The sequence below is a fragment of the Medicago sativa genome, chromosome 8 (assembly GCF_051527215.1).
Source record: "Medicago sativa cultivar Bolivia chromosome 8, Bolivia_mono, whole genome shotgun sequence".
In the NCBI taxonomy this organism is placed as follows: Eukaryota; Viridiplantae; Streptophyta; class Magnoliopsida; order Fabales; family Fabaceae; genus Medicago; species Medicago sativa.
This window is the reverse complement of record NC_140756.1, coordinates 43,228,953-43,301,041: the sequence shown is the minus strand read 5'-3', so window position 1 is coordinate 43,301,041 and position 72,089 is coordinate 43,228,953. Positions and strand designations below refer to the sequence as shown.

At 35.4% G+C, this 72,089-nt stretch overlaps 2 protein-coding genes, 2 long non-coding RNA genes and 1 pseudogene across 4 annotated transcripts; 2 read left to right on the top strand and 3 right to left on the bottom strand.

Moving 5' to 3' along the window:
- Nucleotides 1-11,534: 11,534 nt before the first annotated feature.
- On the bottom strand, nucleotides 11,535-15,515 carry LOC146899304 (Rab3 GTPase-activating protein non-catalytic subunit). Its single transcript, XM_085731256.1, has 8 exons — nucleotides 15,124-15,515; nucleotides 14,893-15,033; nucleotides 14,598-14,789; nucleotides 14,352-14,413; nucleotides 14,082-14,251; nucleotides 13,305-13,453; nucleotides 13,053-13,196; nucleotides 11,535-12,043 (listed from the first exon to the last, which is right to left on the bottom strand). The coding sequence occupies exons 1-8, from the start codon at nucleotides 15,469-15,471 to the stop codon at nucleotides 11,861-11,863; spliced, it is 1,389 nt and encodes a 462-aa protein (XP_085587382.1). The 5' UTR covers nucleotides 15,472-15,515; the 3' UTR covers nucleotides 11,535-11,860.
- A 16,733-nt stretch (nucleotides 15,516-32,248) lies between these two features.
- On the top strand, nucleotides 32,249-38,186 carry LOC146899303 (uncharacterized; annotated as a pseudogene).
- Nucleotides 38,187-41,241: 3,055 nt separating this feature from the next.
- LOC146899302 (uncharacterized) lies at nucleotides 41,242-43,674 on the bottom strand. Its single transcript, XR_015022076.1, has 2 exons — nucleotides 43,244-43,674; nucleotides 41,242-41,459 (listed from the first exon to the last, which is right to left on the bottom strand). It is a non-coding gene; the product is annotated as an uncharacterized LOC146899302 (long non-coding RNA).
- Nucleotides 43,675-47,439: 3,765 nt separating this feature from the next.
- LOC146899301 (uncharacterized) lies at nucleotides 47,440-50,285 on the bottom strand. Its single transcript, XR_015023518.1, has 2 exons — nucleotides 49,401-50,285; nucleotides 47,440-47,617 (listed from the first exon to the last, which is right to left on the bottom strand). It is a non-coding gene; the product is annotated as an uncharacterized LOC146899301 (long non-coding RNA).
- Nucleotides 50,286-61,121: 10,836 nt separating this feature from the next.
- Nucleotides 61,122-62,220, top strand: LOC146899300 (uncharacterized). The gene is made up of 4 exons (XM_085734384.1): nucleotides 61,122-61,403; nucleotides 61,493-61,613; nucleotides 61,697-61,867; nucleotides 62,071-62,220. Exons 2-4 carry the CDS (start codon nucleotides 61,605-61,607, stop codon nucleotides 62,218-62,220), a joined length of 330 nt encoding a protein of 109 aa, XP_085590510.1. The 5' UTR covers nucleotides 61,122-61,403; nucleotides 61,493-61,604.
- The last annotated feature ends 9,869 nt before the right edge of the window (nucleotides 62,221-72,089 follow it).

Here is a 72,089-nt window from a genome sequence, read left to right as displayed (position 1 = left end):
TGTTGTGTTGTTCCGTTCTTTCAGGTGGGTTTGAGCGTAGTGGAGGAGTAGCAGGTTGTTTCAGGTTCGTTGGGTCTGGCAAGGGAAGGTATCTTTGGCTGCAGAGGCTCAGTTGTTTCTGGTTTGTGTTAAGGTTCCTGTTGATTTTGAGTTGGATCTTGTGTGTCTTCCGTTGAAGCATATGGACGTGATTTTTGGTATGGATTAGATGTTGACTTTTGGTGTTAACATTAATTGTTTGACCAAGCGTGTAACATTTTCTAAGCGAGTAGTTGAGGAAGGTAGAAGGTTCTTGACCGCGGAGCAAGTGAAGAAGTCCTTGGATGGTGAAGCTAGTGTATTCATGATGTTTGCTTCCTTGAAGGAAAGAAGTGAGAAAAGAGTTGGTGATTTGCCGGTAGTGCAAGAGTTTCCAGAAGTTTTTCCGGACGACATTACCGAGTTACCGCCGGAGAGAGAAGTTGAGTTTGCAATTGATTTGGTGCCTGTAACGAGTCCTATTTCGATTGCGCCGTATCGGATGTCTGCATTAGAGTTGGGTGAGTTGAAGAAACAGTTGGAAGAGTTGCCTGAGAAACAGTTTATCAGGCCAAGTGTTTCGTCGTGGGGAGCTCCTGTGCTGTTGGTTAAGAAGAAGGATGGTAGCATGAGATTGTGCGTGGATTATCGGCAATTGAACAAGGTAACAATCAAGAATCGGTATCCGCTTCCGAGAATTGACGATTTGATGGTTGGAGTATCTTAAGGATTTTGATTTCCAGTTGAGTTATCATCCTGGAAAGGCCAATGTTGTTGCTGATGCTTTGAGTAGGAAGTCGTTGCATATGTCTGCTTTGATGGTGAAAGAGTTAGAGTTAATTGAGCAGTTTCGAGATTTGAGTTTGGTTAGTGAATTGACACCGGATGGTGTGAGGTTGGGAATGTTGAAGTTGACAAGTAATATTTTGGAGGAGATCAAGAATGGTCAGAAGGAAGATTTGGAACTGGTTGATCGTGTGGTGTTGGTTAACCAAGGTAAGGGTGGAGATTTCAGGTTGGATGAGAACAGTGTTTTGATGTTTCATGATCGTGTTTGTGTGCCAAGTGTTCTAGAGCTTAAGAGGCAGATTTTGGAAGAAGGTCACAGAAGTAGTTTGAGTATTCATCCCGGAGCGACTAAGATGTATCAGGATTTGAAGAGGTTGTTTTGGTGGCCTGGAATGAAGAAAGAGATCGCAGAGTTTGTGTATGCTTATTTGGTTTGTCAGAAGTCTAAGATTGAACATCAGAAACCCTCAGGGTTGATGCAACCGTTGTTTGTGCCGGAGTGGAAGTGGGATAGTATATCGATGGACTTTGTTGGAGCTTTGCCGAAGACTGTTAAGGGTTTTGATTCGATTTAGGTGATTGTTGATCGGTTGATGAAGTCGGCACATTTTGTTCCTATCAAGACCGGTATGTCTGTGGCGAAGATGGCTGAGATCTACATTGAGCATATTGTTAGGTTGCATGTATTCCTTCTAGTATTGTGTCGGATCGGGATCCGAGGTTTACTTCTAAGTTTTGGGAGAGTTTGCAAGATGCTTTGGGAACTAAGCTGAGGTTGAGTTCTGCTATCATCCCCAGACTGATGGTCAGACGGAGAGGACTATTCAGAGTTTGGAAGATTTGTTGAGAGCTTGTGTGTTGGAGCAAGGTGTCAGTTGGATTGAATGTTTACCGTTGATTGAATTTACTTACAACAACAGTTTTCACTCTAGTATCGGAATGGCACCGTTTGAAGCTTTGTATGGTCGAAGGTGTAGAACTCCTTTGTGTTGGTATGAGTCAGGAGAAAGTGCTTTGTTAGGACCGGAAGTTGTGCAAGAGACGACCATGAAGGTTAAGATGATTCAAGAGAAGATGAGAGCGTCTCAGAGTAGGCAGAAGAGTTATCACGATAAGAGGAGGAAAGACATCGAGTTTCAGGTTGGTGATCATGTTTTTTTGAGAGTGAATCATGTAACTGGTGTGGGACGTGCTTTGAAGTGTCGGAAGTTGACTCCTCGTTTTGTTGGACCTTTTGAGATTGTTGAGAAGGTTGGGGTTGTAGCGTATCGGATTGCGTTACCGCCATCTTTGTCGAATCTTCATGATGTGTTTCATGTGTCTCAGTTGAGGAAGTATGTGTATGATGCGTCCCATGTGATTCAAGTGGATTATTTGGAAGTAAGGGATAATTTGACCGTTGAGACTTGGCCGGTTAGGATTGAGGATCGTGAAGTGAAGCGTTTGCGTGGCAAGGAGGTCATTTTGGTTAAAGTGATTTGGGATGGACCAACCGGTGAGAGTGCCACTTGGGAATCAGATAGTAGGATGAGGGTTGCGTATCCAGAGTTGTTTCCTTCAGGTAATTTTCGAGGGCGAAAATTCTTTTTAGTGGGGGAGAGTTGTAACAGCCCGATTTTAGCTAGATTTATTTTATTAATTATTTATGTGTGTTGTGTGTGCTATTATGTGATTATTTGCATCTGTATGCATTTTTGGTTGGGAATTGTAGAATTCGGTGTAGAAGGATATTTTAGTCATTTTGGACTTAGGGGCATTTTGGTCATTTTGAGAGTAGGGGTAATTTTGTAATTTTGGGATGAGAATTATTTTAGTGCTTAGTAAGAGTATTATTTTACCAAGTTACTAGAGAGAGTGTAGTAATCATTTTATTTACCGGTAAGTGACCGTTAGTGTTGTAATTTACCATTAAGTGAGTGGTGACATTTTGGGTATTAGAATAGAAATGGGTTAGGCCCATTAAGGTTGAGAGATAAGCCCAATTGAATAGAGCACATATATAAACTCTAGTTGTTGGTGAAAATTAGGTTTCACATTTCACATTTCATTTCATTTGGGAAGAGAAGAGATAGAAGCTTGAGAGTAGAACAAGATCAAGGGCTAGAGCTTGAGGAGGGGATTCATCACCTAGGAGCTAAATTGAGGCTTGAATTAAAGATTCTTGGTGTTAGAGGTAAGAGTGTTAGAATTCAACCATAATTCATAACTTTTTCTTTCTTACCCATTTTGTGAAATTGATGAATCGAATCTAATTGTTGTAAAATTTGTGCATGATTGTTGTTGTTGTTATGTTTAAGAACATGATTTACATGATAATTGTATGTTAGTATGTGAATTAACATGTTTAAATGCATAGTTGTTGGTGCTTTGTGTTCTTGAGCAAGTTTGATGAGAATTGAAGTTGTAGTGTTGAATTGTGCATGAATTTATGTTCAAATGTTGTTGTTGTTATCTTGACATATGTTGTTGTTGGATTGGTGCAATGGGTATCATTGAAATGGTGAATTGGTGATGAATATGTTGTTGTTGTTGAAAGTTGTGGAAATTGATGAATTGGTGAATTTTGATGAGATTAAGTTGAATTGTAGTGTCAATGATTTTTAATGAATGAAACAAGTTGATTATGATGAGTTATTGTATAATGATTTTCTGTTTTTGGTTGTTGTTTGGTAATGAGGAATGGTTTGGGAGAAATCGGGATTTTCATATGAAATTGAGCGTTAACCGTTTTGAAAAATGAGTGTGATGTGAGGTTATGGAAAATGATTTTGGGATGGTTGAAACTTGAATTTTTCTATACATTATGATAGAGCTAGGTGTTAGGAGAATATAGACGAAAACGGAATTGAATTTGGGTTAACTATCGAGATTTTACGAATGAAATGGTGAAACCGAAAAACCGGGACTGCACCGAACCGTAGCTCAGGACACTGGCTGCTGCCCATTTGCGCCTAGGCGGAGGAAGCCATGCCTGAGCGCAGCTTGGCAGCCCCTCATGGGTGCCTGCCTTGTTGTGTTGTGCTGGGGTGCTTTGGGGCCAATTCCGGACTTCCAAAACCGATTCTTTCGATGTTTTCACTATTTTCTAGACTTTCTAAACCTATGGAAACATCAAAAGAATTGAGTTGAACTTGACTCCTTGGATTTAATCAAGCTTATTGTTTATTGTTCAAGGAATGTTCAAGAACGCTGATTTTCTGAAAACTTGTTTTCTCAAAAGAATGAAGTAGGGTTAAGTATGTATGATGTTTATATGACTTCTAAAAATGGTTGTGATTGGTTTCATCAAGTTTTAACTTGTTTTGCTTTTGAAAATGAGAATTTTTGTGAAATGTGAAAAGTGAGACGAACTTTGGGATTTTCATGAATCCATCGTTTTTGGCCGATGAAATGCTTATGTATCCTCTACTGCACCTATAAGTGACTTGTGAGAATACATGGCATAGGCAATTGAGCTTGTATAATTGGTTTTGGTTCATAACCTCTAGTATTTTTAAATGGTGACTTTTGGAGACGAACTTAGTTGAAAATGACTCTTTTGAACTAAAGTCTTACGAATCTTTTGTGAATGGTCTCATAAGACTAAATGAGTGTATTCGAATGATTGTGGAGGGATGAACATGATGTTTATCATAACTTGTTGTGTTATTCCATTTTACTTGGTTTATGTGATGTAAATGGAAATGAATTGTGAGCCGATGTTGATGTATGTTGATAATTAAGATGAGGATGATGTTGTTGGTTGTTGATGAATATGATGATGATTATGTTGATGTATGTTGATGACTCTTATTTGATTGTGATTGTTGAATGTGTGGACACGTATACTTGATAATGCAGTTGTTGTTGAGGTAGTCAATGTAATTGGAGGTGTACTTTTACATTGTCGTTGTTATGTTGAAGTTGTGCATTATCGGGTCGTTGTTGTATGTCCATGCATCATGATCATATTGAGTCATATGTTGAAATGTAAAAGGAGGTGTACTTTTACATAGTTGTTGTAAGAGGAGGTGTACTCTTACATGTAAGAGGAGGTGTACTCTTACATAGATGTTCAGTTGGCATCTAATGACTGCTGTTGATTGGTACCACATGCATATATGTGTCAAGTCTAGGCGCATTGCATATTGAAATGTTATCTCGTTGTTGCATGTGAATGGTGATTGTTGATGATAAGTGTGTTTGATGAATACATACTTGTGACATTTGGAAATTAATGGTTGATGAGTTGTGACATAATTGAATATGTGACTTGGTGAATTGTGTGTTGGTGAAATTTGGTGAATGTTGTGATTATGTGGATTGGTGTATATGTACATTGGTGAATTTTGTGGATGGTTGTGAATAATTGTATTATGCTCTAATTGCATGTCTTAATTGTTTGTGGTTATACACTTGGTGAATCAATTGATGATGGTTATTTTAATAATAATGATGAGGTGAGATTTGTATATGTATATATACATATATGATGTGGTGATGTTCTTTGATAATGATGATGGCTTGCTTATAACTTCGATATGACGAATTGTACTTGTTGAGATAAGCATGCTAGATGAGTAATGAAGTGAGTAATGTTTTCATGTTGATAAATGATGAGCTTTTGTTGATGACTTGATTAGAGGTTGAATATGCATGCTATGCTATGATAATAATGTGATAGCTTGGAATGTAAGTGATGGGGGATAATAATGATCATGTGATGCTAGTGTTCTAGGAGGGAGGGTTATGTATATGTGATACGTGTATGATACACTTGTTGATATGAACTTGGAATGATGATATGGAATGGTATGAATGGTATGAGAATCATGAATACTGTGAATACATGTATGGTTTGTTATTTTGTATTCTTGAATATATTCTTTCATTTCCAATGTTCATGATAAATGTTTTTCGTGGATTATGATGATGTAATGCTAACCCTCAGTGGTCTGTGGTGGACCGCCTACCTTTCTGTATGGACGGGTAGACGGCGTGCAGGATGCTTAGTTGTTTGCTTGTTGGTGCCGAGGAGTGGAGTTCCTCTTTTTATGCAAGTGTCTAGATTAGGGCTCTGATACCAACTTGTAGCATCTATTTCTAGAATATGTCTGATGTATTCGCGCGTTTTACCGCTTATTAGAAATAGGGTGTTACACTCACCACCAACTATCTTTCTAGATTCTACTCTATTACAAGATGTGTGTGAGAATATATCTCAGGAGTTGATCAAGATGATCCAAGCTAGGAATAATCTTACTCACAAGGAAAGCTATGAGAAGCAGTGGAGAAGATTGAAGGATAAAGTTGATTTTGTCTTGTCTGAACTTCAGAGAACATGTTTGGATGAACAAGACTCAGCTCAATAGAAATTTAAAGACTGGCTGAATGGAGTAGATAATAACTTGCAAGAAGTTAATATTCTCAGAACCTGGGTGCAGAATCCTCCAAGCCTAAAAGGAAGAGAAGTTACTGACTTCATTCCTTCTGGTGTGCATCCTAGAGACCTGGATTTAAGCTTCTTGAGCAAGGTCAACTTCAAATCAGCATCTGGAAGTCTGGATTTATTGAAAAGAAATGCTGACTTGGAATCTGAGAACAGGAAGTTGAAGAAAGAGCTAATGGAGCAAAAGCTACTTCTACTGAAGTACAAATCATCCACTGAAGTTAAGCTAGAAGAAGCTAGAGCTAGAGAAGAGAACTTGATTAAGAGCAATGAAGACTTCAAGACTGAGATGAAGCTACAACAAGAAGCTATGCAGAAGAAACCAACTTGATGATCAAACAGATGATGGACATGCTACATAAACAAACCAACCCTTAGTTGCACACACAATCAGCTTGTTTAGTTCATATCTTAAGTTATTTTTCTTATCATCTTCTTACATTTACTGTGCCTCTGACTTCATTTTTTGCTTTTGAACTAGTTTTGCGCTTCTGATCAATGTTTTGCTTCTGGTGTCATTTGTCTTTGCTCTGATATTTCTTTTATATTTATGCTCTGATATATATGTTTCATGCTCTGATTTTATAAAAAAAAATTCTCACTATCTTTTTCCTATCTCTTTCTTTTTGTCTTTAGTTTTTAAATTTTTTGTTGATGACAAAAGGGGGAGTAGTATGTATAGTATTTATAGGCTCTGAACCCCATTAATTTAAAATTTAATTTAAATTAATAGGACCATCTTCTTATCTCTTAGTCTATTAATGTGAGAATATTCTGAGTGTTATTGCGTTTTTAAATGATGAATTTAATTAACATGGATAGAACTCAGGGGGAGCTTACAAACCTCACCTTAAGAACTATTTGACTCAGAAGCTTGCAAACCTCAAACCCTTACAGTCAACTTGTTAATTGGATTAACAACAATTGCACATTTTAAATACTATTGTTTGTCATCATCAAAAAGGGGGAGATTATTGGAACAAAATGTGTTTAACAAGAAACCTTTGAGAGTTTTGATGATAACACGGTATTAAAAATTGTCAATTGGACTAGCTAATATTTGTTCAAGTGTACAGGACCATAGACAAAATTTGACATCTTAAATATGTTCTGAATGAACAAAACAGAGCTAAGGAATCAACAAAAAGGAAGCTTAAAGCGTCTGAAGAGAAGTCTCCTGAAGTTAAAAGTGCTCCTGAAAAAATGACGTCATCAGAAGCAAGTTCATCAGAAGCATCTCATCAGAAGCTGTAAATCACCAGAAGCTGAAGTTCATCAGGAGATGCAAGACTTAAAGCTTCAAGGGCTGTTAAATGGTTTTAAACTCGTCTAAGCATTGCAGAAGACTGGAAATGTGAAGCAACAGTCAATTTGAGAGGATTTGAAGGCATTGGATGCTTATCTTCAAAAAGCATTGACAAAGTACAATTGTACGAAGTGTACAACCACTACCTCCACTACTCTGTTTCTGTCTCTGCTACAAGACAAGAAAAGCAGCTCTGCCTGCAACAATGTTCCTTCACAAAGGGACTGGATTTGAAATTGATCCTTCATAGGACAACTACCATATCAGGCAAAAGATCATTGGTGATTGATCAAAGCTTCAAACGACTCTTTTTGATGTGCTGGCAATTTCACGTCTCTTTCACACCTCTATATAAAGGAGTGAAGACTTAGAGATTGGTATCAGACTCAACAACAATTTACAAGTGCCAAAACTCTGCTGAAATTGTTCTGGATTCAAAGTTCACTTAAAATTTCTGTTTCAAAGTTCTAATCTTAGAAATTCTAGAGTCTTAGAGTCTTTATCTGATTTGTATTGTAAACACCACTGATTGTATATCAAGTGTTCAACCTCAAACATTTTTCTTTGTAATTCTGTTTGATTAGAAGTCTCTTGCAGTTGTGCTTGAGCAATAGAAGTCTCTTGATTGTGTTCAGGAGCATAGGAAGTCTCTTGCAGTTGTGCTTGAGCAATTTGAAGTCTCTTGCTAAGTGTAGCAGTGAGCAATTGTAATCAGATATTACATTATAGTGAATTCTCCTTGGAAGTGCAAGGGGGACAGGACTACTTCCGGCTTGTGGAAGGAACCTGTATAATTGCTTTGTGTCTTTCTTCTCTCTCTGTTTTTATCCGCTGCAAGTTTAATTCTGAACATCACTTCAGAAGCAGTACTCTATCTGCTTCTGACCGTCTGTTTTCAGCTTAGGAAAAAGAAAAAAAAAAAGAAAAAACAAACACAATTCACCCCCCCCCCCCCCCCTTGTGTTTTTCTCACCTTCAAATCTCTCCCGGGTGGTTACACTTTACACGGTTTCGTAACCACCGGGCACACATGTGCCTTACAATGGCTCTGCAAACACCCACCAAGAAGCGGTTTCCATATTTTAAAATTCAAGTACGCTTTAAAAGTTATAAACAATTAAAAAATTCATTTATGAAATTACTCGATAAATATAAAAGAAATATTCAATATCAATTACTATAAAATTTTAAAATAGCTAAAGAAAAACAATAATATTGCAATAATATGGATGAATTTCAATGTAATAAGGAAATATAAAAATATTAAGATAAAATAACTTATTGGGTGAGAAAAACACAACTTTAACATAAAAGAATTGAAAGTAATAATTTTGAGATTTCTTTATCAATATCATCAATATTGAGTAAAACTTTCAAGTATTGTTCACAATTGCTAGAAGGAGTTTCAATTGCTTGCATTTAATGCTGAAGTGTTTATGTCCGCAGCTACTGTTCATTGTTTATTTTATTTTGTTTAATCGTTTTTGTAAATTTTGGTGGACATTCAATATTTTAATATTAAAGAAATGATTCAATTAGAAGTATGCTTGCTAGGGCTGGACAGATTGGGCCGACCCGTCCAAAACCGGCCGGCCCGTGAGTAAAAAAAGGCAAACGGGCGGGGCAAACCGGGTTTGGCGGGTCGTCGGGTTCGTTGGTTCGGTTTATACTGGTTAAACCCGGTCGAGTTCGGCTTTGAAAATCCAACCCGTTGGATATCCGAAACCGTCCGTCCACTAATATCCATTACTTGTTTCTGAAGTGAGAGACGTGTTGTCCCATCTATTAGTCTTGGAACTCACAGAAAGGCAAAAGATGGCATTAAATTTTTTCAATAATACTACTCCTAGTCTAGACTTCACACATCTATACTCTATATGTCAGCAAATAAATTAAAAAAAAAAAATAACAATGAAACAAGTGAGTCATATCAACATCTTCTCTTTCTATTTCACATAACATCACGGTGATGTCACCTCTCCTTGTCTTCTCCCTTCACTTTCTCCTCTTACAGCATTAACATCACCATACTAACAAAGCCAAAGCTTCAAACTTCATAGCAGCATCGTCATCATATGATGAGGGAAGAGAGTATTCATCAGAATAGTCATGGAAATCTTGTTGCTCTCAAACACAAATGAATCATATTGCTTCTTGTTTATTGATATCAAACATCATTCTTTGTTCTTGTTCCATTTCCCTAGAAAGCTTCCTCCTCTACCTCTTCATTTGGATTTTTTTTTGCACTATGATTATGATTTTTTTTTGTTGAACCAAAACCGGCACAGTCCGCCCGAACCACCCGCGAAACCGCTGAACCGCCACCCGCTGAAACCGGAGAAGCAAACAGACGGGAATGGGCTCTGTTATTGAACCCGTCGGTCTGGTCGGTTCTGGATTTCGGGACCGAACCCCGACCGGAACCGGCCGCTGTCCACCCCTAGACATCCCTATGAAAATTATTTAAGAGAATATTATACTACTTGATTTTAATTGTGGAAGGGATACTTTTTTAACTTTATCTCAGCTTAACCATTATGATAGAAAGTTTGTAGACCTGCAAAGCATGGGAAATGACAAAAGAGCTGCAACAGAAATGACATGAACTAATACTAAATGACAGGTAACTAACCGAGAATGGAGAAAGCCTAGCAATTGCTTGCTAGGCTTTCTCCATTCTCGGTTAGTTACCTGTCATTTAGTATTAGTTCATGTCATTTCTGTTGCAGCTCTTTTGTCATTTCCCATGCTTTGCAGGTCTACAAACTTTCTATCATAATGGTTAAGCTGAGATAAAGTTAAAAAAGTATCCCTTCCACAATTAAAATCAAGTAGTATAATATTCTCTTAAATAATTTTCATAGGGATGTCCCACCATATAAATCCTATAGGTGCCTATGAGATTATGCAAGCTTCAAATCAACAATCTACAACACAGCTACGTATCTCCTTTTGACACAATCTTCTTATTAAAACAATTTATTTGCTCAGATTTGTTTATAAATACCATCTGACTGCCCAAAGCTTTAATATACATTGCACATTTGGTATGTGTGATAGGGTCAACTATGTCACTTAATATGGGATGGAGAGAGTAATATATATATAATTTATTTTTAAACGTCCCGGTGAGTTGTCCACGTGTCCAAAATTGTAAGGTTAGACGTTGTTATTGAGGTTAGAAATCTAATCGCTCCATTTGTGTGCGAGAGTTTCTAAGATTATTTTTCTTTTCATCTATATTAATTGAAATTCGAACCTCTGACACCTTACCTATTCATTTTTTTTTTTAAGGAACTTTACCTATTCATTTAATAAGTGAAATTCTAACCCCTAAGCTACATGACAAAAATCAAAATAATAATATATTTTTAAGGTCTCTGGTTCGATTCTCCTCGGTGTCAATTTAGGTGAGCTAATTTAACTTCTTAAAAAAAATATTTTTAAATAAGTATAGTATAATTTATTTTCAACAAAATTAGAGCGCTAAATAATTTTTCTAAAAAAATAATTAAATAATTTTTCAAAAATAATAATTAAATAATTTTCCACAATAAACTAATCAAAGAGATGATATTTACACCCCACCGATTGTTATTTATTACCATAAGAATCAGGAATAGAAATTATTAGAGAAGTTTATAATTTTCATATATTTAAGAGAATGTAATTGTTATTCCAAAAGAATTACTCCAGAAATTTATTGAAGAAAATTATAACTTTTATAGCTTGTTTTTATTCATGTGTTGTGGTGGTGACGTGTAATTCCACTCGTGTGTCGTCGTGTAGTCAACGACCGATTGTAATTCCACCCATCCGTCTGTGGCCAACTGTAATTCTACCTGTTCGTCATCGTGTAATCTGTGACTGATTGTAATTCCACCCACCGTCTGTAACCAAAGTTAATTCTACCCGTGCATCGCACGGACAACACACTAGTTGGTAACAACATGTGCATCGCACGGTTACCTCATTCAAAATGAAGAGTCTATGTTTTTAGAAGTTTGTCCCGAGATCAAACAAACTTAGAAAAGACAATATCAAATATAATCACCAATCTCAGTTACATATAGCTTACAATAAAAATTAGGATTGCCTCATTAAAAAATGTTATGAGGTTTGGATTGTTACCATGGAACCTTCAAAGGCTATATAGGTTCAAATGAACCCACACAACTTATCTTTCCAACATAATGAAAGATTTATGGCAGAGTCCAATGCATGTGGATTGTCCATCAAACACACCGGTAATACCACACTTCTTTTCTTTTAAGAAATACAAGTTTTTGGTCAAGCAGAGAAAAATATATCAAAACCTATCAAGAGTCCAATGTCCGATTTAAAACTGATATCTGACCCGAATCCCCATTTAACAAGAAAACTTCTAGAGGAACATAAGGAGAAGACATTGATGCACCAAACCTATAGGAGGGTTGCAACATTTTGCTGCCTTTTGCACAAGATATTGTTCTAAGACGTGGTCCAGTTCTCATTTGCCATATCTGAAAGGACATTATCAATCAATGAAACAAGTTAAGAAAAACTCCAACTAGAAGCCAAGACCCTAGAAGGTTTGTTCTATTGTTCACAGTAAGTCGGTCATGAATGTTAGAATGTGTCAATGTCACATCAACAGTAAAAAGAACATATAATGAAGAATGCTAAGGTCACACCCCGATAATAATGAGTCAACTCATCCCCTTTTTCTATTCCTTAACTTGGTACCGGTTTAATTAATTATTATTAATATTATTTGGAACTTAACATAAATAAATGTTCCTCAGTTCCTCTTCTTGCGCACTTCAAGTTCAACCTCCCACCCGTCTCTTCAAGTTCAAGGATTTAGTACAAATAAATTTACCGTCGGAAACATGTTTTAGGAGACCATGACAACCATTATTTTACTTCACATTTCAAAATCAAATTAAACCAAATCCAAATCACAAATTCACTATTCAATCTCCACAATCTTTCTTCTTCAATTCAGACATCAACGTTAGAACCGTTTTCAATTACTTTCACTCCCTGTTACTTTGTATTTGAACCCCATTAAAGGATTTCCATCTAGGTGCCCCTGTTTGCATATGGGTATTTGGTAAAATTTTAATCATTGATTAAAATTTCATGGGGTTGTAAATAGGTTCTTTAATATCAAAGATGGGGCTAGGTATGTACAAAAAAGGGCCATAAGGGCTTGGGACAGAGACCGATTGGAAGAACTGCCATGGAGCTTCCTGACATTGCACTGTGTTGGAGTTTTTATTTTCCGTTAACATTGCAGATAAATTCTAAAATAAAATGTAGTTTTCGACCTGTACAACCATTACTAGGTAAGGGAATAAAAGGTGGCTAATTATTATTGGAGTGTGTAAAAGGAGTGCGTTAGAGGGTGTGACCCTAGCAATACTCTTCATATCATTCTATAGTTACATATTTTTAATTTCAAAATTGCAGTGAAGGCTTTGGATGACTTTTGAGGTAGAAAAATATAAAGTTGAATAAAAGCCATACCTCGATAATTCCTTTTCTAGGTGCATGAATAGCCAAACACAAGCAGTAGTCACTCTTCATTGGTTCATAAGAAGTAGAGCTTGATGATGCTAAATCTTTATTCACCAACATCTCCATGAATAAACAGCTGGCATCCCTATATCCCTGCAAAATACTAAATTTTATATTAAGTGAATACAATGCCTTTTTTATTTGGAGATTTTTTGGAGGGAAGGTCACAGACTTGGGACCAAAAGTTTTAAAAAAATAAACCTTCCACAAGCGAACCACCACAAGTGCTTGAGTATCAAGGAGTAATATGCGACCTAGTGAATCCGTTATAGCAGCCAATGTACCACTTGGTGATAAGGTTAGCTTTTCACCTTTCCTAGGATGATCCTTTATACATGTCAGAGGTGAAGCTGCATTGAAACATGAATTCAAAAGTCAGATAATTGGATTTAAATTCAGAAATGATGCAGCAAAAATGGAGCACATAGCTCTTAATTTTATCAGTTGATAGTTTTCTTGAAGCAGAAATGCAAAAGTCCATTAGTCCTGCTATAACTTTTCATCCCATAGATTAATGGACGGTTTTTAGCAAAGTATTCATGGTTTCCTCTGTTTCAGACTTCCTCATCAAATGACTTTTGCAAATTCTGAATTTGCGGTAGGTTTTTTCTTTTTTTTTTTGTTTTTTTTGGTCAATTAGCCTAGTGGCTAGAGTTCACACAATTTAATTGTGGAGAAGTGTGGTGTCCGGGGTTCGAACCCCGGCCCCTGCATATAATATGCAATATCCCTACCAACTGAGCTAAGCTCACAGGGATTGCGGTAGGTTTTTTCTTCTAATAATAGTTAAGTTATATCAAGATAGCACCACCTTTCAAGTAGTATAAAATAATCATACTTAGCATGACACTATATAATTTTTGTTGTCTTAACTTTGGCCTGAGCATCTCTAACTCGATTATATGCACAATTATCTGCAGGTGTCTGTGCTTATTATTATAATAGAAAAGGCAACACTGTGACGAGTGTTACTCATACCTCGAGCAAATGGCTGAGGCTTCTGCTCCGATTTCTTTGGGGATTTCACTGGAGAAGTATGTTCACTCCGCCAAATCAACTTAGAAAATGACGCTATAGTGGAAAAAGTTGCAGGTACAACTTTAGACAAGATAGCTCCCACTAAAGACCTGCCTTTGTCCTCAGAAAGTCTTCCAAAGGATCAAACAAAACTCAATCAGTATAAACACAATGACAATAAAAAACTTTTGAGCGTACTTGAATGAGAAAATATAATAATGGTCCAAGTACCTGTAAGCTGAAATCACAGCATCGTCTCCAACAGCCACTGCGCAATAATAACGTTGACTCGACTGCCCAATAATAAAAGCAGCTGAACTCAAATACCGGAAATAATATCAGAAATCTTCCATAATCTACTGTTCAAACACCCACAATCATATCTTCCTCGAATGACTTGTTGTTTTCTATTTTTTACAATCCATGAAACAAATGTTATTAATATAACATGATTATTTAAAATAATTAATATTTTACCTGTTGTTCCATGAGCGGTGGAGGCATTATGCCAGTAATGGCTGCATCAGCACAAGTACCATACTTACCGATATTCCACAACTGGTAAGGTAATTTTTGTTGAGAATTATCAAAATCCTCAGAATCTTGGCCCTTTTGCTTTTGATTCCAAAGTTGAGCATGCGCTTCTTCAAACCATTTCTGCAGCATATTCTGCATTCACAGTCACATTAATACATTGCAATGAAATACTACTATTAGAATCCTCTTACCCCAATTCAGTTTAGACATTGGGTGGACAGTGAAAACTAACTACCTGAACAACAGAGCCATCAAAACGGGCAATGACACCTGGCATTATAAGACAAAACTCTTCTGAGGATGAACTATTATCTTGAATCAAATCTTTCTTTGTTCCACGAACTCTTAACTTCAAAACTCGTCCAGGATAAATCATCTAACGTGTGTTGTAATCATTCAATCAATCATTGATATTGATACATGAGTATAAAGAATTTTATAAAAGAAGTCTGATAGATATATTTACCTGCCTATGAATCAATTCAGCACGCAAGGAGTAAATGAGCAAGTAGCCAGAGGAGGTACCAGCGACGATGACGCGAATTTCGTCAAAGACCAACCACTCGACCGCGGAGATGAATTCGGATTCGATAGGGGACAAATCGGGTCGGATCCTGATCGGAGATTGGGAGGAATCGGATGACCATGAGAGGAGGAGGATGGTGGATCGGTTGGCGAGGAGGATAGAGTGATTATCGATGGCGGAGAGAAGGTTCGGGTTGTCTACCACCCAACCGGGTTTTCCGGCTCCGACTTCACCCAATTCTTTGCAGGCTATGCATCCTAACTCCTTCTTATACGATCGCCTCTTCATTCCTATGCTTGCTTCCGAATCGCACCACCCTATAACGTTCTCCTAGCTTAAAACAATAGGCAAGTTAGTTAATTACAATACTTTCACTTTCACAGCAAATTACAAATAAAACAATAGGCAAAATGATTTATCTCGCTTTTTGCCTTCATATATTAGCAATTGTGCAATTTTTGTCCCCGTTTTCCTTTTGAAAATAAAAAATAAAAAATGCTCGTATCACTTTTTTTTTTGGAAAGAAATTCATTGTTTTTCATTAGCTTTTTTTGGAAGAATTGTTTTTCATTAGCTATCAACCGTCTAATACTTGGGCCCCGTTTGGATTGGCTTATTTTGAGCTTATGTGGGCTTATCTACTCCCATAAGCCTTTTTAAATGTGTTTGGGTAGATAAATAAAAATAGCTTATCGTAGTTTCATAAGCTGCTTATGCCATATTTTAATAAGCCTAAATTTTCAGCTTACCCTCCGGCTTAACAAGGAGCTTATGAATTTATGTAACCTCCTTCGATTCTCTCTGGAACCACTTTTTCAAAACATATATTTTAATTATAATGTTATTATCTTTGGCGGTGCATGAGTAACAAAATTGCTATATACTTATCTTACTAAAGTAACACACGTAACTTTTGGTCAAAAAAAAAAAGTAACACACGTAACTAAGTTTTTTTTTTAAGGAAGATTTTTATTATTTTTTTGTTACGTAACAAAATGAAACTGAATAAAAAAAAAAAACAAACTTAACTTATCTTTTTTGGTAACAAACTGTATTTTAATATCTATGTATTTTTTTAAGGAGGAATATTGATTATACTATATATATATATATATATATATATATATATATATATATAATTAATGTATTATATTAATTATATTATATATATATATATATAATTAATATATTATATTAATTATATTATTCCTTCAAAAAAATTAATATATTATAATATTGTTTTTTACAACTTGATTAATTTTACCAATTTTTTTTTATAATTGTGGTTCGATTCTTTGATTTTTTTGTTAAATTAAAAATATTTAAAATTTCAATAATTGCTTATGTAATGTCACATCCAAACACTTCAATTTATGTAAGTACTTTTTAGTGTACATATCCAAACGTAAATAGCTTATTGAGTATAAGAGCTTATGATGTAAGCTCTAGTGCCATAAGCTCTAATGCTATAAGCATCAATATAAGTTGTTTATCCAAACGGGGCCATAAACCGTAAATTATCATAAACATGAGAGCTCGCATAAGATGGGGTTATTCTAGTTATTTCATGAGTGACCCCATTAGTTTGCCTCCTATTGAACTCAACATGAGAGTTCTGAACATTACAAGCAAACAAATGCCTACAGGCCTGAATAATGCAACCTAGTTCACTACTATCCTCTAGGTTTGAATTAAAATGATCTACAACAGACTTGGAATCCAACACAAAATCAACATGATCATAGTGAAGAGCAGCCAACCATTACATCGTCGTGTGAAGATCAACAGCCTCACCCACATCAACATCACAAAGAGGAGAGAAACAGTATGTGTTGGCCATGACAACCTCACCTTGATCATCACGAATGCATATGCCAATACCTACCATATCTAAAGGATCAGAAAATGAAGCATTAATATTGCATTTGTACCTGCCATATGCCGGTTTCGTTCACTCAATGTCACGACCACCACTAGCATTGCTCGAGTTAGCGGAAATATCAGGAGCTTTGTGCGATCTCACTCCTAGGGTTGTTCGCCAATCATCTAATAGGTGCCTAGCCCGCTCAACAACCTGCAAACTTGTTTCATTTTGTTGTTGCCACAATTTTAAATTTCTGCGCTTCCACAAGCTCCATATGATCGTCACAAACAACTCGTTTTGCGTATAAGGCAGCTTGTCAAGAAGGGAAAATATCAAAGCATCCATATTATAATTTTGGCAAAAAGTTCTATCAATAGTGTCCCATAAGTTAACCTCCTGCCATGCTTGCATCGCACTTGGACATTCCAACATGACATGAATGTTATCTTCATAATTGTAACAACCTGATTTTCGTTAGATTTATTTTAATTGTTTTTATGTGTGTTTTATATATTCTTGTATGTGATTAATTGCTTATGTGTGTATTTTAATGGATTTTAATGCTAGAAGGGTATTTTGGTCATTTTGTGGACAAGGGTAAACTAGTAATTTTACCATGTAGAATTATTCTAGTGGATTGAGTGAGAATAGTTATTTCTTTTTATTAAGTGACTAGAAAGTGTGGTAATTAATTTAGAGCCGGTAACTATCGTTGTTTTTACCCGTAAGTGAATAGAAACATTTTGAATTAGTTGATGAGTGTGTTGAGTCCATTAAGACATTAAGGGTTAAGCCCAATAGTGGTGAGCCTATTTAAACCTTAGTCATTGGGAAAATTAGGTCCCCTAGTATCATTTGTTCATTCTCACAAAACATTTTGAAAGAGGTAGAGAGAGAAATAGCTAGAGAGAGGGTTTTGAAGAGAGAAGAACTTGAAGAGCAAGAAGAGGATAGAGACTCAAGGGATTGGAGCTAAAGTGAAGCACTAGCTTAGATTTGTGAAGATTTAAGGTAAGGGGGCCAGTTTTCATTCATAATCCTTTGTATAGTCTCTTTTTCTTCTCAAGTTCAAAAGTGCTTATTTGTGAAAAGTGATTATTGTGATTTTAATTGGTGAAATTTGTGCTTATGTTTTTATGTAATGTTTGGGTATGTGAATTAGATGATAATTAAGTTGTTGATGATGAAATTACATGCTCAAGATATAATTTGAGAGAGAGAGAGAGAGAGAGTTTGGCTATGCTCCATTTACCTTAGCTCCATTTACCCCATTTACCTATATGGATGGGTGACATGTGGCAAAATTATATCTAAGGGTTAAAATTAAAAAGGAAAAAATAAACACACACTTGTGATTGTTACCGATCTCTCATATCCTTCTCCCTGAACACTATCATCACATTTGCTCCATCTCTATTCTCCCAGAACCCTTTTCCTAAATAATTTAATTTCCACACAAATGCAAATGCAATGAATATAAGGAAACCAGACATTAATTTTGAAACGACGTTGTTTACTCACACCAAAACACCGTTGTTTCTTACTCACAAACTCAGTCCGATTTCCAAACTCAGTCCGATTCATTTCTTACTCATAATCCAAAACGCCGTTGTTTTATAAGTGATGGCGACTGTGATGGACTGATTAGTGTTGTCAGCGCTGGACTGATTAGTGACGACGGTTGTGGTACGAAAAAATCCGCTCATGAAACCGCTGATTGGACAGAAGCGAGCGACGATGAGATCAAGAGATGTGGTAGGCGGTGATGAAGTAATTGACGGTGGCGATGGAGTAATTGACGGTGGAGAGCGGCGGCAATTGGATGGTTACAGGTTGTGAGCGGAAGGTTGGACGAGATGTTATTTGAAGAAGAAAGTGTACAGTGCTAGGCTAGGGATTTGTTTTATTACTTATATTTGTTTTTCTAATTTCAACCATTAGATCTTATTTTGCCACATGTTACACATTCGTATAGGTAAATGGGGCAAATGGAACTAAGGTAAAAGGAGCATACCTGAACCCATATATATATATATATATATATATATATATATATATATATATATATATACTTTGTGTTTTTACTCAAAATTGATGAAATGTGTTGTTGTTGTTGATGATGATTGATGCCATGGGTAATCATAATCATAGAGCTTGATGTGAATTTGAGTTGTTCTTGAGAGTTTTTATGAAAAATGGGTCAAATGGTGATTTTTGTTGGAATGACGTTTTGAATCAAGTTTTATATGGATTTGAGTCCCTTTTCAAGTTCATAATCGTTTAGACAAACTTTGGGGACAAATTTGGGCTTAGGGAATTCTGATCGTACTTGATCAGAAGGTGACTGCCAGTGCTTAGAATGCGGTGGTTTAGACAGTGGTGGAATGCGTCAGAATGCTTCTTGGAGCGGATGGGGGGTGTGTACCTGCAGGCACTCCGACGCTCAAATCAGTAGAGATTAGAGAGTGAGGGTTTATAAGGAAGAGATAGATTCTACCTTGGGGACTGCAATGAGTCCCCTATTTATAGAGGTGGAGGGCTGCAGAGCCGTTGTAATGGCACACCTGGCTCTGGCGGTTACGAAATTATGGGAAGTGTAACCGCCAGAGAGTTTATTGCGGGAACGTGCAGAGAGACGTTGTGGCTCGTTTGAACCGGTCTCGCTCGCTTCGTGCACCCACTTCGCGGAGAAGGGGTGTGTCGCAAGTAACGTTGCCAAAGGAGTTTGGGCTTTGGATTGTATTGGGCCTAAGCAAATGGGCCAAAGATCCTTTTGGCCGGTCCAGAACAGTAGCCCCCCAAGTCGTTGCTCTTGACGAAGAGTGATGACTTAAGTGTGGGCGTTTTGATTGTTCGTGGTCGGTCGTGGGAGGAGATTCGTTCTGATGTGCTCTCCTATCTGAAAGTGGGATGAGTCTTGCTCGCCAGATATGAAGGTGTCACCGAATTAGGGAACTGTTTGCAGGGATGGTTGAGAGTGTCATGAGAATTGGGCGGGCGAATGTGTGTATGCGCTCGCTATTCTCAGAACACCCTTTGTCCTCTAGCCGAGTAAGTTCTTTCAAGAGATGAGTTATGTTCGGTCCCCGAGTCTTCGGCAGAGCAGGATCAGATAGAGAGATTCTCTCGTCAGGAGGTTTAGTCGAATGTCATTCCGTAATTAATGCCCACGTCTCGAGGGAAAAATTGAGGAGACATGACCTTTGGTTTCTGAATGACACGTATAAAGGCTATTGTAGTACTTGAGTACCTATAGTCTGTAGAGTGTTCTTGGTTTGTGTTTCCAAGGCGTCATCAGTACCGTTGATTTAATCCTGACATTCAGAGAACTGCTACGAGTGATCAGAGTCGTTGGATGAATGATTTGATTTAATTTGGAAGTAGAGGTGTCATTTGAAGGGAGAGTTGTACGTGAAGGACCGTATTGGACAGAGTCTCGCGACCTATGAATGGTTTCATGAAACGAGTATAAATAGTTCAAATGTTGTTTGGAACATCACTGCGTTTCATTTTCTCAGAAACTTAGAGGTTTTTTCCCTGATTTCTTTCAAAGGCGAAGTCTTTCCGAACCTTCAACTTCTCATTTTCAAGTCTATGAATGGTTTCTCAGTAATGCATGCTTTAGGGTAGAGGTTACTCTGACTCGGTGGCCCCCATAGTTGGTTGCGGTGGTTTCCACCGTGCGTCATGAGTTTCTAAGATTTGCTGTCTGTTTTCTGTATATGTTTAGAAAAAAATTGGCGACATGCTTTAGTTTCATTCATAAGCTTCGGGCCTGTTAGCCGAGAGTTGGTTTGCTCGACGTGTGGATTAGATCCGTTGTTTTCTTTTACCTCTTAACCTTTGGCGGTGGCGTTTGATCCCTTCCTCGCCGTGGTTGACCTGATGGGTGAAGGAAGGGTGGGTCTGAATATTGGATTCACTTTTTCCCTTGCTTTTTCAGGTCTTTATAGCAAACGAAGGAGCTACTGCGCCTGTTGCTATCGGCAAAGTGGAAGATTGGGAGTTGATTCTTCCGAGCACATCTGATCAAGTGTGCTCGGAGTATGAAAACCATGTCTTTCCCATGTATGAAGTGGTTTTCAAAGACATGGGTTTCCGGCTCCCCTTTTCCAACTTCCAGCGAGAAATGCTTCTTTGGACCAAGTTGTCCCCTCCGCAAATTCATCCCAACTCTTACGCCTTCATGAGGGCTTTTGAGTTGTTGTGTGATTACCTTTGCATTCCTGCTTCCAAGAATGTCTTTTTCTCCTTCTTTATCGTGCAACGAGGCGCGGATTGGGTTTCCTTTCGTCAGACCCAGAAGATGTTTGAGATATTTGCTGGGAAAGTTCGGAGTTTTAAAGAGCGCTTCTTTTTGGTCCGACCGAAGAGTGGAGCCGCTCTAGATAGTCTTTTGGAAGTTGCGAAGGATGGTGTTCAGGGACGCCGTCCTTCTTTCCATTTGTGTTGGTCTCAAGACCACTTCGCCTATGAGCCGAGGGATTTTGGCCGGACTCTTGTTAATCTTACAGATGAGGAAAAATATTTACGTCAACAACTTTGGGCGTTTGTTCAGTCTCTTCCGCGGAGGACCAAGACTGACAAACTAAGAAACCCATTGATGAGTAGGATGAGACCCTAGTAACAGAGCCCCGCCTCATCAATACCCATGAGTTATTGACGTCCGAGGACTTTGAAGATTGTCTTGGTAGTTTATACGTTCTTTTTTCCTTTCATCTGCTTGTTCTCTTGATTTGCGTATTTTATCTGACGAAATTTCCCGCTCTATGTTTTGCTGGAAAAATGAAAAACTTGGGGGCCCTTGTGAATGTAGCGAGCAAAAAGCTCTCTGCCAAGAAGCGGCGTAAGAACATCCAATCTTTGGAGCACCTCGTAGCCAGCTCTGGCCCTGGCTCTACCTCTAGTCCTGTGGTGGACTTGGATGGCGGAGATCTTCCTGAAGAGCCGACGCAGGAGTCCGCGAAGAGGCAGAAGATGGCGACACCCTCCAAGGGGCCGATCACGCCGATCTGAGCAGTCCCGATCCATTCTGAAAGGGGGACTTTCTCCAACTTCCCAAGGTTTGGTCTGAGCCGGATCTATGTGGTCCTCAGTCGACCCTTTTCTTCGATGACCCCGAGCTGATGATTATAAAGGACTTGGGTCCAGCTAGGCGGAGTAAGGCGATAACGGGGTCATTGCTACTATGAAGGCTTTAGAGGTCTCTGCTGCCCTGAACAATGCTTCGCTGGAGAGTGAAGTCTGAATCGATGCCTTGGCGTAGGAAAGGGATGCTATGACTGCTAAGGTTGCTGCTCTGGAGGAAGATGCAAGGAGCAAGAGGTCTGTTGCTAAGGAGCGTGACCACCAACTTGCTGTCATGGAGAAGCAATTGGCAGAGGCTCGAACTGCTCTGGAGTAAGCAACCGATTCTTCCCGGAAGTTGGCTAAGGATAAGGTGTCTTTGGAAGAAGCTCTGAAGAAGGCAGACTGTAACGCCCTAAACCCCGAATGCAATAATCATGCGATTTAAATAATAAATATTCAAAAGAGTTTAGACGTCACGTCATCATTGAATTCAAAGACATGCAAAGATTCAATTTCATAAACATCGCAGCGGAAAATTTCAACGGTCAACATAAAAATTTTAGTGACATACAGTCGTCCTCAAGTGTATCAAGTAATAATCTCAAAGGCCATAACAAGGCTCAAAATATAAGTAATATCTCAATAGTCATATAATAATCTCAACATAAAGCAACAATAAAAGTAAGACTCGAAATCCTAATCAGAGCCCGACACTACTAAACTCCAAAGCAGATAAAGGAGGAAGCTTCCGCTATCCTTAATCAACTCACCAAGCAAGTTAATCAACTAATCCTGCACACTGTCTACCCATTCATAAGAATAAGGCAGGCGGTCAAACAAACGACCACTGGGGGTTAGACATCATTCAAATCAGTTAAAGCATAATCAAATGAAAATAACGACATAACCAATTTCAGATGATCAACTACGTCTAATCACATTATTCACAAGGATTCATCATCATTTATTCAACATTAATCATACAAGTGTGCTATCATAACAAGTGTACTTTCATACCTTCATATATCCCCAAATTTCACTAAGTATGCAATCACCAAAATTTCATCAATGTACACAATTCACCAAGGTTCACCAAACACATATCAAACATAACACATTTAAACATTAATGAATGTATGTAATGCGCCTACGCACGACTTTATATGCATGTGGTACCGACTCATCGTCAAGGTCGTCACCTCAAAACATCGCCTCTTGATACGAAATTGTATCATAAACATCGCCTCTAAACATCGCCTCTGGACACTTATGAATGCATGAATATATGACACCACAATGCATACGTTCATACAATAATTCACCAACATGGACACCGACACCTTTCATACATGCAACCACCATCAATATCATCACCAAATTGCATGTAAGAATTCATCTTTTATTACAAATCACCAACACCAAAATCATCATCAATAACATTCATCTCAAAGAAGCAACAAGGTTCCAAATTCACATTTCACATATAACGGACATCTAACAACATCATGATATTCATCACATTAAACACCCAAACAACATTAATTCATCATCATTCTATCATGTAAACATGAATACAAAGTCAATTACAAATTTTGAGATCCTAAAGCTCATTTTCTGTAAAGTTTGTTCATTTATATTTTTCTTCTCAAAAATAAAATGAACACATAATTAAATATCTAACACAGTAGATGACAAGGGATTGGAACGACTACTCTTCCTATGATTTTCAAGAAAACTGAAGTCAAATATCGTCAATTTGCAACCAACTAATTTTCAATTGGAATGGAAAGGGAAAAGAGAAGAAACACGTAGCAGGATCAAACATAGCATGGAGAGTGATAGCCATAACCGAAGCAACTTTTATATGTCAAGTAGAACTTATACCAATTAAGTGCCAATCAATTTTAGAAGCCATAAGATATTATATTATACATAGCAATCGAATTAAATTATACTCTTAATGAAAGGCAAACGTTTAATGATCTTTTTATAATTGACATAGAACTCAATTATATCAAAACTCTTTTTAAAATTTAATGATCTTTTACAAATAACAAACGTTTACTGTACCCGTGCGTCAGCACGGGTTTATTACTAGTTATTACTAACTTTTAGTACATATTAGAACTCCTTTGTTTTATAGAAGAAAAAAAAATATTACGGTTTCCCAAAAAAATAAGTAAGGATATACATGATTTGAATTGAGATGAATTACTCATTCTCAAATAGCCAAAAGTCATGCACAATGGTCTCCTGTTAAACATTGTGCATCGATTCACAAAACAAGTACATCTATAATCTATAATTTACATGTTTATTAAAAATCTAGTAGGCATAGCTGAAAGTTGTATCACTGGATAAAAGTTCTTTTCACACCAATTTACTCATGACCATGACGCGAGCAAGTGAGCAAGGCACTAAGAGAAAATAAAAGAAAACTGAGATTTTTGAAAGGCTATATCAAACACCAATGAATTAAAATTTCTTTATCCAAAGGGACACGCTATTCATCAACTACCATGGAGCATTGATGCCAAAACAATTGGTTTGAAATGAGAGAACAGTGACCAAACAGTAGCATAGAAAAGGCACAACAACTCAATTTGAATCTTAGAACCTAATATCACAGTAGCCAATTTTCATCAAAGGTCTCAACAACAATCACAACTTAACTCAATCAAATAAGACTTAAACATAACCAATCAACATAATTTCACTACTTCCATATACCCATTAACATAGCAACAACACACATCATGAGTTCATCATTCAACAACAACAATCATGATTTTTCATCAGTTTTAGCAAAAGTCACAAAAACAACTTATTATGAACCAAAAGCATGATTAGGAACATGTTAATTCACCAATTCAACAAAATTTAGTATACACATAATTTCCCACGAATTAGGAGTACGAATTTCACTAAACAAATTCATCAATTCATCAATTCAACAAATAATCATAAGCTAGAACAAGAAGAAAAGTGATTATGAGAATAAGTTTCCAACCCCCTTACCTCAAAGCTTTACCAACACTAACTATGGCTTCACTCTCCCCTTAGCTCTTGAATTTCACCTCTCCTAAGCTCTTGGTCTTCTTTCTTCTAAGCTATTCTCTTGCTCCCACTTTCTCTCTCTACCTCTCTCTATGTTTATGACAATTTGTGATAATGAGAAATGACCTAGTTTTTCTCTTAACAAGTATCCTTATATACACACCACATATTGGACTAAATTAGGTTAAAGCTTAATGGGCCTCTAAACTCATGTCACTAAATTCTCAAAAAGTTACCACACTTACTTAAACCGTTAAAACACCGGATAATTAATATCTCTAAATTATTACCACTAGTTATTTCTATCCTAATAAAAATAATTATTCTCACTAAAACACAAAAAATAACCTTCTAAAAAAATATTAATTTACCCTCGCTCACCAAATGACCAAAATACCCCTAAGTCTAAAATGACTAAAATACCATTCTTAAGCCAGAATCCAATAATCCTGAATAAAATACACACAGATACAAATAATCACACACAAACACATATAAACACACATAAAAACAAATAAAATAAATCTGATGAAAATCGGGTTGTTACAACTCTCCCCCTAAAAAGAATTTTCGCCCTCGAAAATTACCTAAAGGAAACAACTCCGGATACGAAACCTTCATCCTACTCTCCGATTCCCAGGTAGCACTCTCACCAGTTGGTCCAACCCAAATCACCTTCACCAAAATAATCTTTTTTCCTCTTAAGAGCTTCACTTCCTGATCTTCAATCCTAACTGGCCAAGTCTCAACAGTCAAATTATCTTTTATTTCCAAATCATCCACTTGAATCACGTGAGACTCGTCATATGCATACTTTCTCAACTGAGACACATGAAACACATGTTGAGGCAAAATCCCTAATTAATTTTAAAGATACTAAACCAATATGATTAAAGAATTAATGGACTTTGATTAATTCCTTGGTATTTAACTTGTGCTCTTGAGTGTTTTACTAAGACAGGAACAAGGTTTAAATCATACCAAGAATCAAGAAATCAAAGGACATTTGAATTCAAGATCTAACACTGAGGTCAGAAAGTTAGATCAGAATGTTGCTCGAAGATCAGAATGTTCAAGCAGAGATCAGATGGTTGTTCTTAACAAGCCAAGAATCTCAAGAACATTGATCCAGGTTATGCAAGGCACATGTGACATGGACATATGTCCAGAAAAGTACATTTGCATGGATCAAGCAATAAAGGCATCTATGGTGATTAAAGGATTAATGGACTTTGATAGTTCTTGGTATTTGTGCGTTCTTAAGTAATTAGCCAAGACAACAAACAAAGTTTAAATCACACCAAGATACAAGAAATCAAAGGACATTTGAAATCATGAACTAACTCTGAGTTCAGAAAGTTAGTTCAGAATGTTGTTCAGAATGTTGAGCAGAAAGTTGAACGTTCTGATGGAAAGCCAGAAGGGTGTTCATAAGCAAACCCAGATTCATCAAGAACGTGAAGAACATGCAAGTACACTTGACATGAATAAAAGGTCCAGAAAAGTACAATTGCATGGATGTATCAACAAATAAAGGCATGAACAAAAATTTATGTCAAAAGGATCTTTAATGTTCATCCAAGACTATGAACATTAAAGTACTAGGAATATTCCAATGTGAATTTAATCCTAGATGTTGCATTCACTGCACTTCAGTCGTGTCTCTACTATTAGGATTGATTACATTAAAAGCTAGTCTTACAAATCATCCTAAAGTAAGCACAAATGGAACATTCTGATGGTCAGAATGTTCATGTATGCGCATGCTTCAACCAATGAACAGTGTAGTTGGTGAAAAGTTAGCAAGCAAAGCAAAAGAGATCTTGCATCAGAGATAACCTGACCTCTGAGCTGTAAATAAGCAGATTTCTTTGAAGCATGGGCCTGAAGTTGCAGATCCACTGCTCTCTCTCTCCTGCACAAAGTCCAAGACAGATTTGGTTTACTTTATCCCAGCTTTTCCAGCAAAACTGGATGCATATGGAAAGGCTACTTTTTGGAGGATAAAACTCATACAAATCTCATACCACGTGCTGGGCAAGCCCAGAAATTCATCCAACATTCATCCATGATGAACCCAGATGAAGAACATCATGAATATCCAACATTCTGATGAAGAACACAGCAACATTCTGATGTTCATCCTAGGAACTCAACAACATTCTGATGGTCAGAATGTTCACCCAGATTTTCAAGTAAAAGCTTGTGGGGCCCAGGACACGTGGCATAACACCATTGGTCACCTTACAACGGCTATATGAGCCCAAAAACTCTATATATAGATATCAAAGGCTCAGTATTACTTGCACCAATGCAAAGCATACAAGAAAACATCTTAAATATGTTTGAAGCTTTAGCATTCGAATTGGTCATCACTGAAGGCTCTTTCTACCTTCTTTGTAGTGTAAACCAATTCCTTCTTATCTTGTTAAAGATAAGTTCTCCTTCCTTTCTTCTCTGAATTGATCATCACTGAAGGCTCTTTCTACCTTCTTTGTAGTGTAAATCAATTCTCTTTGTTATCTCTTTCAAAGATAACTTCTTCTTCTCCTTCTTCTGTTTGTTTCTCAAACATTCAAACTCCAAACATCTTGTAAAGTCTCATCTAGCTTTAGGGGTACTAAAGTGTTAGTTTGAGCTGAAGGTGCAAAAGTCTAAGTGGGTAACTTAACAAGAAGAAAAGAAAGTCTCATCTAGCTTTAGGGGTACTAAAGTGTTAGTTTGAGCAAAAGGTGCAAAAGTCTAAGTAGGTAACTTAGCAAGAAGGTGCAAGCCTGCTGAGGCTTAGAGAATACAGTTGATGTAATTGTTCAGGTGAACAAGATTGTAAAGTGCAGGATTTGAGAGGTTATCTCAAACATCATAGTGGAAACTCTCACAAGATTGTGAGGAGTGGACTAACCCACATTCGGGGAACCACTATAAACTTCTGTGTGTTCTTTCTCTCCCCTTTACTCTTTAAATACAATATACACTAAACACACACAACACAATTACTTGATTAAATCAGTTTCTGCATAATCTGCACAAGAACGTCAGAACGTTCTGAAGTCAGAAAGTTAACTTAACTATTCCAAGTAAACTACTTGAGAATCATTTTTAAGTTGCAGGTAAATTTTTAAAGGGTCACAATTCAAACCCCCTTCCTTGTGACTGTTTTATCCACTTCAATTGGCATCAGAGCCTGGTTCTATGGTTTGAGCACTCAACAGTGTATGAGGAAAAGATCCAGAAGGAAGTGATGTCAAAACCTGCAAATCAAAGTGCATGTCACACATGCAACAATGTGGGATACTTCAAAACTAAATGCTTTCTGAAGAAGAAGATGCAAAGATGGCAACCAGAGATGATTTTGAAGAAGAAGAAGAAGTCAACACATGAGTAAAGACAAACACAAGAAGTGAAGAGGTAAGATAGTCTAATCCTTGTCTTTTATATAAAGTGTTTAATAATATCTCATATGACTCATGCATTTTATCTTAAAAGTATGAACTTTTAAAATGATAACTTTTCTTGTATAAAGAAAGAAAATGTGAAACTAGTAATCCTGAATGATATATATCTTAAAACCATTCAAAAATTGTAGTAATCTCATTTTTAAATATTTGAGAAACATAAGATTCTCAATGATCAAAAATCTGTAATATTTAGAAAAGTCTAAATTTTTGAAACAAAATGTTATTTTGAAAAGAGAAGTAATATTTTAAAAAGGACATAACCAACTTTATAAAATCTGTTAACACCTTTCAAAAAGGGCTGGTTTAGGATTCATAACCTATCACAAACAAAAGTGAGAAGGTAAATAAAAATGATCATTTTGAAAAAGAATTCAACATCTTTATAAAAAGAAACTTGAGAAAAATTCTCATTTCAAAAAGAAATTTTATCCTAAATTAGATTGGTCTCAAAAGGTTGAGATTGGTAAGACATAATGTTCTTATTACAACAAATCTGATTATCTTAAATCAGAATGTGGTCATAAGAAAGAATTTCTCAAAAAGAGAAACACTAACCTTCAAGGACCCAAAGTAATATGGGTACCAAAAGCTTTGTCAATCTGTGATGCAGGAATATTTGCCTCCAAAATGATATGTGGAGAAAATGTTCAATCACTAGAAGATAAGCAAATGGAATGTGCAACTGGTTTTGATCTCAACACAGAAGATCTAAAAATCAGACTTCAACACTGATGTGTTTCAAGATGCTCGGAAAAAATAGTCCAGACTGTTCAAGAAACATCTGAAATGGAAGATCAGAATGTTCAGATGTCTGCAGATCAGAATGTTCGAGAAAATGCTCCTGATGCTGAAGCTACTCAATCCATAAAAAATTGAAAGCTTCAAAATACATCCCTCTATTTTCAAGCAAGAACAAGAAGACTTCTCATATTCTATATGAATTGGATTTTACACTCACATTCAAGCATTTTAAGATGTCTCTGAAAAAGTGAAGTGTATGAGAAAGATTATCAAATCTTTAACATAAAGAATTTGACAACAATGAGGATTTTCCAACAATGGATCAAGACATTCTTGAAGAAACCTTCCAAGAAGTTGTAGACATTGCTAAGGAAGATGTTCAGAAAGTTGATGAAGTTCCTGCACAACAACTTCAGAAGGTTAATGAAATTGAAGAAGCTTCTGAAAAATACCTCAGAAAGCTAACAAAGCTGGAAGCCTTTATTGGAGAAGGATCCTTTAAATCTTCCACTGCTGAAACAATCTCAAAATCTGAAGTGATGTTACAAACATCATGGGTGAACTCCAGTTTGATGAACAAGAAATTGTTCTAGAATCTGATGAGGATGAGCTAGCTGGAAATCAAGCTGGTTCTAATCTGAATGTGGAGGAAGTCAGCTCAGACTTCAATGAAAGTGTCTTTGAGGATTCTCAAATGGAAAATGATGGAATAATTCCTTCAACTCATGTTTAGAATGTTCAAAGAAACATTCTTCATGAACAAAGCATTCCATCTGTTGACCATGAGTCTACAGATCCTAAAACATCTGGATATGTTACAAGACACTCAGATCAGAAAGTTGGAAAGACTAAGAAAAAGAAAAAGCCTACTGATGATTAAATTAATTCAGAAGGTCATGCTTATTGATGCTTGGAGTTCTCCAATCCAGATGAGAAAGTATTTCAAAGAAAGAGAAGCATGCTCTCTTCATTGAATCTCAAAGTAAGGAACATCATCCTATAAGGTACACATTTATTTTCACTATAATAAATATGATGATTGAATGCATCAATATATGTCATGTTTAATATGTGCTTATATCAAATGTTTAATCTTAAATGCAATAATTGTTTCACACTTTGTTCATACTCCTTTCATGATAGTATCATACTCCTTTGCAACTGCACAAGTCATAATTGATGATTAAAATCATTGCATGATGTCTTATGCTTTAAATGTGTTACATCATTTTGTGAATACTTATCTTTTCACATTTAAAATAAATGAATCTGATACATTTCTATCTGAGTTATTAACATGAGTTGCAAACTAAATCATCATTGTTGTGAAATAATTCATAGGAAGATTTATGTTTGGTCATAAATGTTGAATCATGATTGTTCATTGATTTGAAACATAAAAAAAAAATCTTAATTTGTCAAAACTTCAGAATAATCTGAAACAAGAAGATATTCACTTATTTTTGACATGGTTTATGAAAATACCATTCTTCAAACATGATCTCAAAAGAATCTTATGTTTGAAATTCTCATTAGAAGATTTTTTATACTTGATCTTCATGTTGATGCTGTGTATGATCTTGTTATAATCTTCAAATATTGCTCTAAGGTTTGCATATTTTGTTCTTAAACTTATATTGGCCTTGCTTTGAGCATAAAAGTTTGTTTAATTATCTTACTTTAATTGCCAAAATTGAATACAAAGATAAAAGTGCAAACATCAATATGTGCTGGATTTCAAACATGTGCAAAAGAATCTCATTTAACTCCAGTTAAAAGGATTTTTTGAAATCTAGTAGGTACTACTGATCTTGGCCTTTGGTATAGAAAAGGTTCTTGTTTTGATCTTGTAGTGATGCTGATTTGAGAGGAAGAATACAAGTGGCTCTTCTCAATTCTGAGGACAAGCATTGATTGGATGGTCTTGCAGAAAGCAAAACACCATAGCACTTTCCACAACTAAAGCAGAGTATGTATCTGCAGCTAGTTGTTGCTCTCAAATTTTGTGGGTAAGAAATCAGTTCGAAGACTACTTGTTAAGGTACACAAGTGTTCATAATTTTTGTGATAATACAAGTGCAATTAATCTTTCCAAGAATCTTATTCAGCATTCTAGGTCTAAACATATTGAAATAAAGCATCATTTCATTAGAGAACATGATCAGGAAAAGAATATTGCATTGAGCTTTGTTGATTTTGAAAATCAACTAGCTGACGTTGTTGAGGATAGATTCAATTTTCTTGAAGAAAAATTATCAATCTTAAAAAATCAATAAAGATTGATTACAGATCACTAAGGGCCTTAGACTAAACCCCTTGATGTCATCTGATGCAAATCAGATAGATCTATCTCAATCAGAACATTCATCAGAATGTTCCTGAGCTCAGAATGTTCCTGAGTTCAGAATGTTCATCAGGTCAGAATGTTCATAAAGGTCAGAATGTTCAAAACCTGAAATCTGGGTCAGAAATCTCATGCGTGAGATTTTGTGTTGATTTTCTCCAGAAATCCTTCTATAATCTTAAGCATTTAATGCTTGGTTATAAGGAGTTACATTTAAGGTTTAACCACCATGTAAAACCTTAACTATCAAATCAACCAATCCCCTTTCACTTTTCAAAACGGCTACTTCTCTCTCTCTCTCTCTCTCTCTCTCTCTCTCTCTCTCTCTCTCTCTCTCTCCTGTCCGTTCCATTTTTCCTCCTTCCCAATGTAACTGCTATTTTTTCTTTCCTTCTTTCTTTTCACTTTGCACGTTTGGTCCATATAATCAGTAACAACTCTGATTATTTCACATCTACTTCAAATCCAAACTTCTTTCTTCTCATTCCCAAAAATTTCAAATCACTCTGTTCTTCATTTTTGCAAAGAAACATGGCCAGAACCAAAACCACTTCAAAATTTGCTAATGATGAGAACTCTCAAGTAAAACGTTCTCCATCACCACCACAAAACGCTGCTGCTGATCAAACCTCTGATCAACAACCTCTGATCGAAAACCCTGTTCACACAATCCTTCTTGACGTCATTTACCCTGCTTTTGACGCTTCAAAATCTTCTAAATCAAAATCCTCTAAGAAACCCATTCCTACCAGACGGTCAACTAGGATGAAGGATTCTTCAAAGGAAACAAAGGTCTCTCATATAAATCTTGTCTCTGATGATGAGAAGAAGACAGATTCAAGTGATGATGAGAAGGTAGAAGATTCTGAAGAGGAAATTGAAGAAGATCCAGAAGAAGAAGTGGAAGCCCCTGAAAAGGAAGTTGAAGAGAAAGTAGAGGATGACTCTGAACAAACTCTCATTTAGATTGTTAAGGCTGCAAGAAAGACCTATAAGAAGGGAAAGAAAGTTGCTTCTCATTCAGAGAAAAAACCTTCATCTCAGCATGATGGTGAAAATGCTGCAGAAGTAGATGAAGAAGATATAGAGGCTGATGAAGATGAAGCTTCTTCTAAGAAACATGGCAAAGGAAAGGATATTGCCAAGGTTGCTGCAGTTATAAGGGATCAAAGAGCAGAGAAGATTGCTCTCAGACCAATGAGCAGAACAAAATACTTTGAGTTTGGAAGCTTGGAAACAAAGGGGTGGAATCCGAAGGAATTCACTGATCCACAAGGATGGACAAACTTTGTATCTTTGCAAGAGCACACATATGAAGATCTACTTAGAGAGTTCTACACCAACTTGACTGTGAAGCAGAAGAAGAATGAAAATGAGAACTTTCTCATCTCATCTGTCAAGGGTATTCAGATCACAGTAACTCAAGACTTCCTCTCTGAAGCCTTGAAAATCCCAAATGAAGGTAATAAGTTGTTTACTTGTTCATGGTACAATGTGTAACAACCCGATTTTCGTTAGATTTATTTTATTATTTATTTATGTGTGTTATATGTGCTCTTACGTGATTAATTGCCTCTGTGTGTATTTTTGGTTGGGAATTGTAGAATTCGGTGTTAGAGGGGTATTTTAGTCATTTTGGTCTCAGGGGTATTTTGGTCATTTTACGAGTAGGGGTAATTTTGTAATTTTGTTGAGAATTATTTTTAGTGCTTAGTGAGAGTGGGTATTTTACTAAGTACTAGAGAGAGTGTAGTAATTATTTTATTTACCGGTAAGTGACCGTTAGTGTTATATTTTACCGTTAAGTGAGTAGTAACATTTTGGGTTAGAATAGAAATGGGTTAGGCCCATTAAGGTGTGGTGAGTTAAGCCCAATTAAGTAAAGCCTATTTAAACACTAGTGTTAGTAGTGAAATAGGGTTTTACCAACATTTGCATTTGGGAGAAGAGGAAGAAAGAGATAGAGACAAGAGAAGAGAAAGGGTTTGAATGAGGAGAGCTAGAGAGAGCTAGATGTCCAAGCTTTGGGAGCTAAAGTGAAGCCTTAGCTTGAGTTTGTGGAGAATTAAGGTAAGGGGGTTAGTCTTTACTCATAATCACTTAGTTGTAACTTCTACCCTAAATTTCTACATAAGTGCTTATTTGAATAATTGATTATTTGTGAAATTAATTGTGAAATTCGTGCTTATGTTGTGATGCAATGTTTGGGTATGTAAATTGAATGCTAATTGAGTTGTTGATGATGAAATTGCAAGCTTAAATCATGTACATATGTATGCTTTGTGTTTTACCCAAAAATTGTTGATATGAGATGTTGTTGTTGATGAATTGTGATGAATTCATGATTGGTTGTTGTTGTTGATGTTGTGAGGTGCTCTTGTTGATGAATTGAACCTTGGGTAATCATAATTGTGGGGTTTACCATGACTTTGTGTTGTTTTTGTGGTTTTGATGAAAAATGGGTCAAATGATGATTTTTGTTAAGAGGATGTTGTAGTGCAAATTTTATATGGAATTGAGTGTCTTTTCATGTTTAGAAATGTTTAAACAAACTTTGGGATCAAATTTGAGCTTTGGGAAGTCAAAATTGGAGTTTTCGGGTGAAAATGAGGTTTTTCCCGAGACTGGACTGTCATAACTCGCAGTTGCAAGTAAATAACTCGCAGTTGCGAGTTGCACAGGACAGAACTCCCTGTTTCGTGTTCTTGTGTCTTTTTCGCACGTTTCTGTTTTGAATTGGTTTTCGGTGTAAACATGAAAGTTGTAGATAATTTTGTTAACTTTCCAGAGGCTTTGGTTTGACTTGAAAATGATTTTTGGTTTTTGAGTTATGATGAAAATACTCCAAGGTGGTCTTGGTGAAATTTTACAAAAATTCCGCATAACTACTCTTAAGTCGACCCACACCTTATGGATTGGTTCCAAACTTCAAACTTATGTTTTATGAGTTCAATTAAGGTGTTTAGTAGTATTTAAACTATGATGTGAGGGGTCTAACTTGTTTTGATTTCAAAATGGAAAATTTCTTGAAAAGTGTTTCGGTGAGACGAACTTTGTGATTTTTATGAATTCATCGTATTTGGCCGATGAAATGCTTATGTAACCTCTACTGCACGTATATGTGACTTGTGAGGATACATGGCATAGGCAATTGAGCTCGTTTACTTGGTTTTGGCTTAGGTGCTCAATTATTTTCAATGTTGTGATTTTTGGAGACGAACTTGGTAGAAAATGATTTTTGAGAGCCAATTGCTTATGAACCTTTTATGAATAGATTAATATGATGATGAGATGATGTATGAATGGTTGTTGAAGGTTGAATATGATGTTTATCATAAATGTTGTATTATTACACTTTGCTTGGTTTATGAGAAATATGTGGGATTGTTGTGGGATATTGTGTAGTTGATGATGATTTATGTGATGATGACTCTTATGTGTATTATGATTGTTGAATGTGTGGACATGTATACTTGATAATGCAATGTTGTTGAGATAGTCAATGTAATTGGAGGTGTACTTTTACATTGTCGTTGTTGTGGTGAAGTTGTGCATTATCGGGTCATTGTTGTATGTCCATGCATCATATCATATTGAGTCATATGTTGAAATGTAAAAGGAGGTGTACTTTTACATATTTGTTGTAAGAGGAGGTGTACTCTTACATGTAAGAGGAGGTGTACTCTTACATAGATGTGCGTTTGGCATCTAATGACTGTTGTTATGGTACCACATGCATATATGTGTCGAGTGTAGGCACATTGCATTTTGAAATGTTATCTTGTTGTTGTATGTGAATGGTGATTGTTGATGATAAGTGTGTTTGATGAATACATACTTGTGACATTTGGAATTTAATGGTTGATGAGTTGTGACTTGATGAATTTGTGTATTGGTGAAATTTGGTTAATGTTGTGATTGTGTGGATTGGTGTATATGTACATTGGTGGATTTTGTTGACGGTTGTGAATAATTGAACTATGTTCTAATTGCATGTCTCACTTGTTTGTGCTTATACACTTGGTGAATCAATTGAAGATAATTATTTTGATATTAATGATGTTGTGAGATTTGTATATGTATATACGCATATGATGTGGTGATTTCTTTGATGATGATGATTACTTGCTTATAATTTTGAAATGATGAACTGTACTAGTTAAGTTAAGTATGCTAAGTGAAGAACGAGGTGAGTAATCCTTTCATTGATTGTTATTGATAAATGATGAGCTTGTGTCAATGTCTTGATTAAAGATTGAACATGTCTGTTATGCTATGATAGCTTGAGGTGCAAGTAATGGGGGATATTAACCATATGATGCTAGTATTCTAGGAGGGACGGTTATGTATATGTGATATGTATGAATCCTTGAATTCTATGTTTTTATATGTTGATTATGATTAATGTAATGCTTACCCCCAGTGGTTTCGACCACCTACCTGTCTGTATGGTAGGTGAGTTGCTTGTTGGATGTTTGGATAACAGGAGCTAGCCTCCATTATCATTTTGGAGTTATAGTATAGGGCTCTGATTAGGTTGAGTCAGTGTCTTTTGTTGTGTTGGACTTATTGTTTTGTTGAGTTGTACTCATTGTTGAGACTTCGGAGGATTTTATGTTGATGTCGATGTATGACCATGACATATGTATTGATGGAGATATATGTTTGTATTTCGCTGTGACTGTTGAGATATTATTATATATGCATGATGGTTGTTGTTTAGATGAGACGTAGCGTCTATTTCTTGAATATTTGTTATATTCGCGTGTTTTATCGCTTTAATAGAAATATGGTGTTACACAATGACGTTAGGGTTAACCGTAATCAACTCATAGTCTAATACACCAAAGAAAATCACACCTTTAACTCCACAAACCTAGAGGATGTCCCAAAAATTCTTCACAACATGGTTAGACATACCCTAGTACCCAAGTGTGGCTCTTTTGATGTTGTCTCTGATATGGACCTATGCATCATCTACCACCTCATGAACAAAACCAAGCTGAACCTTTGCTTCATCATCATTCAACATATGATTGATTCCTGTTTGGCCTACAAACAAACAGTTGCTGGGTTACCCTATGGAATGCACCTAACCCCCATCTTTCAGAAAGCAAAAGTACCTCTTGAGGGAGAAAAACGTAAGCTTGACTTTATGAAGTTCACATCAAAGACTTTAGGTCAACTTCGCATCACCACCTCAAATATGCCATCCTTCACAACTTCTGGAACTTCTGGGTCTGCTAAGAGGACTTCTAGTAAGAATGTTCAGAAAACCAGAAAGAAGAGAAAGGTAGAGGAAATCAGAGATGAATCTCCTAAGAATGAAGAAACCAGACCTTCCTCTCCACCAGAGTTGGAAATTTTCTCTAAAGTCTTCCAGCTTGCAAAGGAGATTGTTGAAGAAGGAAGCTCTCAATTCAAAGCTTTGCTTGGAGAGTCACTAACTGAAGATGATGCTCAGAAGGATAATTATGCATCTCTTCAAAGGGAAGCTGAGAATGTTAAGCAAGCTACTGAGGCTCATAAAGGTATACCTCAAGCTGCTGATGGAAACTTTGTTGATCAAAATCAAAGAGTTGAAGAAAATACTGAGAAAGAAACTCAAAATGTAGATGAAGATACTCAGGATGTGGCTGAGATCTTAGCTTCAAACATGTCAATTGAGGGAGATGTTCAAGTTGAACAAATGGTGTTCTCAACTGGGTTTGATCTTAACATTGAAGATGTCAATACTAACTTCAACAATGAAGTATTTCAAGATGGTCAGGGAACCACTCAACATGTTCAGGAATCAACTGTGGCTCAAGAAGTTGCAATTCCTGCAGCTCAGAATGTTGAAGTCTCTGCAGCTCAGAATGTTCAAGTCCCTGCTGCTCAGAATGTTGAAGATGTTCCAGTCAAGCAGAATGTTCAAGAATTTGATGATCAGAATGCATCAAATGAACCTCTTCAAAGTGGCCAGCTATCAGCAGATCCAATGCCATTGGCTTCAGGATCTTTGCCTTCTGTAGAGGTACATCTCATGGCTCAAACTGGTCAAAATGTTAATCTGTCATCTTCCACTATGGGATCAGTTGCTGGTGCAAGCAACTTTTTGATCTCTGATCTTCCCACTCCAAACACCATTCCCTCATACACTCCACCACCACCACCAATGAAAACCACCACCACAAGCAAACTTCCCAACATGGCTGCTCTCTTTGACTCTCTCAATACCTTTGTATCTCCCAACAGAGAGAAGGCTGAAGCTTCTGATGCTGCTCCATCCTCTAAGCCTTCAAGGGCTGAGAAGCTAGCCTCTAGGGCACTTATGGTCTCTACTAAGACTCACAAAATTGTTTGTGCACTGGCTTATTGGACTGTCAAAGTCCATGCTCCTGGTTTGGCCATTCCTGGACCAACCTTTGCTGACCAATCCATCTTTGATGAAGAACCATCCTCTGATTCTGGAGAATCTTCTCCCTGAATCTTTTTATGTCATTCCTCCCTATCCTTTTTGCAGATGACTAAAGGGGGAGAAGCTTTAGGATTTAAGTCTTAAGTTCTTCTTAGTTTTAGGCCCTAAGTAGGTCTAGTGATCAATAGTTATTGGAGTTTTTAAACTTCATTTTTTTTGCTTGATCACATGCTATGAATTTCTTTTTTGTTTTGAACCATATATATCATGTAATGTACTTCATGTGTATATCAATGAATGAATATTGATTTTGGTTCAATCTTGCATATTTTTATTTTTATGCAATATATTATGAAATTGAGGGGGAGCTTTTTTTATAAAAATGAGGGGGAGCATTAAAATAAATTTTCAAGCTCTGTTATTCTTCATATATATAATCAAAATCCTTAATCCTAAATCATAGGTTTATCATCTTCAAAAAGGGGGAGATTGTTGAGGCAAAATCCCTAATTAATTTTAAAGATAATAAACCAATATGATTAAAGAATTAATGGACTTTGATTAATTCCTTGGTATTTAACTTGTGCTCTTGAGTGTTTTACTAAGACAGGAACAAGGTTTAAATCATACCAAGAATCAAGAAATCAAAGGACATTTGAATTCAAGATCTAACACTGAGGTCAGAAAGTTAGATCAGAATGTTGCTCGAAGATCAGAATGTTCAAGCAGAGATCAGAAGGTTGTTCTTAACAAGCCAAGAATCTCAAGAACATTGATCCAGGTTATGCAAGGCACATGTGACATGGACATATGTCCAGAAAAGTACATTTGCATGGATCAAGCAATAAAGGCATCTATGGTGATTAAAGGATTAATGGACTTTGATAGTTCTTGGTATTTGTGCGTTCTTAAGTAATTAGCCAAGACAACAAACAAAGTTTAAATCACACCAAGATACAAGAAATCAAAGGACATTTGAAATCATGAACTAACTCTGAGTTCAGAAAGTTAGTTCAGAATGTTGTACAGAATGTTGATCAGAAAGTTGAACGTTCTGATGGAAAGCCAGAAGGGTGTTCATAAGCAAACCCAGATTCATCAAGAACATGAAGAACATGCAAGTACACTTGACATGAATAAAAGGTCCAGAAAAGCACAATTGCATGGATGTATCAACAAATAAAGGCATGAACAAAGATTTATGTCAAAAGGATCTTTAATGTTCATCCAAGACTATGAACATTAAAGTACTAGGAATATTCCAATGTGAATTTAATCCTAGATGTTGCATTCACTGCACTTCAGTCGTGTCTCTACTATTAGGATTGATTGCATTAAAAGCTAGTCTTACAAATCATCCTAAAGTAAGCACAAATGGAACATTCTGATGGTCAGAATGTTCATGTCTGCGCATGCTTCAACCATTGAACAGTGTAGTTGGTGAAAAGTTAGCAAGCAAAGCAAAAGAGATCTTGCATCAGAGATAACCTGACCTCTGAGCTGTAAACAAGCAGATTTCTTTGAAGCATGGGTCTGAAGTTGCAGATCCACTGCTCTCTCTCTCTCCTGCACAAAGTCCAAGACAAATTTGGTTTACTTTTTTCCAGCAAAACTGGATGCATCTGGAAAGGATACTTTTTGGAGGATAAAACTCATACAAATCTCATACCACGTGCTAGGCAAGCCCAGAAATTCATCCAACATTCATCCATGATGAACCCAGATGAAGAACATCATGAATATCCAACATTCTGATGAAGAAAACAGCAACATTCTGATGTTCATCCTGGGAACTCAACAACATTCTGATGGTCAGAATGTTCACCCAGATTTTCAAGTAAAAGCTTGTGGGGCCCAGGACACGTGGCATAACACCATTGGTCACCTTACAACGGCTATATGAGCCCAAAAACTCTATAAATAGAGATCAAAGGCTCAGCATTACTTGCACCAATGCAAAGCATACAAGAAAACATCTTAAATATGTTTGAAGCTTTAGCATTCGAATTGGTCATCACTGAAGGCTCTTTCTACCTTCTTTGTAGTGTAAACCAATTCCTTCTTATCTTGTTAAAGATAAGTTCTCCTTCCTTTCTTCTCTGAGTTGATCATCACTGAAGGCTCTTTCTACCTTCTTTGTAGTGTAAATCAATTCTCTTTGTTATCTCTTTCAAAGATAACTTCTTCTTCTCCTTCTTCTGTTTGTTTCTCAAACATTCAAACTCCAAACATCTTGTAAAGTCTCATCTAGCTTTAGGGGTACTAAATTGTTAGTTTGAGCTGAAGGTGCAAAAGTCTAAGTGGGTAACTTAGCAAGAAGAAAAGAAAGTCTCGTCTAGCTTTAGGGGTACTAAAGTGTTAGTTTGAGCAAAAGGTGCAAAAGTCTAAGTAGGTAACTTAGCAAGCAAGTGCAAGCCTGCCGAGGCTTAGAGAATACAGTTGATGTAATTGTTCAGGTGAACAAGATTGTAAAGTGCAGGATTTGAGAGGTTATCTCAAACATCATAGTGGAAACTCTCACAAGATTGTGAGGAGTGGACTAACCCACATTGGGGGAACCACTATAAACTTCTGTGTGTTCTTTCTCTTCCCTTTACTCTTTAAATACAGTATACACTAAACACACACAACACATTTACTTGATTAAATCAGTTTCTGCATAATCTGCACAAGAACGTCAGAACGTTCTGAAGTCAGAAAGTTAACTTAACTATTCCAAGTAAACTACTTGAGAATCATTTTTAAGTTGCAGGTAAATTTTTAAAGGGTCACAATTCAAACCCCCCTTCCTTGTGACTGTTTTATCCACTTCAACACATCATGATGATTCGACAACGACGGCGGTAACACAATCCGATACGCTACAACTCCAATCTTCTCTATAATCTCAAACGGTCCAACAAAATGAGGTGTCAACTTCCGACACTTCAAAGCATGTCGAACACCGGTTACAAGATTCACTCTCAAGAACACATGATCGCCAATTTTCTCTCCCGTTCTATTTCTAATCTATTAACTATTTATTAAAATTGATGCCATATGAATTTCCAATTTTGCCCCGAGGAGGGGCAATTTGGTAATTCCTGTAACACCCATACCAGACGTATCTAGAAAGTCTAGCACGTGCGTTAATATTAGTATTGGATACATTAAAATATACACAATTAAAAACTTCGAATGAATAATATTTACATCAAGTTACGTTCGTATAAATAATAATACAACACAACACCTCCATACATAAAAATACATCCTTGAAGTCCAAAACGTCCTGCAGCTTTACGAACGAACCCTTGAAGTAATATCCATCCGGCTCCGAACATGCATAAACGTCCTGCTTATCTGAAACAAATAAGGATTGGGATGAGACATAATGTCTCAGTGAGTTCCCCTAAATCCTAGGCTATAGGCAACCTCAAGGAGAAACCTACGGTCACCACGTGTCTACATTACAACCTGACAGTTGATTATACGTGTGTGGGGACTTGCATACTTAGACGGTAGTGTATACTAAAGCCGTCATAGTCTTATCTCACTTGTTATAGGCTTCACTTCCTATACGTGCCAAGGCGGTCGAGGGGGAATCTAGAACCGCATTGCCAAGAATACACTCCATGTACCGATGCCTAACATATCATAATCATGGCACGATGCTAAACCGGACAATTAGGGGAACCTAAGATCGTCATCGGTATCATGTTCCTAGCTTGCTCTATACATAATCTATACTTATCTTAAAGCATCTAATGCTATTATTCTCTTACATAAACGTACCTGAGTTCATACATGTTCATAATCATAATCATAACATACATAAACGTACTTAAGTTCATTCATATTGGTTAGCGTTGAACAAACAATGTTATCTTGATTCATTTTACGGATAATCCCGGGTGGAGTAACCCCGAGATCAATCCCATACATAACCGATGTACGTACATCGGACTCCCTCGGTGTCGTGCGGGTCCCTGGCAGCTTAAACCGTTCCCCTTAGGTCGAGAACCTCCCGTATCCCCCTGGCGTGGATAACGAGAGACACGAGCACCTACGTCTTGTTACTCAGTGACATGCGGGTCCCTTACGGCTTGAATCGTTCTCATCATGAGAACCCCTTGTATCCCTCGGATGTGGATATCAAGAGACATGTCACCTACACTTATTAGTCATGGTCTTGTCGTGCATAAAAGTTAAACATAATCATACATACATGTTTACCTCGGAACCTTGATCGATCCGATTATCGGTAACCTATACTTGTTCATAAACATACCTAATCATGGTGGATAAATCAACTAGTCAATCCACGGCTCACATACTTGCTAAGGCATGCTAGATCATATGCGAAGAGAATACACTTCGCGTCTTATCATTCTAGGGATCCATATCCTATATTTGCCTTACTTGTCACATGCTATCTTCTAGTTCTCGACTAGCTAAGCCGAGGCTCTACATACATTCCCTTTCTTAGTTCATTACTACCCCATCATGCTTAAACTCTCCTGAGCCATCCTTGTGATACATGCTAAGATTGCCACGATTAATGATGCAAGGATCAATTGACGATGTGTGCAAATTTCCAATAATTTCTAAGGACCGAAAATGCCAAAACCCAAGACTTAAGCCATTTAGAAAATTCTATGATTTCATAAAGCCAAGTTTATTCCAGTTGAAAAATAAGTGAAAACAGTCAAAGAATACTTCGAAACGATCGCCTCGGACCCCCACGCGACTGCCCCCAAGCACCCGAGCGCAGAACAACGCGAACGATGCCCTGTCTGGGGCGCCTGGCGCCAGAGGGAGGGCGCCTAGCGCTGGTCTCTCTGACTTTGGGCGCCTAGCGCCCTTGTTCAGGCGCAGCGCTGCAAATTCTGCGTTTTCGGTGATTTCGGCTGCGGGTTTTCGCCATTTTCGACCCAAAACTCGTCCAATTTGACCCTGTAATGCACCAAACACATCCAACAACTTGTATAGACTTAATTAAACATATATCATGGCAATTTTAACATATAAACAACTAGGATTGGCTTGGGGCACTAAAGTTTCATAAAAACTAAACTTAACATAAATCATTATTCTTCACAAGATTAAACAAACCCAAGGGTGGGTAATCTATCTATGGAACTCACATAATATGATTTGCACTTGATCCCCAAGCTTTCAAGCATCCTCATCACTTCACATATTGAAACTTAGCTTGCTTCCAAAGCTCAAAGTATCCCAATCCATACTCTAGCTCTTCAAGCCCACTTCAAATCATCTTTCCTTTAATTCTTGACCAAGAAGGAACCTTACCAAGCTCAAACCTTGCTCCAATCATCACCCTATCTTCTTGAGATTCTCTTAGTGATGAGAAGTAAGGAAATCAAACCAAATCCCAAGCTCCCAAGCAACTAAAGACCTTGAAGGAATCTTATACAACATGATTCATGATTTTGGAAGAAGTTTGAGAAGAATTGAGGAAGAGAAAGAGAGAAGGAGGGCGTGTGAGTTCTAGAGAGAGGGGAGAGCAATTGCCAAACTCAAACCCTAGAGAGAGAAAGTGAATGGAAAATGAATGATTTTGAGACCAAATCCAAATAAATATCCTTTGGCGTGCAATTTCCACTTTGCCCTTGTCTTAAGCGTTTTTTTTAAAACGACTCTAATATTTTCCCCGTATTATGCTGACATGTCATAAAATATCTCCCACTACTTACTTTCCATGAACCTGAGTCCTCTGATACACTTAACATGTAAAATTTCCATTAGCAGACGAGCGGGATGTTACACTCTATCCCCCTTAAAGAAATTTCGTCCTCGAAATTTAGAGACCATCTACCAATCATCATAACGAATCCTTACCGTCTTTGCTTTAAGTCATACTTATTCTTATCATACATTCTCAAGAAGTTCATCGCACAATTTTCCCTTCAAAACATGCAGTTCATCTTGTTTCTTAATTCATACACATAAGTATAAAGTTTTCTCATTCTTGTTATCCTTCACAAAATCTAGAATTATCTCAGAACTTGTGATTTGGAACTTATCTTGCTACACATAGGCTTATTGTTTCGGATTCGTACCTTACCCATTTAACATAAACCATTCATAAAAGTATCTTATCATAAACATGTACACTCAGGATTTGCCTTTTAACTGGATTCCTACCGGAAACCAGGTTTGCCCTGCCGTGCTTACTTGCAACATTAAATATCTTTTCATGCCTACATAATCTTCTTTACCGCACGTTGCGACTTATGCCTCTTACATTCATTACTCATATAGACGGTTCAACGAATCACTTATCTCCTTTCAGAGCCTTAGGAAAAAAAAATTTCAACTTCATGCGATTTCTCGGCACCTGAATTAGTGGGTACTCACATAGCTTGACATGGAAATGTGAAATCAACTATGCCGATTCATCTTAACAATTTAATCACCAACGTTGTGGTTCACATGCTCTTGAAACTTGCTAGAAATTCTACTTGTACTTACACCAAACATTCTGAACACATTTCTGTGTATCCTACATGATATTGACTTCATACGAACATTGCCGTTCCCATAACGTGTGCATACTTTGAATTGCCACTACTTGTTAAATGATAACGATACGTGTTCTAGCATCTTGCTTAAAGAAATTTTCTTAAACTTTGGTATTCGAGTTCTTGGAACGAATTTATACTTGACTAAAAAGATTTTATCATCTCCAAATCTGATTGTATAATGATGCCACAGAACCATCGGACGAGTTTCAATATTTTTGGGAAAAGGTTTTACCACTCGCCTAAAACTTGTCCACGACAAGCTGGTTCTGAAGTTTGTACGTCTTAAGTGAGTTTACTTACGACGTATCTTATCAGTTTCGAAAATGTATAATTCCATGAGTTTAAATAAAAACATCGTTCCCAAGTTCCATAATACCAATCTTACTTTAAAAGTTATAAATCATGCTTTAACATATCTTAACAAGTATCGTTTTCACTCAACAAGTATTGCCTCAGAAAGTATGATTCTCATTGCACAAAGCTCGAGTCACATCTCCTTACACGACAACATGCTTAAACTTCGAAGGTAGATTCTTACATTCTTAACAAACATACATAGTTCAGACACGTATTACTGCATAACATAAACCATAGACGATCCTTGACCCACTTGACGTAACCTGTTCCTCTTCTTCAGAAACACATAACTTGATTCACCATATCATCTCATTCGGTTATCGCTTGAGCATTAATACCTTTTCCTGCAACCGGTCTTCTTTCTTGATGCTATGATCATTATATGAATCACAAGAGGAAACCTTCTGAACCTTACATACTTTCCATTATCATCTTACTTAGGTGTTGGCACATACTTAAAACTTTTACCTTAGCCATTGCTATCTACATAAACATCCATACTTACTTACCACATCGAACTAAAATCCCATGTTTCGTGTTTAACGATTAACTTCCATGGCCCTACTCTGATTCCCACCTGTTGACTTAAACCATTACCCTAATCCGTTAGAGCAATTGAGACTTCAATTCATGCTTATTACTTGAATACTTACTTCTTGAGATCTTCCATGTTGCAACCAACATCACAATTTTTATACTTGTCTTGTAAATTCAAAACTCGTGATAACTTATCTTATGCTCATAATACTTGACTCGGGGGTAAACCTTACTTTCTTGCTGGTTGCACTTACCATACATATCATATCCGAACTTATTTTTGAGTAAACTCAATTTCCATTAACAACCCATCTAGCACTTGAACATAACTTTCTTGAACATCTAATCTTTGTACCTTCACATTCTCGCGGACTATATTTTGCTTAATCATACCAATGCTTGCTCATTAATTTTTCCTTTTAAAGAAAACTTCGTAAACTAGCGCACGGGTCATTGACGTTGATGATTTTCTACTTTATAAATATATTGAGTTTAGGCCCCGGCCGTTGTTATAAAATCATAGAACGAGTTGATAACACATACGTGTCATCAATTCTAGATTCTAATAAGTCTAGCTCGCTCTACGAGTATCGTAGCAAACCGGTTCCTTGAAAAACTTTTATGAATTTTCAAAATGTCAACTTCAATCACCCATACGCGTAATTCTTTTCTAAATTCTTTTAAACTTTATAACTCAACATCATATCGAGCCTTAGCAAGTCTATTAAGCAAAACATAGGTTCGAGAAATACACCATAATTCCATATAATCCGAGAACCTTTTGATTTCTTATAACTTTACACCGCTTTAACTTCCAAATCTACCTTAGACCGTATCGATTTTATTGATGGTTGCCCATGTCCTTTCCTTAAAAATCTTAGGATATGATATGCATTCGTTACTTGAGGTCATAAAAGATTTTCGTCGCATAAAAGTTTATTGTGAAGATATCTCCCCAATAGCCATTGCAAACCATAGGAACAAAGTAGTAAATTTTATAAAAACGGAAAGTTTCGTCCCAGGCTTGTTATTGGTGAGCTTCTCCAACTCCATTTTTCAGAAAACATTTATTGCATAAAATTCTTATTCTCAAGTATACAATGTACATCATTCATTCATATCATCGTAAAACATTCTATAACAAATGCATGGCAACATAAGCCCCTTTTCGATACCATTCTTGGCACGTCGGAAATCAATGTCTTAGTCCTTATAATATAAAACTTTCTCTTGAATCCTTAACTTCTTCCACTATGAATAACTTACCTCGCTACATTGCCTTTTACGCAACTTTTCGAGCATACATGTCCTTAACTTCATTCACATATTGCTATTCCTGAGAGCCTGCTGACTCTGTCATCATATGCCAACTTCTCACTATCTTGTAGCCTTGTTCTGACATTCCAGAATATCATAACCCGTTCCAACAACAACTCTTACAGAATCTTTCGGTCATGATTAGATATATATATCCAATTTCTTCACTTACAGGTACATTAAGTATCACTATCATCTTACCCGTCATTACCAAAACGTTCTTTCTTAACATGCCTTACATTCCCGGAGGATTCACACTTCTACTTGATTAGTTCACCGGCCACCTTTTGGCACGATCAAACTACTTCATCACATACTTCGTTCCTCCTTGGTCCTATTCAGCTCTCAGGCATCCATTCTAATCGTTGAATGCTAAATTGAGTTGATCAGGCTCAACTAACAACAACAACTAGAACATCTACCCAGAACCTAATCGTCCCACTACCTTAGTTGTAACATTAATGACCCAAGGCACGGTCTGAATCGACCTGCTCTGATACCAATTGTAACACCCATACCAGACGTATCTAGAAAGTCTAGCACGTGCGTTAATATTAGTATTGGATACATTAAAATATACACAATTAAAAACTTCGAATGAATAATATTTACATCAAGTTACGTTCGTATAAATAATAATACAACACAACACCTCCATACATAAAAATACATCCTTGAAGTCCAAAACGTCCTGCAGCTTTACGAACGAACCCTTGAAGTAATATCCATCCGGCTCCGAACATGCATAAACGTCCTGCTTATCTGAAACAAATAAGGATTGGGATGAGACATAATGTCTCAGTGAGTTCCCCTAAATCCTAGGCTATAGGCAACCTCAAGGAGAAACCTACGGTCACCACGTGTCTACATTACAACCTGACGGTTGATTATACGTGTGTGGGGACTTGCATACTTAGACGGTAGTGTATACTAAAGCCGTCATAGTCTTATCTCACTTGTTATAGGCTTCACTTCCTATACGTGCCAAGGCGGTCGAGGGGGAATCTAGAACCGCATTGCCAAGAATACACTCCATGTACCGATGCCTAACATATCATAATCATGGCACGATGCTAAACCGGACGATTAGGGGAACCTAAGATCGTCATCGGTATCATGTTCATAGCTTGCTCTATACATAACCTATACTTATCTTAAAGCATCTAATGCTATTATTCTCTTACATAAACGTACCTGAGTTCATACATGTTCATAATCATAATCATAACATACATAAACGTACTTAAGTTCATTCATATTGGTTAGCGTTGAACAAACAATGTTATCTTGATTCATTTTACGGATAGTCCCGGGTGGAGTAACCCCGAGATCAATCCCATACATAACCGATGTACGTACATCGGACTCCCTCGGTGTCGTGCGGGTCCCTTGCGGCTTAAACCGTTCCCCTTAGGTCGAGAACCTCCCGTATCCCCCTGGCGTGGATAACGAGAGCACGAGCACCTACGTCTTGTTACTCAGTGACATGCGGGTCCCTTACGGCTTGAATCGTTCTCATCATGAGAACCCCTTGTATCCCTCTGATGTGGATATCAAGAGACATGTCACCTACACTTATTAGTCATGGTCTTGTCGTGCATAAAAGTTAAACATAATCATACATACATGTTTACCTCGGAACCTTGATCGATCCGATTATCGGTAACCTATACTTGTTCATAAACATACCTAATCATGGTGGATAAATCAACTAGTCAATCCACGGCTCACATACTTGCTAAGGCATGCTAGATCATATGCGAAGAGAATACACTTCGCGTCTTATCATTCTAGGGATCCATATCCTATATTTGCCTTACTTGTCACATGCTATCTTCTAGTTCTCGACGAGCTAAGCCGAGGCTCTACATACATTCCCTTTCTTAGTTCATTACTACCCCATCATGCTTAAACTCTCCTGAGCCATCCTTGTGATACATGCTAAGATTGCCACGATTAATGATGCAAGGATCAATTGACGATGTGTGCAAATTTCCAATAATTTCTAAGGACCGAAAATACAAAAACCCAAGACTTAAGCCATTTAGAAAATTCTATGATTTCATAAAGCCAAGTTTATTCCAGTTGAAAAATAAGTGAAAACAGTCAAAGAATACTTCGAAACGATCGCCTCGGACCCCCACGCGACTGCCCCCAAGCAGCCGAGCGCAGAACAACGCGAACGATGTCCTGTCTGGGGCGCCTGGCGCCAGAGGGAGGGCGCCTAGCGCTGGCCTCTCTGACTTTGGGCGCCTAGCGCCCTTGTTTAGGCGCAGCGCTGCGAATTCTGCGTTTTCGGTGATTTCGGCTGCGGGTTTTCGCCATTTTCGACCCAAAACTCGTCCAATTTGACCCTGTAATGCACCAAACACATCCAACAACTTGTATAGACTTAATTAAACATATATCATGGCAATTTTAACATATAAACAACTAGGATTGGCTTGGGGCACTAAAGTTTCATAAAAACTAAACTTAACATAAATCATTATTCTTCACAAGATTAAACAAACCCAAGGGTGGGTAATCTATCTATGGAACTCACATAATATGATTTGCACTTGATCCCCAAGCTTTCAAGCATCCTCATCACTTCACATATTGAAACTTAGCTTGCTTCCAAAGCTCAAAGTATCACAATCCATACTCTAGCTCTTCAAGCCCACTTCAAATCATCTTTCCTTTAATTCTTGACCAAGAAGGAACCTTAGCAAGCTCAAACCTTGCTCCAATCATCACCCTATCTTCTTGAGATTCTCTTAGTGATGAGAAGTAAGGAAATCAAACCAAATCCCAAGCTCCCAAGCAACTAAAGACCTTGAAGGAATCTTATACAACATGATTCATGATTTTGGAAGAAGTTTGAGAAGAATTGAGGAAGAGAAAGAGAGAAGGAGGGCGTGTGAGTTCTAGAGAGAGGGGAGAGCAATTGCCAAACTCAAACCCTAGAGAGAGAAAGTGAATGGAAAATGAATGATTTTGAGACCAAATCCAAATAAATATCCTTTGGCGTGCAATTACCACTTTGCCCTTGTCTTAAGCGTTTTTTTTTAAAACGACTCTAATATTTTCCCCGTATTATGCTGACATGTCATAAAATATCTCCCACTACTTACTTTCCATGAACCTGAGTCCTCTGATACACTTAACAGGTAAAATTTCCATTAGCAGACGAGCGGGATGTTACAATTCCATAATTCCTTAACCTTGGAGAGTGCCACCTCATCAAATTATTTTCTTTTTTATTATTTTCTAATTATTTTCTTTTTTTTCTTTTTTTATATATTTTATATTGTTTTCTTTTTTATTTTATATTTATTTTATAAGAATAAAAATAATCATAAATTCAGTTGCTTCTACATTGTTGTTGTGAGAGATTAAGATATCGTTTGACCCTGTTTTTTTTTTTCCAATTCTCTACATTTTTAAGGAGAAGTTAGGCAAAACACAATATCAATTAAGTACTTACTAAAAACAATACTTTTTTTTGAATGCCTAAAATTGAATGGAATGAGCTTTGGCCAAAAGTTGTTGAATGTTACTTTTAAAAAACTACTTCTCGATAATTTATTTCATAAACACCTCTTTTCAACTCACACTGGGAACCTTTTCTTTTATTTTTTAATATTATATTTCAATATATTTTTTTCCATTTAACTTTATTTTATTTTATTTTTTTGAACTGTTCCATTTAATTTTTTTAAGGAGGTTCCATTTAATTTTATTACCTTTTATTGAAAGAAATTTTATTATATTTTTATTACTTATATATTTAATTTCAATAATGTTTAATCATCACAACCTCACAAATATTTTTATTCACGCTGTCATTTAATGATACCAAATATTTTTATTTTCTTTCTTCAACCTCGCTAATACACACACACACACACATTAGCGTTTAGAGTAATACTTTATGTGTGTCCGATTTTTTGTTACGCTAATGCGTATAATTTTTTTTTGGCGCTGCATAATGCGTATGATTATTTTTATAAAATTTTGATTTTAATTAAAAGTAAAATTGTATATGTCTTTTCTTCAAAAAAGGTATACATGCTTAAAAAATATATACTTATATATATATATATATATATATATATATATATGAGTCAGGATCCATTGACACCTGTTGACACCAAATCTCAAGCGTTCACTACTCTTAATCCAAAGGCCAGAATTTATTCAATAAAATCATAATATAAACATTCTTTATTCCATATCTTACGCCTCTTCAAAAAAAAAATTATTCCATATCTTACTTTTAAGTCTATTTATTATATTCTCTCTCATCAATCTCATTCACATTCTTCTCTAAACCATCTTGTTTCCAGCCAATTTTTTTTTCTTCTTCCCCGTTCTTCCCTTTAACACCATGTTTCCATCATTTGACATTGTTAGATATGTTGAACTCATCAATCTCATGAATTTTTAGTTTAAAAAAATACCATTAAAATAGATTGGATGTTGAATTGTGGCACACGATGTGTTAAGTTCAGATTCAAAAGGTTTATGTTTTTTTAAAAAAAATCACATGCTAGCTAATGTTTGATTCAAGTGAAGGATAAAAAAATTCAAAAAAAAACTATAAAATAATTCTTTCGTATGATAACATAGTGCAGAACATTTACTAAAAAAAATGGGTCTCTTTTAGGAAACAAGAGGATTTTTAGGAGAGGAAAATATTGAATGATGACTGTCCACATTATGATTTTATTGAATAAATTCTGGCCTTTGGATTAAGAGTAATGAACGCTTGAGATTTGTTGTCAATGAATTCGTTGACACCTGGTGTCAATGGATCCTGACTATATATATATATATATATATATATATATATATATATATATATATATATTGCACCTTTATATTATAACAAACTATGCATATCTTTTTCTTATTCAAAAAAACTAAACATATTTGTTTCCATGACACCAACAATGTAACAAATATAATATCATATAATATAAATTCTTATATTTTTTAAAGACACCAAAAATATGGTATTCTTATAACGAAATTTGTTATAGAGTATAATTGAAATAGAAAAAACCAACTATTTTGATATTATTTATGTTATTATTTCAGGCTCCTTAAATTGTTTCTCCTGTTCAAATATTTAACAAGTCATTTATATGATGCTACAAATTTGTATTCATGTTACACAAAATAAACGTTATTGAGTAAATATAGTATTTGTAAAAAAAAATATATTTTATTTTTGAACATTTTTAGCCTTCAGAAAATATTTTAAACATTTTTTTATTTATTATGTTAATTCATAATAAATTCAAAGTTTTGTCCTCGTGAGCTTAGCTCAGTTGATAGGAACAATGCATAAATATATGCCAAGTCCAGGGTTCGAACCCCAGACACCGTAAAAAAAAATTTCAAAGTTTGTACAATATTTTGTCAAACAACATTTAACTTAAAAATAGCTTTAAAATTAAAAAAACAAAGAAACCAAACAACTTTAGCTTTTTTCTTAAAGGTCTTTATTTTAACTTTGTTTTGAAGTAATTTTTAGACCTTAAAAAACCTTGACCAAACAGTATCTAAGTTCAGCTGGGAACACTGTTACACTTTCTTCTTCATAAGAGGTCATTTTCTTCCTTTTTTTATGGTTTTGAGACCATGCATGACTTGAGTTGGCTGATTTTTATGGCTTGAGGGGTTCATTTTTCGACACTGTTTTAGTTTTTGCTTCATCATAGGTGATTTTCTTCCTTTTTTCACGATTCTCCATTTTTAGGGTTTTTTTTTGTTTTTTTTTCAACTGTTAGTGGATTATGTACTAGAAATTGTTATGTTGCATAGCTGTGGAAAAATCTTCCGTTGTTATGTGGAGTATAGTAGAGGTCATCCTGATTGAATTTTAATCCATGGTAAGGTTTTGACACAATTGCTATTTTAGCTTCTGATACTGTAATTGAAAAAAAGTTGATGCATGTGAGTTATTTTAGTTTTTGTGAGTAATCCTAAAGTTGTAACTGTAATGCCCATACTAAACGTATCTAGAAAGTTTAGCATGTTCGTTATCTTTAGTACTGGATACATTAAAATTTACAACAATAAAACTCCGAATGAATATCTTATACAACAATATGCGTTCGTACAATACCAATACAATACAACTCGTCTAAACCATAGTAAAAATATCCTTAAGATCCATGACATCCTGCAGCGGGTACGAACGAGCACTTGCTAAATTATCCATATGGCTACTAGCTTGCCAAACCAACCTGTTTATCTGAAACAAATAAGGATTGGGATGAGACATAATGTCTCAGTGAGTTCTACCTAATCCTAGGCTATAGGTAACCTCGGGGGAAACCTATGGTCACCACGTGTCTACAATACAACCTGACGGTTGATTATATGTGTGTGGTCATCCTTGCCTAGACGGTCGTGCTTACTAGATCCGTCGTAGGTTCATCTTAACTTGACATAGGTCTTTCTTACATCATACGTGTCATGGCGGTTAAAGGGAACCTAAGACCGCTAACTCAAGATACGCTGAACGCATCAAGACTCAACATACATATTCATGACACGATCCTAAACCGGACGATTAGGGAAACCTAATATCGTCGTCGGTTTAACATTCATAACTTGCTTTATTGCATAAACTTGTACCTGTCTAACGTCATATCATAATCATACATAATCATAATCATTCATATATAGATGTTAGCGTTGAACAAACATATTATCTTAGTTCATTTTACGAAGAGCCCCGGGTGGAGTAACCCCGAGTACAATCCCATACATGACCGATGAAAACCTACCTAAGGCACATCAGACTCCCTCAGTGACGTGTAGGCCCCTCTTGCGGAGCTTATCCCGTTCCCACGACACCTACATCTTACATACTCATTTACCACGGATCCTTGATCGATCCCATTAGTGGTAAACTACACATACATCATAGTCTTGATCATACATACATGAAGGGTTAAACCTATACATACTTGCTCGTTTACCACAAGTCTGTGATCTACCCGTTTAGCGGTAAACTACCTACATAGACATACTCATTCATAGTGAAGGACGGCTTAACATGCTTGCATGGTCATTCTTATTCATATGCGAATAGAATACACTAATCGCTTCGCGTCTTATCATACATAGGACTCATGCTTAGCATTCTAGTTCGCGATAAACAATGTCGAGGCTCTACATTCATTCCCTTTCTTAGTTTATCACTACCTAAGTAATTGTGACTAAACTCTTTTGCATATCATTTATTATCAAAGATTATTAATGTTTTGCCATGTTTTTCCCTTATTTAAAACCTTGTTTGGAATTGTACTTTAAACACTTGGAATTGAGGGTTTCGTAGTTTAATAAGATACTGCAAGGACGAGCCTCGGATAGCCCTTGCTAGCCATAAAACGAGTTGACAACACATGTTGTGCAGTCAAATTAGCCTGGCAAGCTGTCTACTCGCTATGGCTAGCAGTTTTCTCACCATGGCGAGCTCATGGTGAGCTACTCCAGAGAGCACTGATTCCCAGCTCGCCATGGCGAGTTCTAGCTCGCCTGGCGAGCTGTAGCAGTCCAGAATTCTGCAGAAAAAGTAATTTTGCATAAAAACCTCAATTTCAAGCATCATAAGGTACCTGGCATTTCCAGAAGATCATAAAAACAATCTATATCATATGCATGGCAACAACTAACAACATTTGATCATAAAAGGTACAAAGGGGTTCTATAACCCTAATTCATAACTTGGCATAAATCACGTTTTCTCACAAGAAATTACACAACCCAAAGGTAGGGTAAGCTATCTAAGAACTCACATGATGTTATAGCATCTTCAAGCTTCAACTTTAGTCCTTTCTTCAATCCAAAACCCTAGCTCCAAGTTCCTCAAATCATACCTCAAGCCACACTAAAACCTCTTCTTCTTGATGGTTCTTGTCCATGAAGCTTCTATGATCCATGCTTGATCACCAATTTCATGTATTTGGAAGCTTTGATGGATTAGAGAGGGAGAGATGGGGCGATGGTGTAGAGAGAAGGAGGAGAGAATTCTTTTTCTCAAAACCTAGAGAGAGAAAGAGTTACACAAATGAAGAAAAATGGCCCTTGTGGCCTTAAATAGCCCTTGCGGCTTTTTACCCTTCTGCCCTTCGCCTTATTCGTGTTTAGCCTGACACTGATACTTAAGTCCATGCTTGACTGATTTCATTTTATAAACATTCTCCGTCATACTTACATTCCATGAACATTTGTCCTTTGACACGTTTGACTGGAAATATTCCATTAGCTGACGAGTGGGATATTACAGTAACAATTTTCATATTTGGTTTATTCTTTCCTATATCATTGAGCCGTACGAAAGTTGATTGGTGTAAATTTGTTTTGGTCACATCATTGAGGTCCAGAAAGTTGATGATACAGAAATATGTGCATTTAAGATCAAGTTGATTTGATGATACAAAAATTGATCACATAGAAATATGTTTGCTTTTTTCGATATCAAAATGAACAAAGTGAATAAAATTAAATGATGTATCATTGTATTTTCATATAGGACTTTCAATGTCAAGGGATTATGACTACATTAAGGATTTCAAAAATGATTTGGACATTTGGAAAATCGGATTTGGAGTGCTGGAATCTTGGATTGTGACTGGTATTAATGAGAATCAACATATGAAGCTCATTATTTGTGATGCAAAGGTTAGATGAGTTAGTTAAGATATGTTGTAATTTCCTTTATGATTTATCAATGTTACTTATTAGTGTACATTTTGATTTATTTATATTTTTTGGTTTCTTTCTCGGATTTAGGGTGATCGAGTTCATGTAATAACTCGATATAGAGAATTGGAGTATTGGAAGGCTTTGATCGAGGAAAACAAGACTTATACTTTGTATAATTGTCATGTGTTCGATAATGACATTGCATTTAATCCCTTTAAGGTTGTTTTTGGTTCTGGTACAAAGGTGCAGAAGTATGACAAGTTAACTAACGTTTTTACTCATGAATTTCGATTTAAGTCATTTAAGGAAATTCAAGATGGAAAATTCAAACCTGACGTTTTATATGGTATAGTTATGCACTTTAATTTATTTTTGTGTTTTCTCCGATTATAATGTTCTTATAGATGTAATTTTTTTTAAGAAATAATTGGGTTTCTTCATGAGATTGTCAAGACAACGCCAATTGGGATTGGAAAGAAACCGTGTACGAACATTGTGTTGAAAGATAAAAGATATTGTTTTCTAAATTGTCAGCATCAGATGATAGGATTTTGTATAAGTTTGATAATGACCTGAAAGATGTATTTCCTTATGCAGTGGGAATATGGTTGATGTAACACTATAGGAAAAATATTTCGTAGCTTTATCATTTATCATCTATTTACCTTGAGTTCTTTGCTTCCATTTTATAGTCAATGGCAACCCAAATATATGTAACAATTGGTCAGGTTCAAGGCTGCTCATCAACCTACATCATCCGGTTGTTGAAAAGTTTAAGACTTAGTAAGTTTGCATTATGATTTTACAATACAGTGTTAGAGTAACTTATTATTACACAATCTGATTTGATTGTTTTTTTGACCATGTTTCTTGAATTGTTGTCGTGACCTTAACACTTCTCAAGCTCAGAGTCAAAGCTTCAGTCATAACTTAAGTCAGAGTTCGGCTTCTTCTCAACGTACTTCGTACAACGATTTTTCCAATCTGTCTCAAGTTAGGCCAATTGCTGAATTTATAAACTTAATTAAGGTCTGCTTTTTTATGCACAAACATGCTTTGAGTTTTTTTACGCACAAACTAAAAATACATATTGCATTATTCTTTATTTCATGTGCATAATTTGTGTTAGGATACATAATGGATCACTATTTGGAAAACAACTACATTTAATCTTAACCAGTTTGGATAGTATTATGAGAGTTGCACCAAATGTTCCAAGACATCAATGTCAAATGGTGCTAGCTATAAATGCACATGCGGGAGTGATGCTTAATTTCTATTTGTTTCAACAATGTTAATTGGTTAACGGGGTACATACAATCCACATGCATGCATTTATCTAAATTTTATAGGACGATAAATTAGAAGTCATGATACATTTTCTTTAGCTTAAAATCAGTTATGCTACCTTCATTTTATAAATTATATGTAACTATATCCGCATACATCTTATCCATTTTAATATGCATTAGACTAATATATTGCAGTTATTTCCCTGTTTAGCATTTCCCAAACGAGGTGTCAAGAACAATTCTGAAAGAAAAGCGCAAAACAATCACTCTTATTGATGATCAGACATAGAGAAAGTATAAGTGTCGCCTCATTACCGCCAAAACAGCAAGCTTTGAAAAATACTTGGGTGGGCAGTGGTTCAATTTCTGCAGAGAACATGTGATGGAAGAAGGTGGTAAGCTCATCTTTGATCTCGAAAAGTCACCGAAGAACTTGCACGTTCGAGCTGTTCTAAAATAGATCTTTGCTGCTGAACTATTTGAACTTCTACTATTTTGGCGTATCGCTTTGGACTGTAATCCTAAACTATCTTGAGTTTGGGATGCCATTTGTTCTTTTCATTTTGTTTGATGTAAATATCGGTAAAAGTCTCTTTTTGGTTAGTATATGACACTTGCAGTCTCTTTTATAAACCTTAACGTTAATCTGCACATTGTTGGTTCCCATTGGTTCCAATTAATATGATGTTAATTATAATGTTGTTTTCCTAATCTCTTGAACAAAATAGAACATGCTCTTTTCCTACAACAAATCTTTATAATGCTTTGGTAAATGTTTTAGAAATGTACATATAGATGAGATTTGTGCAATATGTGTAACACCCATACTAAACGTATCTAGAAAATTTAGCATGTGCATTATCTTTAGTACCGGATACATTAAGAACTACAACATAAAGTCTCCTAATGAATAATATATACAACAAATCATGTTCGTACATTTACTAATACAATGCTTTATATCCAAAACATAGTGATACATCCATGAATTCGTAAACCATCCTGCAGCGGTTACGAACGAGCACTTGCTGATTATCCATCCGGCTACGAGCTTGCAATACCAACCTGTTTATCTGAAACATATAAGGATTGGGATGAGACATAATGTCTCAGTGAGTTCTACCTAATCCTAGGATATAGATAACCTCGGGGGAAACCTATGGTCACCACGTGTCTACAATACAACCTGGCGGTTGATTATACGTGTGTGGTCATGCTTACCTACACGGTCGTGCATACTAGATCCGTCGTAAGTTCTTCTTAACTTGTCATAGGTCTTGCTTACATCATTCGTGTCATGGTGGTCAAGGGATCCTAGGACCGCTAACTCAAGATACGTTAAACGCATCAAGACTTAACTTGCTTATACATGACACGATCCTAAACCGGACGATTAGGGAACCCTAAGATTGTCATCGATATAACATTCATAATTTGCTCTATTGCATAACCTGTACATGTCTAGTATCATCTCATAATCATGATCATATCATATGATACATAGTCATATTCATTTGTTCATTCATTCATTCATTCATTCATTAGGTTAGCGTTGAACAAACAATCATTATCTTGATTTATTTTACGGAGAGCCCCAGGTGGAGTAACCCCGAGTATAATCCCATACATGACCGATGAAAACCTGGCTAAGGTACATCGGATTCCCTCAGTGACGTGCGGGCCCCCCTTGCGGAGCTTATCCCGTTCCCATGGTGAGAACCCCTTGAGATCCCAACCTTGCGTGGATCACAAGAGACATGGCACCTACATCGTACATTATAGTATTGGTCTTATACATTTATGAAAGGTTAAACCTATACATGCTTTCTCATTTACCTCGGATCCGTGATTGATCCGATTAACGGTAAACTACATACTTGTTCATACTTATCATATGCGAAGAGATTAACTTATCAATTCGCTGCTTAACATGCTCGCATAGCCATTCTTGTTCATGTGCGAAGAGGATACATTAGACAATTCGCGTCTTAACATACATAGGATTCATGCTTAGCATTCTAGTTCTCGACAAGCTATGTTGAGGCTCTACATTCATTCCCTTTCTTAGTTCATTGCTACCCGAACATTCATGCTTAAACACTCTTATGCCATTCTTGATTCATATGTTAATTTGGCCATGATTTTCATTTCAACAATTGTTTGATGTTATGTGCATTGATTAGATGTTGTTTTGGGGTTATAAGGTTGTAAATCGATGAAAGAAAGGCTTTGGAATGCACCACCAGCCCCAAGATGAACCAACAAGCCAAACAAAAGTTGGCTTGGGCAGAGAGTTTAGCTAATAGCGACTTTCATCTAGGAAGGTTCTGGAAATTTCGCTAATAGCGAGTTTCTTCGGGTCTATGGTGCAGATTTTCCAATTTTGACCCAAAACTCGTCCAATTCGATCCCGCAATGCACTATGAACATCCAGCAACTCATATATCATTATAAATCATCTTCCATGGCAATTTTAACATAAACATAACAAGATCAATGGCAAGGGTTCTAAAATTCATTCTTTTCTAAACTTAGCATAATTTCATAAATTCAAACAAGAATTACACAACACAAAGGTGGGAAAACTATCTATAGAACTCACTTATTAAGTTATAACATCTTCAAGCTTCAATCTTTAATCTTTCTTCAATCTAAAACCCTAGCTTCAAGTTCCTCAAATCATGCTAAAACCTCTTCTTCTTGATGTTTCTTGTCCATGAAGCTTCTATGATCCATGCTTGATCACCAATTTCATGTATTTGGAAGCTTTGATGGCTTAGAGAGGGAGAGATGGGGCGATGGTGTAGAGAGAAGGAAGAGAGAATTCTTTTTCTCAAAACCTAGAGAGAGAAAGAGCTTGCACAAATGAAGGAAAATGGCCCTTGTGGCCTTAAATAGCCCTCGTGGCTTTTTACCATTTTGCCCTTTGCCTTAATCGTGTTTAGCCTGTCACTGATACTTAAACCCATGCTTAACTGATATCGTTTGATAAATATTCTCCGTCATACTCGCTTTCCATGAACATTTGTCCTCTGACATGTTTGACTGGTAATATTCCATTAGCTGACGAGCGGGATATTACAATATGCTTGCTTGATTTTCACATTTATGAACGGCGACAATCTTACTTACTAAAGCTTAACCCCTGAAGCTAACCCTAACCCTAATATTTTCCCCCCATTTTTCCCTCCACTTTTCTGAGCCATTGGATCTTGCACATTTAGGCGCCATTCAATTTTAGCCATCGATCATATTTCATATTTATCTCTTTTATTTTCCAAAACAACTATTTCATATTTATCTCTTCTATTTTCCGAAACAACTATTTCATATTTATCTCTTCTATTTTTCGAAACAACTATTTCATATTTATCTTTCTATTTTCCGAAACAACTATTTCATATTTATCTCTACTTCCGAAACAAATTGGCCCTACAACTATTTCATATTTATCTATCGCCCTATTTTTCCGAAACAACTATTTCATATTTATCTCTTCTGTTTTCCGAAACAACTATTTCATATTTATCTATAGCCCTATTTTTTCGAAACAACTATTTCATATTTATCTCTTCTGTTTTCTGAAACAACTATTTCATATTTATCTCTACTTCAGCTTATCCCCCAAGCTAACCCTAACCCTAATATTTTCCCCCCATCTTTCCCCCCATTTTTCTAAGCCATTGGATCTTGCACATTTAGGCGCCATTCAATTTTAGCCATTGATCATCTTAGTTAATGCCAGCCGAATTTTGTTATCGAGTTTGCTATAATTTTGGCCGAATTTTTGGCCGAATTTTGTTAGCCACTATCATCCAAGTTCACATGAATGCTCATCACAAAATTCTCTCTGATAAAATATAACCAAAACATTAGGATAACTATGAACTAAAGTATAACTCATCAAAAGTTGTAACCAAATTTTCAATAAATAAGGAAAGAGGAGAACCGAAATAAATTTCCCAATAGCAAATAATAAAAATAAAAAAAACAAAAACCTCAAAATTAGATGCCAAGTTCACATGAATGCTCATCACAAAATTCTCTTCGATAAACTACAACCAAAACATTAGGATAACTATGAACTAATGTATAACTCATCAAAAGTTGTAACCAAATTTTCAATAAATAAGGAAAGAGGAGAACCAAAATAAATTTCCCAATAGCAAATAATAAAAATAAAAAAACAAAAACCTCAAAATTAGATGCCAAGAGTTTCTTTCTAATGCTGCATATATGACCTTGAAGGACATTTGTGACCTCCGAGAGGTATACATTAACTAAGCTTAATTTTTATGAAAGGGCATTTATTACTTTTGTTTTGTTTGTCAAAAAAAAAAAACTTTTGTTTTTTTCCTTACTTACATATGTATTACTTATTTAATCAGGATACTGTGTGCATTACTGTTGCTACTACATTGAAGTTTGCTGTTTCTAAATTTGGTTGGTTTTGCTATGGCTGCACTGCATGCACTAAAAAGGCAGCCAATCCAAAAAAAACCATACAAGTGTTCATGTTCGGAAGAGGTGAAATTGACAATTCCAAGGTATATATTTTTTTAGTCTTATATAATATAATTATTATAATTTCTGTGTTGTAGAATCCTCATGTATCTCACTATTTTCATCATAATAGGTAAAAAATTGATATATATGTCAAGAGCGCTGATTCAAAATATAAGTTTGTTTTATGGGATGCTGATTGTGCTGCTATTATTTGGAAGTCTATTGTTGATGTCTATCAATCAATGATTGAGGTATGTATTACTATGCATTCATTAAAACATTTACAAGATAAAGAACTAAAAACTTCAATGGATATGGTAAATTTTTTGTTTAGGAAGGAGAAGATGACCCTACGGTTTATCCAGATAAATTGAATTGCTTGTTGGGAAAGAAAATGGTGTTAAAGGTTAAGGTTCAACCAGGTTATAAACAAGCTTCAGTCAACATGTTGTCGGTTGAGGATGCTTTTATCAAACAAGTTGAGAATGAGCTAGACATTGATGAGGTAAAATGTCGTCACAGTTTGATATATAACTTTTATGATATTCATATTCTACTTTTTCACTTGATATATAACTTATATGATATTCATATTCTGCTTTTCTGCACATGACCAAGTTAAAATTAAGATATTGATCGAAACTGGCATATCTTGATTTTCATCCTTTTTGTTGAAGTTACTTTACTTTCCCATTTTCTTCTCCTTAGATCGGAACTCCCTCATTGTATTCTGTACTAATGATGAGCATTTTGATCAACAACTCAATCGTTCTACATGCACATTTTCCTATACCCCCACATGGATTCTTGGCATCAAGTCTCCAATCACATCCAACTATACCTGGATTGTCTATGTAATTGCCATATACACAATTATTAGTCAATCTCAATTTGTTTTTAGAATTATTGGTTTATTTGGGATAACTTGACATAATTACTAACCAACTGTGTGGATTTTTGTTCATGTTACTTTTTTTCTGATACTTCTTGACATATTAGGCTTTGAAGTAATATATCGATTGTATGATTGACCCAATGACTAATATTTTTTCAGCAGAAGCTGTCGTAGAGAGACCGACTGTTAATATGATATTCTTCTTTTGCGGCTGAAATTTGTGTTCCAGTTTATTCTTCTTTTGCTCCATTGCTAGCAACAACAGAGGAAAAGAAAGCAACTGGCAGAGGAGGGATATATAACATACTATGCATAGTATAGTAAAATTGCTTTATGCATTTTGTACTGTGTGCTCATACTATGTTGGTTTTTATTCTGATATTTCATTAAGAGCACATGTAGCATGTAGTTGTATTGGAATTCGACAACTTTGAGACCGATCTTTCTAAACATTTCAAGTTACATCTGAGAACACCTCTGAGATAGTCCTTAGAAAGTAATTTACTGTTGTTAGAGACTTAGAGTTAATGGCAAAATAAGACAGTTCCTTTCAATAAGTAATTTTATTCTCACTGTTTAAAAAGTATAACTTTATAAGATTTGTAAATTTGATATCAAGTGACATTAAAATACCTAAAATCATATCATAATCATAATATTATAATTGCTGTGGTTTTTTAAAGACAACTTGCTTCCTATCGTCATCTAACCTTTGTAACATGATATTAATGTTGGTGTTTCGAAAGGCAATGAAAATATTATAGATAATATTTATAGTGAAGCCAACATGGTGTAGCTGAAGCCAACATGATTGCTCTTTAGCCAGTGATTTTTTCATGAAAAAGGGTTTTGTGGTTGGGCGCTAGAATTAGCATTGGGAGTGAATCAATAAAAGATATATCATCCGGAGATCTTAAAAGATCAAACTTCTTCACACTTAACTTTTTCGTTAGTTGGTTTATTTTTGGTGCACCAATTGATTTAGAGGAACTATCAAGTTGACTGAAAAATAAAAAATAATAAATCTAACAAATATTTCACCTGTTCGACAACATGGGTCGACGATCTAGGAAAAAGCTTATTTAAAAAATAAATTACGGACAAGGAAAAACTTATTTAAAAAAACACGTTAAGATAGAAACGTACTCATGAGTTCTTTGACACGGTGTTTCTAATATTTCACATCTAATATTATAATGAATTGCGAGTAATATACTAAACTATATATGACCCGTGCAGTAGCACGGGTATGCAATCTAGTTTCTTAGAAAAATGCAGCTATTTCCCTTAATTTGCTCATTTCTCCTTTATAACAAAGTTTTTTAAAAATACAATAAAAGTGATTTATTTAGAATATCCGAGTTTATGTAATGTTCATTTTTCCTTTAGAACAATTTTTTTTACAAGATACGTTATTCAACCCGTGCTTTAAAAGCACGGGTTTGTAACTAGTTTTCTACTAATAATGGGTTTCACGTTTTTTTTTATTCAATCATCATTGGCCAAAAAAAAAAACCAATTAAACTATTGTTATACTTTCCTATCAGTTAGCCCAGTTAATTAGCCTTATTTTATGATTTCAACCCCACTAATTCTTTACACTCATAACTACTATTATTTCTAAAATATTCATATGAGACTACCATTTTTTTTTTGAGGTATCTAATATCCCAAAAATAAACGAGTAAAATTATGACATTAATTATTAATCACTAAATCATAATAATGCACATAAAATAGTCACAATATAGCAAGCATACGTATAAAAAAAAAACTACTCACTATTACCAATGTATCAAGATAGTTCTTTATAAAATAAATATTTAAAATATGATAATAGGTACAAGTAGTTAAAATAAAACTATGCACACACTTATTCATCCTAGTGTACACGAAATTAAATATCTCAATATTTTACTGTGCACATATACAGATAAAATCACCTAAAAATAATAGCTAGTAACTTAGAAAATTGGAGCGTTACAATTCTGCCTTTGTTAAAAAAATTTCGTCCTCGAAATTGAAACAACGATGAACAAATTAACATCTATTCAAACTTATCTTAGATTTACCATGATTACTAAAACTATATTGAAATCAAGTCTATTATCTAAGTCTCAATACTACCTATCTTCAACTAATCTCAATACAAAGAAATAAAAGTTCACTAAAATCAATAAAACTTGAATATGTCATGGTTTCTCTAGCAATACAAGTAAGCGCACATGAGTATACAATTGGGAATACATTTATATGCTTCTTGGGGATATGGGGAATGCATTTATATGCTTCTTGGGGATATGAAAATAGGCCTCCAAAGAAATAAAAAGAACTATGAAATTTTTCAACTACATATCTCAACTAATTCAGAAAAATTAAAATGAAGTTACATTCATTTTAAACATAATTATTCAAAAAAAATAAAAAATAACATAGTCATTAAGCAACATAACATGGTACTGACATGGAAGAAAGAGAAGAAAAAAAAATAAAAATAGTCAAGCACATTTGTCACACTTAATAGTTTCAATCATGACATGAAATAACCAAGTTACTTGCTATAATCTATAGACAACAAAGGGAACACAAATTTAGCAGCAATACCTCATGCAACCGAATAAAATTAAATATATCTCAAATACACTCACAACCAATGTTTTACCCTTCCTAAAAGAAATGGAAAACAAAGTTGAGGGGACTATACCAAACTCATCCGAAAGGAAGAAAAAGGAGAAGGAAACTAGAAAAAACGATCGTTTGGTAACCGAAACTATCTCTAAGAACTCATTCCTAAAAATGGATACATAGAATACTAAACTATATCATGAAAGCAAATTCCTTGATGATCTAGACTAATAACAAACAATGGACACTTTCTCTAAAAGAGCATGCAGCAACAACAAATAATAATAATAATAATCATAATAATATGTACATAAAATCATAATAATGCACATAAAATAGTCACAATATAGCAAGCATACGTATAAAAAAAACTACTCACTATTACCAATGTATCAAGAGATTTCTTTATAAAATAAATATTTAAAATATGATAATAGGTACAAGTAGTTAAAATAAAACTATGCACACACTTATTCATCCTAGTGTTACACAAAATTAAATAGCTCAATATTTACTGTGCACATATGCAGATAAAATCACCTAAAAATAATAGCTAGTAACTTAGAAAGTGAACACATATATACATAATTATATGAAAATATAATTTATAGAAGATTGGGGCGTTACAGTCACCCAAGTAATATCCATCTAACATGTCTATTAAAAGGTAACCACCAAAAGTAGATACATTTCCTACAACTAGAATAATAATTATGTGATATGAGAAAATATAGAAACAAGTCTTAGAACTACATACAGTTGAGGTGTTGGCTCAGCAATAAGAAGTTAAGTTTTTAACTTCAAAATACAAAGTTAATAAAAGGTTTCAATTGGCATTTTTTTAAATGAAAGTCACTAAACAACTTTCAACTAAGAGTAATAATAAAATAAAATAGAACAATATATATAAATTGCAATTTTAGCAATAGTCGTGTACAGATCATAGCTTATGAAGGAGAAATATAAGATTGCAAATAAAATAAGAATTATCAATTTAAAATTTACACGAGCTTCAATGGGTAAAACAAAATAATAATATACACTAATAACTTATTGATTCAGAAAATGGTAGAAAATGTGTGGAAATTAAGTTAAAAGATTAAACACAAATTTTCATGTTGAGTAGAATTAGTGTTGTATGAATTGAAAAAAGTGGAAGTCCCACATCGGATGAAACACATACATTAGTAGTGTTTATATAATAGGGGTGTACCACTAATAGGGGTACATAATCATGTGAACGAAATAAGCACTAGAGAAAAAATATATATTGATATATATTTTATTATTTGATTGAAATTGAAAATGATAAATTAAATAATAATTTTTTTGACACAATTAAATAATTAATTTAATCATTATTGAAAGTTCTTTCTTAGTACCCAAGTTTTTTATTTTGGAACGCAATCTAGAATATTTTGGAACACAATCTGAAATATTTTGGTAGATAGTCTAATATATTTTAGTGCTTGAAATATATTTTTGTACTCAATATAATATATTTTGGTACTCAATTGAGATATTTTTGTAGTAGATCTAATATGTGAATTATGTAATGCCAAAGAAATAATGTATTACTTGAAATATATTTTTGTACTCAATATAATATATTTTGGTACTCAATTGAGATATTTTTGTAGTAGATCTAATATGTGAATTACGTAATGCCAAAGAAATAATGTATTACTTGTTCCCAAAGTTTCTCACTTATTGGTTGTGAATTTTCTCTATAAATAGAGAGCTCACATAGTGCATTCTACACACCAAAGAGTTCTATTGAGTTGTCGAGATCTCTTTCTCTCTTCTCCCCCAGTTTGTGTTAACGAGTTATTCTTCTCCTCATCTCCTTTTTCCGTCCCTTCGGAATTAAGAGGTCTCTTAAGACCAGAATCCCTTTTCAGTATATTGTCCCTTCAGAATTAAGAATGGTCTTAAAAGCATAGTCCCTTCAATTATTTACGTCTCTTTAGAATAAATAATATTTTAAGTTCATAGTCTTTTTTTCGATATAATTAGAATGATCTTAAAAATATATTCTTCTTCGATTTTAAGATCAAGTATCAATTTTTTTTATAAGTTTCAAATTCCATGTTTAGTTATTTTGGCATTCAGTACATCATGTGCGCATAAAGCTTTTGCATCTTTCCTTTGTCTTTTCTACTTTTTGTTTACTTGTGTATAAATTGGGCGTTTAATTTGTTTGTTGTGAATGAGTTAGATTTTGTTGCTCAAAGTCTGGGTCTTGAAGAACAAGAGGAAGAAAATAAATTTGAAGGTTAGTATGGTTTGGATCCTTTGATGTCATTTGAAACTTTTTTGAATTTCCTCATGTGGCTCCTTTAGGCTTCACCTTATATAGGTTTGACTTTATTACTTCTCCATTCACAACGGGGGTTTCAACCAAATATTTTTCACCTGTGAACTATGTCTATACAAGAGTAGATATAAATTCCATAAAAAAATAACGAAGAGACTATATATATATATATATATATATATATATATATATATATATATATATATATATATATATATATATATATATATAGCATATTTACATATATAGCAAGTATATAAATAAATGCGACTATTGGCTTAATAAACAGAATCTAACATAGATTTTGACTTGAACGCATTATTTTCTTAATTCCATACTATACGACAAGACGTAAAAGTAAAACCCTATTTTTGATAATAAAGATTGATGTTTACTATTAGCAACAAGTAGTAATAGTAAAATGTCCTAATTGTAGTAAATAAACCAATTTTCAAAATGAGCACGCATGGAATTTTTGAAAACCAATTGAGGTTGAATGCAAAATGACTTCACCAATTTTCCTGATTTTTTCCTTGTATTTTCACAAGAATGTACGAATCTCGGTGAGCATCTCTAGGGATTATGTTTTATTGAATAACGATAGGAAGCACTACTTTTCAAAAATAGGGTTTTACTTACAATTGGTTTATTTACATGCGTGCTCATTTTGAAAATTGGTTTATTTACTACAATTAGGACATTTTACTATTACTACTTGTTGCTAATAGTAAACAGTTTATTATCAAAAATAGGGTTTTACTTTTACGTCTTGTCGTATAGTTTGGAATTAGGAAAATAACGCGTTCAAGTCAAAATCTATGTTAGATTCTGTTTATTAAGCCAATAGTCGCATTTATTTATATGCTTGCTATATATGTAAATATGCTATATATATCTTGTCCAAGGGTTGGAGCATTACATGCTTTTACTTCATGAGATGAGGTTGATTTCTATATACATACAACTTTTTAAACTTTGTAATACATGTATCCATTTTAGGGAATGCTTGCATAAAAAAAGAACGAGTTATATGCATTTACAACTACTCAAATTTGTATTCTTAGCACTACGGATTAGATCAAACAAATAGAACCTCAATCATAACAAAAGACATGGATATTAGTTGAGTAAGTCAATCAGATATCCCAAGAACGGCATTGTTGAACTCTCCATCACTTGATCTTGGTCGTCTGTCCATTTAACCTTGGGCAGATTTCATCTCTGATTTATTTTTTCGCCATAAGAATTGCCTGTCTAGGCAATACTTCCAACAGAAAACTTCCTCCATTCCATACTGATACAAAAAGCTTAATTATTTGGAAGAATGCATGCAATTTATATGAGAATAATATGGGGACAGTCAGTGCCATGGTTGCAAGTGCCATGGTTGCAATATGGTAAATATACCTTGAAGAATAATGTACATCAGCAAGCGATTTTGATCCCCAAGAAACCCACTTAAATGCACCATACATTGTTTGCTTTCCTAGCTTTTCTTGAGAGTTCCCTGTAAAACATTGAACAAAGAAAAGTGAAGTGAATAAACTAATTCGATGTTTTAACCCTCATCAGAAATTCTATTGAAACAGTAGCAGATATGATTTTATGGACTCTCAGAGAGAGATAACATCTTTAATTAATAAGCATGTATCATTTGCTACTATTTACCATTAATGCTATTGTTGTAATGATATTAATATTCTACTCCCTCCGTTCCTTTTTAAGTGTCACTTTTCGAGAAATTTTTTGTTCCTATTTAACTGTCACTTTCAAAGTTCAATGCAACAATAAATGTTGTTTTACCAACATTACCCTTAGTTATTTATTGTGGAGAGAGAAATATATGAAATAAGATATTAAATGACTAAGGTTATTATAGTAAAAGTATAGATTATTGTATAAGAAAAATTAACATTTATTGAGTGTCTTGGTTTGTGTAAAATGTTAAAAAGTGACACTTAAAAAGGAACGGAGGTAGTACTAGTTTGTCAAAGACTTGTATTAAGACAGACCATATTTAAGTTAACTAAAATGAGACTAATAAGTTTGGATGCATTTATAAAAGTATATTTTAGTGGTCAAAGATACATTAAAGTTACCTAAGTCAGTTTGTCTATATACAAGCCATTTTTACAGTGAGTATAAAGACGAACAATATAGTACCTATCTCATCTCTATCTATTATCGTCCTAAGTCAGTTTGTCTATATACAAGTCATGACTTCAGGATCTCTTAAAAGCTGTTGTCGGCACAAGACATTAACAACGAGGGTACCAGAAACATCCATTATCTTCAACATAAGGCCATGTATCTCCTTGAACAGATCCCTCTGGATGCATAGCTTCATAGCTTCAAAGGTAGCAATTCCTGAAAAGAACCATAGAGTTAAAGCCATAATAAAGCAAAGAACGATACAATATGAAACATAAATTGAACACAAGAATCTTGACTAGTAATAATTCTGAAAACAAAAAAGAATCAGAAATTGATTGGAAGCAAGAATTAAAAAGAGACCTTGTTCATGGCTTGTTTGGAAAGCAATTGCTTGGTTTGCACGTCTTGTTTGCAAATCTTTGGTTTCATTGGGAAATTTCTTTTTGTAACAGTTTGGGAAATTTCTTAAACCTTTACTTGTTATAACAGAAAAAGTGAATCGAAGTTTACGATAGAACTAGTTTTCCATATATGCAACAAACTAAAAGGCTAAACCGTTAAAAATTGTATAACAAACTTAACTGACTAGTATGTTAAAGGAATTTATACTTCCACTCCTCTCAAGTGGAATGAAATACTAATCAGTACAAGCTTAAAATACACGTACAACGTAGCAAAAGGACCTATTTTAAAAAGAGATACATTTAGATAAAGAAATTAAAAAAAATCAAACTTTATAAATTATCAATTTTTTGAGTAAAAAATAATTAGCTATATTCAATTGGAAAAATAAAACTTTTTTTTTTTTTGGTTTTCAATCGAAGATAATCCAATCTATGGCGTATCGGCTATTAAATGTGGAAACCTTCTAAAATCATGCGCATGTATACCCGCAGAGCAAATTCCTAGCAAATGGAATTTCTATGAAATGAGTTGCAAAAAAATTGTTGCGAATTTCGATCATTATGTTTTGCTTTTTATTTTTATTTTAAAGACGATCTCATATCATATTTATAAAAGATCTTAAGGGTCCATTTGGTTCAATAGAGAGGAGGAGAGGGGAGGGAAGGGGGAGGATCTTAATGGAGTGTAGTGAAAGGGAGGGGAGGGGAGGGGAGGGGAGGGAAGATATTTTAATTAAATATATGTTTGATTCAAAAGAGAGAAAGGGATGGGAAGAGAGTGATTTTAATTAAAAATATGTTTGGTTCACAAGGGGAGAGTAAGAATTTTAAAATTAATTTACCTTTTTGCCCTTATAATTTAAGCAGGAATAATTATGTTTAAACATTAATTTAAGGGTAGTTTTGCCAATCTAGTCTAGATCAACATGTATGATGCCCGTAGCAAATGGAATTTGTAACGCCAATACTAAACGTATCTAGAAAGTCTAGCATGTGCATTAACTTGATACTGGATACAATAAGAATTTACAACTTAATACAAGATAAATAAACATCTTATACAACCATAAGTGTTCGTATAATAAAATTTTAACATAACTTGTCCAAACATAGTATGTGCATCTTTGAAATCCATATCATCTTGCAGCGGGTACGAAAGAACGCTTCTGAAATATCCATCCGGCTACGAGCTTGCCATACCAACCAGATTATCTGAAACAAATAAGGATTGAGATGAGACATAATGTCTCAGTGAGTTCTACCTAACCCTAGGCTATAGGTAACCTCGGGGAAACCTACGGTCACTGTAACAGCCCGATTTTTCGCTAGATTTATTTTATTTATTTATTTACGTGTGTTATATGTGCTCTTATGTGATTAATTGCCTATGTGCGTATTTTTGGGTTGGAATCGTAGAATTCGGTGTTAGAAGGGTATTTTAGTCATTCTGGACTTAGGGGCATTTTGGTCATTTTGAGAGTAAGGGTAATTTTGTAATTTTGCTGGAGGTTATTTTTAGTGCTTAGTAAGAGTATTATTTTACCAAGTTACTAGAGGGTGTAGTAATTATTTTATTTACCGGTAAGTGACCGTTAGTGTTATATTTTACCGTTAAGTGAGTAGTAACATTTTTTGAGGTTAGAATAGAAATGTGTTAGGCCCATTAAGGTTTGTGAGATAAGCCCAATTAAGTGAGCCTATATAAACTCTAGTTAGTAGTGAGATTGGGGTTTACAAACATTTTTCATTTCATTTCATTTGAGAGAGAGGTAGAGAGAGAAAGAACAAGAGGAGATAAGGGTTGAAGAGGAAGACTAGAGCTAGAAGGGGGATTCATCATCTAGGAGCTAAATTGAAGCTTGGGTTAGAGATTCTTGGTGCTAGAGGTAAGAGGGCTAGAATTCAACCATAATTCATAACTTTTTTCTCTTTACCCATTTTTGTGAAATTGATGAATTGAATCTAAGTGTTGTAAATTCGTGCATGATTGTTGTTGTTATGTTTGAGAACATGATTTATATGATAATTGTATGTTAGTATGTGAATTAACATGTTTAAATGCATAGTTGTTGGTGCTTTGTGTTCTTGAGCAAGCTTGATGAGAATTGAAGTTGTGGTGTTGAATTATGCATGAATTTATGTTCATTAGTTGCTATTGATGATTGTTGAGCTGTTGGAACCAAATTGGTATAACTGGAATCGTTGTTTATGGATTGGTGAAAAGATTTGTGGTTATGTTGGTGTTTTGAACAAATCTCATGATTTTGATGAAATGGGTCATTTTGTTGTTTCTAATGCATGATTCATGTTTGTTTAGATGCATTATAACTAT

Coding starts and splice junctions, on each gene's coding strand:
- LOC146899300 (XM_085734384.1), top strand. Junction 61,868..62,070: donor ATGAGCTAGACATTGATGAG/GTAAAATGTCGT, acceptor TCTTCTCCTTAG/ATCGGAACTCCCTCATTGTA.
- LOC146899304 (XM_085731256.1), bottom strand. CDS start 15,471: ATGAAGAGGCGATCGTATAAGAAGGAGTTAGGATGCATAGCCTGCAAA. Junction 14,252..14,351: donor GCTGTGATTTCAGCTTACAG/GTACTTGGACCA, acceptor ATCCTTTGGAAG/ACTTTCTGAGGACAAAGGCA. Junction 12,044..13,052: donor CTAGAAAAGGAATTATCGAG/GTATGGCTTTTA, acceptor ATGTCCTTTCAG/ATATGGCAAATGAGAACTGG.